The sequence below is a fragment of the Mytilus californianus genome, unplaced genomic scaffold, assembly GCF_021869535.1.
Source record: "Mytilus californianus isolate M0D057914Y unplaced genomic scaffold, xbMytCali1.0.p SCAF_2, whole genome shotgun sequence".
In the NCBI taxonomy this organism is placed as follows: Eukaryota; Metazoa; Mollusca; class Bivalvia; order Mytilida; family Mytilidae; genus Mytilus; species Mytilus californianus.
The window spans coordinates 51,908,365-51,980,453 of NW_026262668.1; the positions used below are offsets into that span (position 1 = coordinate 51,908,365).

The following is a 72,089-nucleotide window of genomic DNA, read 5'->3' on the forward strand; positions in this document are numbered from 1 at the left end:
CAAAATCATAACTCCCTATGTTATAATTTATGTTTATAATGACATAATTTCCTATTTCAGAACATACAGCCTTGTTATCATTAATACATAAAGAAGGCCAATACCACAATTTGGAATATTGTCAGAAAATTTGGAGTATTCATCTAAGAATGAACTAGAAGGTAATTATTAATCAAAACTAACATTCTTTTTGAAGAATTTAAAATGTCTTGTATTGTGACGGTCAATCGACGGTTGCAACATGTGGATCAGGATCTGCTCACCCTACCGGAGCACCTGAGATCACTCCCAACCCCTAGTTTTTGGTGAGGTTCGTGTTGCTAAGTCTTTAGTTTTCTAAGTTGTGTTTTGTGCATACTGTTTTTTGTCTGTTTGTCTTTTCCTTTTTAACCATTGCGTTGTCAGTTTATTTTCGACTTGTGAGCTTGAATGTCCCTTTGGTATCTTGTATCTCTCTTCGATCAGGTGCAATTAAACTATCTTTATTTGGATGTTCTTCGGTGCAAAATTCCACTAAGTTGGGGATTTTGACTTTTTGTGTGAAACTAAACTCATGTGTAATTTGTTATTCCTCCTCACAATATGTATCACTGGTAGCTGAGCATTTATCACCAAATTTTAATAAATCTTGACACTAACGCCTGTGAGGACACTATATCGGGGGAAATAAAAATTCCGGCACCAGTACAAAAAATCTGACAGTCGAATAATGGGACTTGCAAAAAAAATATAAAAAAGAAAAGTTTACAATCAACAGAGCACAAATAATTATAAAAAAAATATTGACACTTAAAATCAGGTTTTGCATCTGTTCTCTTGAGTCACGCAGCGTGAAATGCAGAAAATGACATAATTAAAGAAGACAAATGACTTGCGACTATCACACATGGAACAGATACGTGACAGACAGAAGGAAACACAACGGCCATTATTCATTGATACCGCTTCAACGATTTTCGGAGATGAATAGTTTCGGTAAAGTACTATAATTAAAGAAAGACAAATGGCTTGCGACTTCGACACGTGTAACAGATACGTGACGGACAGAAGTAAAATACGCAACAGTCAACACTTTAGTAACGCATTCCACTGTATCGCTTCAACAATTTGCAGATATGAACAATTGCGGGAAGTAACATAATTAAAGAAAGACAAATGGCTTGCGATACCGACACATGGAAAAGACACGTGACAGACAGGAGTAAGATACGCAACGGTCAACACACTACTAACGCATTCACGAATACTATGGCAACGATTTGCAGAGACGAACAGTTGCGTGAAGTAACATAATTAAAGAAAGACTAATAGCTTGCGATACCGACACATGGAACAGACACGTGAGATACAGAAGAACGCAATCACTAATACTACGACAATGATTTGCAGGGATGAACAAAGCTTTGTTTATTACATGTAAGTGGTAAGATTTCCCAACTATCAGTGAAATTCATTTTTCATTGAACATAATTCCCATACCAATTAATCTCTTGTCGATATACATCCTGATGGAAATCAGAGCGCCAACGTATTTTTCAAGCCAAGTTTTAAAAGACTAAATTATTTGAAATCTGATTACCGGATAAATCTATACTATCAATAGCTTGTATCTTTTACATTTGTCAGATTTTAGCTATAATGTTTCCTGTAAAAAAAGAAACCGATTAAGGTGTGTTTGAGAACAAGGAACACAGACGAAATGAAATGATTGACTGTAATTTTTCTTGAATTTGTTACAATTTGAAACGAAAATTGAAGAAACAAGAGTAGTGTTTTCGTAATGATCATCGTTACATGAGGATATGGATGGATGGTCCTTCATTTCTGTATTCTTTAACTTTTTAGACTATTTTGCTTTATTCTTTAACTATGTTTGCCCATTATTTTCAAATCTTTATATTTCAGCACACCATTATTCTCTTTTCTTTTTTTTTGCCTATTTTTCTCTATTCTTTTATAGTTTTTGCCCTTTATTCTGAACTTTTTGACCAACATTCTCTATTCTGTAAACCCCATCTAGACCCTCTTACATAAATTGGTCTAAAAACATAAATCACATTCTACATTTTCATTCAGAAAAGAAACGAGCAAAGATTTTTTAAATATTGCAAATAAGGTGACATATAGCAGCTTCCGTCTACGTCATTTGGTCTCTGGTGCAAAGGTGTCTCATTTGCAATCATACCACACCTTCTTATTTTTATATTAGACTAAGTGCTGAAAAATGGCATCTGCAAATTGTTATCATAAATATAGATAAAAAGAACTGGTAAACTGTAAAGTCGCCAAGATTAAAAATTAAAAATACCAAAACATTGAAGCCACAAAAGCCCTCTTCCCTAAAAAAGAAAAACCCAAAAAGACACATTTAGCAACAGCTAAAAACAAGAAAAAACGACCCAAAGCCTAAGCTGGCTGCAGTTTTCGTCTTTTAGCTTTTAACGATTTGTGTATTTTAACTTCTGTTTTAACTTGAATAAATTCGGTGGCGTACCTTTGACCAGTCTTTTGTATTATATTCTTACAAAACCGCAACATTCAATAATATTCTCTGTTGATAATAATAGCCGTTGGTCAAAAATACAGACAAAAAAACTGTATAGTTCCAACATTTACATTTGTGTATATTTCAGTTTTTAAAATGAAACCAAATAAAGTGTATAATTTATTTTCAGTGATAATGCATTGTCTCCTACTAAATAATAATTCTAAATAATTTTTATCTTTATTCTACATGGAATTCATTTCAATTAACGCTGTTCGCCAAGAGCTATGATAATTGTCACTATTCTTCTAAACTTCCTTCATTGGATTTGCTAAAACGTAATGTCAATATTGCCATGCATCATTAAAGATTTACATAAAAATGTACAAATATTAACGTACAATAAATGAGGGAAACGTAAAGATGTTTACTGCCGCCCCTTTGAAGATGTCCATCAATAGGATTCGTTAGATTCGCCCACCACAGAATCATCAATAAATATATTTCATTTGTTCAATTGACTGAAAACAACTTATGACACGACTGACGAGAAAACACTTCAATTTGGATTCTTAATTATTTTCTCTTCTCACAGAAAGGTAAACGTCTTTTTTTTCTCATTTCGCACATTTTTCATTACTACTGCACAATATTTAAAACAAAAGTAGCACACACGTGCATCTCGGATAAACATAATCTTTTTCTACTTTAGATAGTTAAAAACATTAATTGACCGTAAAAAGTGGTAGTTTGTCATACATTTTTTGTACTACGTAAATTTCCATTACTACTGCGCGATATTGTTTTGAAAAAGTGGCACACACGTGTATCTCTGATAAAAAAAAAACGATAATTTTTTGTTTTACTGTAACTAATTAAAAACATTAATTGACCGCAAAAAGAGGTAGCTTGTTATACTACGTAAATTTCTGAAACTCGTAACATTTCAAAAAATTAAGTCTGCTTAGTTTATAGTCAAAACGTAAACAAATCTGAGATTTTTTTCTTTTATAACAAAATAGAAAATGTGCCTTGGGATGTACTTCAATCGCATTATCTGTACTGGTTAACAATTCATAGTTGGTCGATGCATTCTTAGAGGTACTTCAGTCACGTTATCTGTACTGATTAATAATTTTATAGTTGCTTTTTTATATGATATATTTCCTAGTAAAGGCATCAAAATGTAATCGTTTATCAAGGCGCGTCTGGTCTACATAATTTTTATCCTGGTAACCTAAGATGAGTATTTTTATCAAAGGCAACTGCATTCAGTTGACACACACTGTAGAATTCCCCATTTCAAATAAAAAGATCAAATGATATCATAAACTGTATCAAAGAAAATAATTGTACTATAACTACTACTACTACTACTACTACTACTACAATAATAATAATAATAATAATAATAATAATAATAATAATAATAATAATAATAATAATAATAATAATAATAATACGGTCGATGCCACTGCTGGTGGAGGTTTTCTGCTCGAGGGTATCACCAGCCTCAGTAGTCAGCACTTCCGTGTTGACATAAATTATCTTTGATATGGTCATAATTATAAATTAACTGTTAAAAAAACTTTGAATTGTTCTAAATACTTAGAAAGTGTTACACCAGGAAATGATTACCTTAGCTGTATTTGGCAAAACCTTTCGGAATTTTGGGTCCACAATGCTCCTCAACTTCGTACTTTATTTGGCCTTTTTAATTTTTTTGATTCGAGCGTCCCTGATGAGTCTTTTGTAGACGAAATGGGTCTGGCGTACAAATTTTTTATCCTGGTATCTATGATGATTTTTACTAGTAAACACAGACAGAAAATAATAAATGATTAAAAATATATTTGATTTTAAGTGGAAGGCATTCACATTGAAATGGCCAAATGCTAAATTGTAACTGAATGCTAGCTCTTTCACAAATATTTCTATATATATGCATCTGTAAAATTTGTTTTAGCTTGGAAAAATCGATGGAAAGGTAAACATGTACATGTATGTGATCTAACTAAAATATGCGTTTGGGTCTGTGGCGGCTTAGTACTTTACCCCCTCCCGTAAATAACAAAAAAAAAAAAAAAACCCAACAAATAATCATTTAGGAGTAAGTTCAATCATAGATTCATTGCAAGATTTCAAGATTTCAAGATTATATTTGATAACTCAGACACAGATGCATGTGATTCATGAGGTCATAATAAATAGCATTACATAAACATGACGCAGTAAATATGTGGTACTAATAATAAACCTATAACCTGTCAAAATAACAATAATATTATATAAATATATATTTCAACATTCCAAAACATATTGTGATTTTTTCTATAGGTACAGAATCTCGTTTATACAGTTGCACATTACATATTGAAAAAATCCTTCTATTTTTTTTATACTTATGATTCACCGTGTAGTAGCTTTGAAGACACTTTCCCCCCTTTATTCAACAATATTTTTATTAGTATATTTGATATTGAACGCTTGGCGAGTGTATATAATTTTGCGGCAAAACATTCCTTCTCTTTAGGTAACAGTTAAGAAACTTTTAGAAAATACGAAAGGCGCATTATTAAATCATAACTTAGTCGAAGGATTGATTGATTGATTGCTTGATTGTTGTTTGCTTAACGTCCAGTGTTAAGACGACGGACAATCAACAACATGACCAAAGGGAAAATGCGCTAGTCCATAAGAAATTATACAGAAACTTATAGATTGAAGAATATGAACACAACAAAAAAAAACAAAAAACAAAAACGGGGTGGAACCAATGTGTTACGTAAGAGTAGACAACCCTTTAATCAGGCGGAAACCCAGTTGAAATAGAACAAAAGAATCGAAGCTCTTTGTTAGAGAAGGCGATAAATGCTTACTGTAATGTTTACTGTAGTAACTCAAATTTTAAAAGTTAATAGAAACTAATAAAATGACAGTTTTTGGCTAAATTACGAAATATTTTATCATAAAAACACAATTTGCATAAGTTTTCAATTTATCTATTACATAATTAAGCAGAACAATTAGATATCAGGTCGACGACATGGGTGTCTATTAAGTTGGATCTAAAAAATGCATAACCTCCGATTTTTCATAAAAATTTACCATGGACGGAGAACATATCAATCTATTTGTTCCTTAATTTTCGTTTCTGCCCTTCCATTATGTGACTCAAGAAAAAATTCCCAAAAATGGGTAACAATTGCATCGAAAAGAGAAAATCGAACGCACCTTTTTATGTTAGGGCGTGTTTGAGTTGAATATTTTGTCTTGAAAACGTAAAAAGCAAAAGTATTTGATACATCATCTCGCTTCAGATTCTATCATTTTTATATATCAAGGCTACAGGTTGACTTTATAACATCGAAAATTCACAGTACTAAAAAAATGAAATATATAGGTCAAGTGAAATACCTTTCTAATGAATCACAAAAACAGAGTAGGTGTGTTCGAATAGCAAATTTTTACTAAAAGTACTTGACGACAGACTTATAAGTTGGATCTTAAAAATGCATATCTTCCAAAAAACTTCATTTTTTGTGTGTGATATCTAGGGTTTATAGTCTTCAACCACTGGAAATTTTTAGTCTGCCCTTCCACGAAATATTAAATTAGAATTTTTTTTAAATAATTATGAATTTTCGAAAATTCCACCTGACAACCGATCAGACAATAGTTTTAAGTTGACTGAATGCAGACAAGTACATTAACTGATGCTCATTAGCTAGTAGATACATTTGTCTTTTAAAATACAACTGGCATATAAGGATCGTAATGGTGCTATGCGGATAAACTTATCGGTTTTCAAGAGCTAAATTGGCAGCGCGTCATCCCTACAATGGCTTCCATTTTTACGATTGTAAAAATGAACTGGCGTAATGGGGAGATAATTTTGACGAAGTAGAATCCTGACTGTAATAAGATGCAATGGGTGAGACGTTATTAGTAAGAATAAGGGAACGATTGTAAATTGCAGCATGCTTTTTGTTGTTTTATTAAGAATATGCTCTTTAATTCAATGCAAATCTAAACATTTAGTAAAAACTATACTGATTTAAATCAATAGCTCGCATGATGCATAGTTTTATTACAATGTATTGATATAAAGTAAGTGCTGAAGTGTTTCGCGAAGTAAGATGATATTTTTCCTGCTTAACAAGAAAATGCTATGACCATCTAAAAGCCTGTCGTTGTTAATGCAAAAGCATTTATTTCATTTCGTGACTGCTATTGTTGTGGTGCTAAAAAGTACCCTTACAGTAATCTGGTTGTAAAATCTTCAGATGTGTTCTATCAAATACAAACTTGATTCTTGAATGCACACCATTAAAAGAAAAGGAGGACGCTGTAACATATATGGTTTTAATTTTCTGTACTCCGTCAATCTTTACATTTCACTAATTAATATCCTAAAACTATAAGGGGATAGGAGTATGTTAATGAAGTGTGAAAATTGGCTCTTAAATTTTGATGGTTTTTTTTTGTCAAGCCAAAATTCTACAAATTTTATATAGAAATAGTTGTGATATTACTATTCAATTAATACAAAATAACTTCGTTTTGGCACAAACATTACAAATGACGAAGTAATGACCCCTTAATTATATGCATTATATATTAGTTGTGTTGTAACGTTAATTTTTTGGTGAAACTTTTCCATAAATCTTAACAGTTTCTAGAATAATTTACTTTGGCCTCCACCCCTGATCCAGAATGGTTTGTGTTTAGTGATTCAATATCATCATTGGCTTCTTTTTGGTTACAGAACATTTCGATTTCGGTTTATGGTTTCCTCAACCTTTTAGGTCCGGAAAATGCATATAATCATCATGCTTTGACAATATATCAAAAGTGTGCTAACTGTGAAGCTTATATTTATTATGTGAATGTATTTTTTTAAGAGATTTGTTTAACCTATTAGTAAGGCTTTTAAAGAAGAACCATTTAAGAACCAAATCATGGCCTTTTTGATACTTTATGATTATGTTGAAATTCAAAGCCATATTTGGCCTAAAGTGAATATTGTCCTCTGGTGCATGGGAGTATTATATTGACAATAATTGACAATATAATACTTCCATGTTTGGTTGAACCAGTAATAATGTCATATAAATAATAGCGGACGCGCGTTATCCATTATACATTCAAAATGTCTCTGGTATGCTATGAAACAGATACGATGTTCCTCTCAACCATTAAAAGATGGCTGTCTCATATACAATATCATGAACACAGGTACTGCACAAAGGGAGTGATTGGTTACGGTTTTATGGTGGCAAACTTTCAACTCGTATGACACATTATTAAGACTCCATCGGTTGAAAAATTCGATACAAAACGAAAATATAACATAAGATATACCAAAAGAATCAAATTAGGGCGTGTTTGAGTTGAATATTTTGTCTTGAAAACGTAAAAAGCAAAAGTATTTGATACATCATCTCGCTTCAGATTCTATCATTTTTATATATCAAGGCTACAGGTTGACTTTATAACATCGAAAATTCACAGTACTAAAAAAATGAAATATATAGGTCAAGTGAAATACCTTTCTAATGAATCACAAAAACAGAGTAGGTGTGTTCGAATAGCAAATTTTTACTAAAAGTACTTGACGACAGACTTATAAGTTGGATCTTAAAAATGCATATCTTCCAAAAAACTTCATTTTTTGTGTGTGATATCTAGGGTTTATAGTCTTCAACCACTGGAAATTTTTAGTCTGCCCTTCCACGAAATATTAAATTAGAATTTTTTTTAAATAATTATGAATTTTCGAAAATTCCACCTGACAACCGATCAGACAATAGTTTTAAGTTGACTGAATGCAGACAAGTACATTAACTGATGCTCATTAGCTAGTAGATACATTTGTCTTTTAAAATACAACTGGCATATAAGGATCGTAATGGTGCTATGCGGATAAACTTATCGGTTTTCAAGAGCTAAATTGGCAGCGCGTCATCCCTACAATGGCTTCCATTTTTACGATTGTAAAAATGAACTGGCGTAATGGGGAGATAATTTTGACGAAGTAGAATCCTGACTGTAATAAGATGCAATGGGTGAGACGTTATTAGTAAGAATAAGGGAACGATTGTAAATTGCAGCATGCTTTTTGTTGTTTTATTAAGAATATGCTCTTTAATTCAATGCAAATCTAAACATTTAGTAAAAACTATACTGATTTAAATCAATAGCTCGCATGATGCATAGTTTTATTACAATGTATTGATATAAAGTAAGTGCTGAAGTGTTTCGCGAAGTAAGATGATATTTTTCCTGCTTAACAAGAAAATGCTATGACCATCTAAAAGCCTGTCGTTGTTAATGCAAAAGCATTTATTTCATTTCGTGACTGCTATTGTTGTGGTGCTAAAAAGTACCCTTACAGTAATCTGGTTGTAAAATCTTCAGATGTGTTCTATCAAATACAAACTTGATTCTTGAATGCACACCATTAAAAGAAAAGGAGGACGCTGTAACATATATGGTTTTAATTTTCTGTACTCCGTCAATCTTTACATTTCACTAATTAATATCCTAAAACTATAAGGGGATAGGAGTATGTTAATGAAGTGTGAAAATTGGCTCTTAAATTTTGATGGTTTTTTTTTGTCAAGCCAAAATTCTACAAATTTTATATAGAAATAGTTGTGATATTACTATTCAATTAATACAAAATAACTTCGTTTTGGCACAAACATTACAAATGACGAAGTAATGACCCCTTAATTATATGCATTATATATTAGTTGTGTTGTAACGTTAATTTTTTGGTGAAACTTTTCCATAAATCTTAACAGTTTCTAGAATAATTTACTTTGGCCTCCACCCCTGATCCAGAATGGTTTGTGTTTAGTGATTCAATATCATCATTGGCTTCTTTTTGGTTACAGAACATTTCGATTTCGGTTTATGGTTTCCTCAACCTTTTAGGTCCGGAAAATGCATATAATCATCATGCTTTGACAATATATCAAAAGTGTGCTAACTGTGAAGCTTATATTTATTATGTGAATGTATTTTTTTAAGAGATTTGTTTAACCTATTAGTAAGGCTTTTAAAGAAGAACCATTTAAGAACCAAATCATGGCCTTTTTGATACTTTATGATTATGTTGAAATTCAAAGCCATATTTGGCCTAAAGTGAATATTGTCCTCTGGTGCATGGGAGTATTATATTGACAATAATTGACAATATAATACTTCCATGTTTGGTTGAACCAGTAATAATGTCATATAAATAATAGCGGACGCGCGTTATCCATTATACATTCAAAATGTCTCTGGTATGCTATGAAACAGATACGATGTTCCTCTCAACCATTAAAAGATGGCTGTCTCATATACAATATCATGAACACAGGTACTGCACAAAGGGAGTGATTGGTTACGGTTTTATGGTGGCAAACTTTCAACTCGTATGACACATTATTAAGACTCCATCGGTTGAAAAATTCGATACAAAACGAAAATATAACATAAGATATACCAAAAGAATCAAATTAGCACGAAGATTTCCCAAGCACTAGTTTTCATTATCGGCTTCGCATAATTGCATGCGTGCATTGTTTTCCGATGTTGGCTATTGTATTCATTTATTTGAACATGTCTCTTTCTTTGAATCTGTGTCTATTTCACTCAGAAAGCTATTTAACCGAGGGTTCTAAATAGTAAGGTTAAAGTTATCTGATCGAAATTTTTACGAGTGCCATCGTAATTTGGTTGACATATATGGCATATCTATGTAACAGATGACCAGGAATATATTCCATTTGTCATTTTTAATCAGATAACTTTTAATTAGTCGACTTGATTGGAAGTTAAGTGTAGTGTTTCTGATACTGTAAACCAACTAATTTTCGCGAGCGATTTATTTTCACGACGAGTAGTAACCCGAATAATTCAGTCCCACCCCGTGATCGACTCTCCCACTTGCGAGCATCGTAGAGCAGTGGAATATAACGACTGAATTATTCGGGTTAGACGAGTAGAAAAATAACGCAAGCATAAATCGTCGCGAATATGTAAAACGTGGAACTTTTCTTTTTTTAACTACATCAAGTAAATTTGAAAATCTCGAAATTAAATCGCCGCGAAGTGGGCTAGAAAGTGCTAAACAAGAAATAAAGTACCCGCGAACATACGTTGGTTTACAGTATATGTTAGGCATAATAATATATAAGTCACTCGGAGATTAAATTTACTTTGTTTCCGCCTCGTTCGTTCCGATTAGGATACTGAATTGTTCATCATCACTTGATCATCTATTTCCCTGATATAACACTAAAAAATGATAACCAACTACCAACATCGACTCCTCCGAGATAGTCGTACAAACAAAGGTAAACAACAAACGAACAACTTTGATTCAGATAGCCTGACTTTGGGCTGCCACAATATGTGGTGAAATTAAACTAGTTTAACGTGTACACAAACCTCCCCTTCCATATGTGGTGAAATTAAACTAGTTTAACGTGTACACAAACCTCCCCCTCCATATGTCGTAAAAGTTGAGCTCGCGATAAAACCTATATTAGATATTCATTAGCTTTGGTAATGATACAAAATGGTTATAGTACGAAACGGATATAATAGTTCGAAATTACTATAATTCCCTGGTCTCATTCGTTTGGTTCATTCGATTTTATTTTGATTTTGATTGTTTATATGTGGACTTCTTAATATAGTCAAAATGACATCGATATACCATGTTAGCGCGAGCGAAATCATCAAAATAAATTTCAAATGAATAATTATAATTCCTCGTTCATTGTTATGAATAGCTTTATTTGGTTAAGGAAAAAAACAACAATGAATATTTCAATTCCTAATTAAAATTAAATCATGGAATTTATACAATTACATTTTGTTCAAGAGTAACTACTAGTACATGTAATTGATAAATGAGGATATACATTATTCATAATTAAAACCCGGCCGTTGACGTAGTATATTTGATAGGATTCGATTTTTGAACTGTCTTACAAGTATTATAGTTATGTATTTTCATGACAGAATGTCTGAACCCTTTTATCGCACTGTTACTGGTATTCTAACAGTTTGCACGTATCCGTGATGTACAGTTACCATGGTAACATTGTCTTTATAATTTTACATAAGAGTGAAAGGAGATGTGGTCCATACACAATGAGACACCAACCAAACGACATCATGGGTGACTGCTCGTTCTGCTAAGTTACGAAATGGTTTTGAATCATCTCTATAGAGTTCATTAATTTTCTTTAAAATTCCTTCATTTATTCAAAGTCAGGTTAAATCAGAACTTGCATATAATTTTGACGCTTTGCGGCAGTCTTTGAAGGACGCGTAATGACCTGTACATGTACTTGTGTTACTGGATATATGCATCATTGACATGTTTATCACAATTCCTTTTATTTAAACTTTAAAGTATAAAAAGAGGCGGAATCAGGGGCGGATCCAGGATTTTAGGTTAGGGGGGGGGGCCGCAAACTTAAATTTTCGCCGAGCGGAGCAAGGCGAAAATGTTTTTGAAGTAAAATTATCGAAATATTCTTTATTAAGCTGAGGACAACCCATGCTTTGCAAATTTTAGGGGGCGCACGCCTCAATCCGCCCCTGGGAATATACCAATATTCAAAGGTCATAAGTCGAAGAGAAACTGTCAACGCAAAACCGAAAGACGACGAAAAGACAAACAAGTCCACAAAAACAAAACATTGAAAATTAAAAACTTAGCAACACGAACACGACCAAAAACTCGGAATGATAATAGGTTCTCCGGAAGGGTAAATATTGGTATACTGACACTCCGATCAAAATTTCATAGAAATTTCTGAAATACACCAGTGGTGCATCAAGTTAGACTCTATATTTTGTAATTTCATATCATATCCCTTGGTCGATAGTGGACATAAAGATTTTCTCTAGCCCTGTAGTCTGGTAGCCCATGCGACGTAAGCAATAGAATATTACTTCGAAATCTTCACTTGAAAATTAAAAGTAAATTTTGATAAATTCCAAAGTCTACCTCGCTGTGGACAGTTGTTTCTGTTTATTTGGTGTTTTTTTTTAAATTGCTTATCAACGTTTGATACTTTTGGTGTTTCGAGCGAACCTGACGAGATTATAATAAGATTAGTAAAAATGGCTGCCAAGATAATCATAAGTTATCAAATGATTAAAATAACACTGTCCATGATATAGGGGGTAAAAAAGTGGGGATGTGGCATATAGGGGTAAAACAGTTGGAATGTGTGATAAAGTGGGTAGAAAAGTGGGGATGTGTGATAAAGTGGGTAGAAAAGTTGGGATGTGTGATATAGGTGGAAAACAGTCGGAAATATGGGATCTAGGGGGTAAAAAAGTTGGGATATGGGATATAGGGGGTAAAATAAGTAGGGATGTGTGATATAGGGGGTAAAATAAGTGGGGATGTGTGATATAAGGGGTAAAAAAGTGGGGATGTGGGATCTAGGGGTTAAAAAGTGGGGATTCGTGATCATGACAGGTGGTAAAACAGTGGGTTGTGGGATCTAGGAGTAAAAAAGAGCGATGTTGGATATAGGGGTAAAACAGTGGGATCTGGGAACTAAGGAAAAAAAGTGAGAAGAAAGAAAAAGTTACAAAAAAGCTAAATTTTATAAATGAGCATCCCCGTGTCACCCCTCTTAAGATAGTTGTTATAAAATTAAATAGATGGCAGTCAACATAATTTTTTTAAGAGGCAACGCCATGTCAACTAATAAAACACAAAACATTCAATTTACACAGAACAGTAAGAATTAGGCAACAAAAACCAGAGATTAAGTCAGATCGATATATCATTACCAACTATAGGGTTAAAATACCTTAACAAAAGTATGAAAGTATCAAAGCAGACAATTAGAGAAAGTAATTGTAACATATTGAAAAGAATATGTCAAGGCTACAATCCAAAAAAGACAAAGCAGGGTCTCACAAAACATTTCGCAGAAAAAAGACTAGGCTACAAGCTCATCTGCGCAGAAAGGATAAGAAGTTCTTGATCAACCACTTTTACTTGTTTCCGGAAATAAATCATTTCAAATTTATTTGTTGTTTTACAACACATTTCATCCCCCTTACCTTTTCATAATCACTGTGATACCATAGAAGATGAAGAAGGATTTAAGCGTCAAGGTTGCATCTCTTTAAATACAATTTAAAAAAAATCATATTACGTCCGCTCTATTTTTGAAGTTATCAACCACTGCCCACCATATTTTAACAGACGAGTTCATAGTAATCATAATCCATATAAATATGTAAATATATTATTTATATTAGAAGTGTCATTCTTTCAAGTTTTGCATCTGATTACAACAAGTTGTTAAAATGATGTCCGATGAAAATATGAAACACTGATTAGTATTGCAACTGTGTAAGAACTTTTCACCAAAGTCTTATTGATAAATGGTGTATCACAGTCTTCCTTACGAAATCACGCCTCCCAGCAGAGGATTTTCCTATGTGTTGCCGTTTATGATATCGAATAAAACGAAGTCTAAAGAAATAATCTGTTATGAAGCAAGCAGCACGCTTTTACAAAAAATAGTTAATTTGGTCTTTGGAACACTTTCCGATAATAAAATTGAGAATGGAAATGGGGAATATGTCAAAGAGACAACAACCTGACCAAAGAGCAGATAACAGCCGAAGGCCACCAATGGGTCTTCAACGCAGCAAGAAAATCCCGCACCCGAAGGTGGGCCTCAGCTGGCCCCTAAATAAAAATATGTACTAGTTCAGTGAAAATAGACGTCATACTAAACTCCAAAACATATAAATGAACTAAAATTAAAAAACATACAAGACTAACAATGGCCAGAGGTTCCTGACTTGGGACAGGCGCAAAAATGCGGCGGGGTTAAACATGTTTTGTGAGATCTCAACCCTCCCCCTATACCTCTAGCCAATGTAGAATAAAGAAACACACAGCAATACGCACAATAAAACTCAGTTTAAAAGAAGTCCGAGTCCGATGTCAGAATAGGTAACAAAAGAAACTAAGCAAAATGACAATGATACATCAATTAACAAAGGACTACTAGCAGTTAATGACATGCCAGCTCCAGACCTCAATTAAACTGATTGAAAGATTATGTCTTCATCATATGAAAAATAAGCACAATCCCTCCCGTTAGGGGTTTAGTATTACACAATGTATACCATCATAAAAAAATGTTTGTTTTAATATTATTGAAGGAAGTGCACTAATACATCACACATATAGCAAAATAAGACCTGATACATATATTTATTCAACCCATTCTAAAAAGGAGAAGAATAGAAAGGAACGAGGCAAAACGTCTATGATCTATTTACATATAGAAGATCTAATCGAGGATCTCTATGTATATTAAGCAGAAACCTTTTTATATGTATTGCTATAAATCACTAGGTTTCTCCTATAAAACAACGCAAGAGATAAAAAAAGCAATTTCCCTCATTTTGGTTTCACTAACAGGATGAAATTCCAAAAGTTTATGCAACCAAGTGAAATTTGAATATTTATACTTTAAAAGACTTTTCAACAATTTGACTTTCATTCATAAAACAACCAAAATCTTTTAAGTGCTATACATTATTGTTGAATACTGATTTGGTGCAATACTAATTTGGTGCAATACTACAAATTAACATGTTTTCTTGAATATGTTTGCATCGAACGACATCAATAACGAAAAGGATTTCACTTTTATCTTGAAAAACAAAAATAGCTTTGCTTTGATAGAATTTTGATATAGTGTTTAATAACTTTCTTCTAATTTTTTTATATAAATACTCCAAATTGCTAGAATATTTAAAAATAAATTGTATCTTATGATAAATATTTTCACTGCTTTGAACATTTAAAATTAGGCCAGAAGCAGGTCCGTTATTACTGCATTCTATTTTCATATGCATGAAGCTGTTTAACTGTAAATTTCAGTTAAGATTTCAAAGACTTTTGAAAACGGACCTAAATAAATTCAGGGGAAATTGAGACAAATTCTTCAGATTTGTTAATGTTTAATTGATACTCAAAAAGGTTCCACTAGTCTGCAGAACAAAGAAAAAGAGACATAGATATTCGTACTGCCATCCTCCCCCCCCCCCCCCCCAAAAAATAAAAAAAATAAAAAATCATTTCACTGCAATACACGAAACATATTGCCAATTACAAGAGTTTAAAAAAAATGGTTTGGTAAAAAAAAAAACAATAATTGTAGTGTCCAGAATGAAAATTATTTCTTCTGTCACTTCTTGTTAAAATGAAATCGATTGTGACGTTGGAATAATGTTACACGGAAATGTTGAGGTTTCAATAAAAGCTGACCGGAAGTGTGTAATTAAGTCTTATAAACGGCTGTCAGATTTCACATAAACTGCGTTGTTTTTTAAGGTCAACATTGCTTAAAGACCTAAAGTAAATGCGAGATATATTCCGGATGACATTTACAATTCTTGTTAATAATGCCATGTCACTCAAAACTTTTTCAGAAATTTGCATGTATTATCTTTAAAAGTGATCCTGTTTTTAAAATCGTATTTGGTGTTTTGCTTTACGTTATTGCAATGAGGATAGCATAATGGAAATACTTGTTATATTGTAACATGCAGAAAGTTTCCGTGACGGTTGAACTGGAGGACGTTTTTTAATTCCATTACAGAACTTGCCATTTCATCATTATAAGTATTTCTTTGTAAAGACTATCCCACTCTATAAATGAGAAATAACAAAACAACGACATAATGGTCATAAAGTGTGAGGTTTTTACGCACGTAAAACTGGTATAACAACACCATATTGCGTGCATGTACCAAGTCAAGCTATTCGTACCTTGTGTGTTTTTCCTTCTTCTTGGTCTTTCTTTGTTGGACATTTGCATTAATTTATTAGCATTACTTTGGTATTTGGCGAATGGTAGATCGGCTTCAAAAAGTAATTCATCAAAAACCAGTAATATATTTTTATCATTTTTTTTCAATTGTTTTTTTAGTTACTGACAAACTGCATCGATGATAAAATATCTATATTTATGTGTTCAAAAGAGAGGAGAAAGATACCAAAAGGGACATTCATACCCATAAGTAGAAAATAAACTGACAACGCCCTGGCTAAAAAAGAAAAATACCAACAGACAAACAGACAAACAGACAAACAACAGTACACAAAACACAACATCAAAAACTAAAGACTTAGCAACACGAAACCTACCAAAAACTGGGGGAGATCTCGGTAAGCAGATCCTGCTCCGCAAGCCTGGGATGACATTTAATTTTGTGAACAGAACCTTAAGTTGTTTATAATGATTTCGAAAATTTAATTAAAAAAATCTCTGAATTAATTGTTTACTCATACATACTTCAGAATAGTTAAATGATATTTTTTCTAAAATAAAAATACATGAATGTGAAACTTCCAAAATATCAGACAGCAAAACAGACTACATAAACCACTAACACCCGAATCCTCCAACAAAGAAGGACCAAGAACAATGAACAACACATGATCCGAATAGCCTTACTTGGTAAATGCACCTAATATGGTGGGTTGAACCAGTTTTACGAGCGTACAAACCTCACACTTTCTGACCATATGTCGCAAAACTAAAACCATACTAATTTCTTTAAAGACCAAATAAAGCGACAAAGAAGATATGTCATGAAACATGTATACCTAATTCCGACTCCGAGCCGCATAGTCTGCTCGTCATCCTCAAGCAATTGCGCATCGCGCAAGGCGGAGAAGCAGCTCATACTATTGTTGAAATCTCAGGTTTTTCCTGTACTCGACCGAGATTAAACTGGCGACTTACAATTTTTCATCTACTATGACGCAAGTTCTTCGTGATTTAAAACATTTTGTTACAGACATAAGCGTGAGCATTAGGAACTGATAAAATAAACGACTTTACCTGTGAATTGATTTGGTACAATAGGTAAACACTAGAGAGATAACAAATGTATTAGTATATAGGGTTAAGGTTTACATCAAAGTAATTTATCTTAAAATCTTATGAATAAAACGGACTAACTAAAGAAATGAAATCTTGATACTTGAGCTCAAATACTCAGCAAATTATAAGAATTATGACGTTTTGCAGACTTTAGGCACTATACTTGGGACCCGGGTCCTCCGAAAATGAGGGAACATGACATTTTTTATTATTTGACGGGTAGCCACGGAGGAAGAAAATTATTGATTGTGTTCTTTTATTTAGTTTGATAATACTTTTTCCCTGGTTTTTGTTGCGTTCTTTGGTAGCTGTCTACTTTAGCTTTAAGAATTTTGGGTCCTCATTGCTCTTCAACTTCGAACTGTATTTGGCCTGTTGAACTTTTTTTATTCGATCGTCACTGATAAATCTTTTGTAGACGAAACGCACGTTTGGCGTACACACTTTAATCGTGGTGTCTATGATCAGTTTTTTCACATACACAACAGTCGTCTTTTTCAAATGGAAATTATTTTTTCAACCAACTCAAATTTAAATAAACAATGGTATTTTAAGAAAACAATAAAATTATGGTAACCATGTAAACAATTCCTACTAGGAAAAAGTTTATTTCACTTCAAATTGTTATGTAATTTTATTGGCTTTTAACTATAATTTTTGCAATCCTTTAGTTAGTAAAAAAAAACTTTGCCATTTGTATCAATAACAATTACTTTTCAATTATCATTTCACAACAATGAAATATAATACACTATTAGATATCAACTACCCCTGACATTTCCGACTTGCATGAACTGCAAATGGAATCAGCTTATCAAAAATGTCAACGATATACTAAATTATCGACACTAATCATTCACGAGGAATGTCTTAATGATATCAACATTAAAAGCAATGTACATAACATTGTTTTTCCATGCAGATGAAAAACAGTAGACCAATTAAAGGCGTTAAAATATTAAGTGCGAGAGTGTAATGTACAGACAATACAATCAATTAAAAGGCAGAAAAACAGTAACTGCGAGACTACAATCGAATCATCATAGAAGCTCAATTACGATTGCCTTCATTTCGTTATTACAATTTTATTTACTTTTCATATCTGCAAGGAACGGATATGGGTAATTATTATCTAGATAAATCATATTTGATATCATAAAATGACCATCACGTATAGATTGATTCCATATATTCATACATTTAATGGAATGAAGTAAATCAAACAGATGAATAAAAAATGAAACCGAAAACAGAAAATTTTAAACAATGAACGGTCACTTTCTCAATTATACTTCGTAGTAAAATGACAGGTTTTGAAGAAAATCGTTTTTATGATCAAGATCTTAAGTTTGAATCACATAAATGAAACTTAATAAGATAAACACCTTCTAGAATAATAATCTCCTTTTATTCGTTAACAATTTACGTTATAAAAGACTGAAAAACAGGGAATATCTCTAACCAGTTAAGCAATGGATGCTTTCATTTGCTACCTTCTCCAACATATCTTTTCTGATATTTGAAAAAGACAACGTTGTGATGGAAACCAGTGCAAAATTTCTTGGGAAGTGCACAAAACGAACTCCATTATCACAGTCTTATAATGCATATTATCAAGAGAGTTGACTTTCATTTATTATCACTCATAAAGTAAAGTTTTCTGTTTCTCCGTTATTATGCTGTTTCGAGTAGGCTATTTTGATAATAATGAACTCCCTACCCGTAAACATGTGTTTAATTATAGCGAAGTGTGTAAAGATGTTAATATCAGTGACAATATACCTACGTCATGAAATTGCAGTAATTCCGAATACATTTATGGCCCCAGTTCCTATGTTATAACAGGAGACCTTCACATCGTTCGTGACCGAGAGTTGAAATCATTCCTCAGTAAAGGACCTAAATATCGTCCCCCGTCAATTATTAATTGAAATGAGCTGCTCTAAATGGATAAAACGAGAAAAAGCTGACAAGAAATCATTAGATTCTTTTTTTAATTAGATAATGAACATAGTTGATAATACGTATTCAACATTTTAAAGAACATTTTACTCCTAACAACAACCATACTAGCCCTATTTCTCGTATCAAACATAAGCTAAAAGAACTCGCCAAGGAATTTGTTTTTGTCCCGGCTGACAAGGCTGCTAACAATATCACTGTTGTTTGACGTAAATTTTACATTGAGGTTCTGGTAAAGGAAATCACGAATTCACCAACATTCCAACTGACCCCATTTTCGGAAAATTACATCTGTAACAGACATAAACTTTTAGCTACCTCTTTACAAGCAGAACCAAATAAAATGAAAGTTCCAACTATGTACTGGCTTCCGAAGCTGCACAAAACTCCTTACAAATATAGATTTATTTCGTCTTCAAGCCATTGTTCCACTACTAAACTACAAAAAAATGTGTCTATTCTATTTACTAGTACACTTGGTACAATCAAAAACCTGGTAATAAATTGTTCAAATAAGGCCTTTGATAATAGTGGAATTAATTACTTTTGGAGTGTCAAAAATTATTTGGAAGTACTTGATAAATTGCATGCTTATATTGGTGATTTCGAATATGTTCAAAGTTTTGATTTTTCTACCCTATATACCACTTTGCCTCATAATCTTATTAAGAAAAAATTCACACGCCTGATTAAATGGGCATTTAAAAAGTCAGAATGCGAATATATATGTTCAAACTGTTTTAGGTCATTTTTAAGTAACAACAAACAAAAGAACTATGTCAATTGGACCTGCTTTGATACTATAACTGCCCTTGAATTTTTACTAGATAACTTTTTTGTTCGCTATGGAGATTCCGTATATCGTCAAGTTATTGGAATTCCCATGGGGACTAACTGTGCACCACTTAAGACCCATCGAAACAACATCTGATTCAAATATAATAACACTTTTAGATATTTAGATGATATATTGGCTCTCAATAATGACAACTTCAGTATGTACACTAAAGAGATTTATCCTGCCGAACTGACCTTAAATAAAGCTATTACTAACAATGAACACTGCGCTTTCCTGGATCTTGATAATATATATCTTTAACGGGAAGCTTAATACCAAAATTTATGACAAAAGAGATGATTTCCTATTGTTAATTATCGATTTTTAGATGGTGACGTTCCCTTGTCACCATCTTATGGTGTTTATACATCTCAACTTGGTCGATTCGCTCGTGTATGTAACAACGTATTTGATTTTAACGAAAGAAATCTCTGTATTACTGAAAAATTATTACACCAGGGTTTTCGATATCACAAACTAGTCAAAACATTTACTTAATTTCATCATTGGTACAAGGACATCATTCGTAAATATAAATTAACATGCAGACATCTTATACATTCAGATATTTCACATCCAATCTTTTATGGTAATATCCTTTACAAAGCACAAAAATGTCGGCATTCACTTCAAAAGCTAACCAAACCTTTAAACAGATTTATTCGGATGGGATATAGTTACGATACTGTTGTCAAGTCAGTAAGGATTGCATATTTTGGTATCAATATTGATTCACTCATAGGGTCTTTGCATCGGAAATAAACACATTTATTCTAAAACCAGTTTTTGGCATGATACGGGTTATGTTCTTCTCATATATTTTATGATGGTATGGTACTAAACCCCTAACAGGAGGGATTGTACTTGATTTTCATATGATGAAGACATAATCTTTCAATCAGTTTAATTGAGGTCTGGAGCTGGCATGTCAGTTACTGCTAGTAGTCCTTTGTTAATCTGTGTATCATTGTCATTTTGCTTTGTTTCTTTTGTTACCTATTCTGACATCGGACTCGGACTTCTTTTGAACTGAGTTTTACTGTGTGTATCGCTCTGTGTTTCTTTATTCTACATTGGTTAGAGGTATACAGGGAGGGTTGAGATCTCACAAAACATGTTCAACCCCTCCGCATTTTTGCGCCTGTCCAAAGTCAGGAGCCTCTGGCATTTGTAAGTCTTGTATGTTTTTTTTAATTTTAGTTCATTTATATGTTTTGGAGTTAAGTATGACGTCCATTTTCACTGAACTAGTACACATTTTTATTTCGGGGCCAGCTGAGGACCACCTCCGGGTGCGGGATTTTCTCGCTTCGTTGAAGATCCATTGGTGGCCTTCGGCTGTTTTCTGCACTTTGGTAGGGTTGTTGTCTCTTTGACATATTCCCCATTTCCATTCTCAATTTTACCATTTAATTTTTATCAAACTTGCAATTTATGTATTTTTTGTTGAGATGTACATGTAGTTTTAGTAGTCAACTTATCGACTTCAGTGAACACTACTCAATTACTCATGTTGATTAATAACGCATTTTGCATGTTTTATTTTTTTCGGAAAACCAATGAAATAAAATAACCAAAAACAAAATTTAATCAAACAACAAGTACCAAGACGATAGTATTTTCAAAATGCCGGAATTTTTAATCTTATTATCTTTGTTGAATTTGGTTGACAGATTTTTCAACAGATGATGGGCATTCCTATGGGTACCACTTTGTTACCACCCATTACAAATTTATATCTTTACTCGTATTAAGTAAAATTCATGAAACGAATATTAAAGATTTTAGCCATGTCTTTTTTTTATCTTTAGCTTTATACTAAATAAATGATATACTTTTTTCTCAACCTTTGTAAAGAATATCTAAGTCTCATCTATTCAGATTGGGCTCAGAATAACGGACACAGTTTATATTCTGACCCTTCCGGAACACATAATTTCATTCCCAGTTATGTTGGAAGCTCGTGTTACCCTAAGCTTTAGTTTCATGCGGTATAATGCTATTTAGTCTAGTCTGTATTTGTCTCTTCCGTGCAATGTACTCCGAATTCGATTTTTAATTCAGATTCTAGCATGGTTTATTCAGCACCTTTGACGTGTTAATGAAGAAATTCGCTCCAATATATTTAGCTTCAACTTATTGCATGACAGTCTTTTTTATCACTATGTCCATTCAACCTGGCAATGCGTAGGCTTAAAGAACAATTTTACAATATGTTTTAGGGTCATTAGTCGAGTAATCGCGATTTAAATATATCAACAAGCTAAAAATTAATTAACCTCCTTTGACATGTCTAATGTTTACTTTGATTCAGTGGATCCAACTTTTATCTTTTTGAATCAAGCACGTGGAAGAAGCTATTTGTATGTTAGTCATGTCTGCACTTTTAAGACGATGAATCTTTTTATAAAGTACTATATAAGTAAATGTCATACATATTTCTGATTTTTTTTATAGCTAAATATCGGCATACTTTAACGTTTGACAGTTTTTTTTGCACTCTTTCGCTTGTTCTTTTGACAGAAAGTTTTCAGATAAATATAACTGCATGTCGTTAATATTTTTCGTTTTTTTTATATAAAAATAGGGATATGTGGTAGGATTTCACTTAAGTTTAAATGAAGTGGATGTAAGCAATTTGTTTACTATGTCACTTTTTATTTGCATTGAACGTGTATCATTCTTTTATTCTATTTATAATATTCTTTTGATATTCCGCTTTATTTGACGTTACGATGAATACCAATGCTTTCTTAATCACGTTTTCTCTCAATAAACAGTGATTGGTTGATTGATTAATTGGTGCGATTTTATGCCGCGTCAGCACACTGGACTATGACAAATCATAGATGTAAAATGTATTTGAGTTGTTCCAAGGTTTTTGGGTTGGGATTGTTGTGCTCAATCTATAATAAGAGGTAATACTGACTGAGGCCTCTGAGTCAGAATAATTGGTGTCCGTGAAGGACGATCAATTAATCAAAGTTATCTTATAACTAAGTATGTAAGATACATTTGTCACAAGAGTAGTTCCCAAGTAATATTTTATTTTTTTTTAAATGAGAATGAGGAAATCATGACACAGAACCAATTTACTAAAAATCCTTTTTTTTCGACAAGAACCACTTATAACATTAAGTTATTGAATATGTTCTAGAATTAACAATATCCAACTCTCATGTATGAGCTTTGAATTCTAGTACTATAATGCTGTCCTTATATTTCGTATATGACCAATTTGCATGTGCTTTAAAAGACTAGAACTTGCTTTTTGATAGATAGTTGAAAGTTTGATGTTCTATCAAAAATGATAAATTTCAAAAAACCAAATTCTTACATCAATAAAGGTTTTTATTCCCTCTCTACCTTTCATGAACAAACTAATGTATTATGGTCCAGGAATACACAGGGCTCAAAAGCCTGACGACTAAGAGCTTGAATCAGTGTGTATGCATACCCGTCTATTGTTGAAGATTGTTTGTTGACCTACAGTGTTTACATACCCGTCTATTGTTGAAGATTGTATGTTGACCTACAGTGTATGCATACCCGTCTATTGTTGAAAATTGTATGTTGACCTACAGTGTATGCATACTGCTAGATAGTGTATGTTGACCTACAGTGTATGCATACTGTTAGATAGTGTATGTTGACCTACAGTGTATGTATACTGTTATAGATAGTGTATGTTGACCTACAGTGTATGCATACTGTTATAGATAGTGTATGTTGACCTACAGTGTATGCATACTATTAAATAGTGTATGTTGACCTATAGTGTATGCATACTATTAAATAGTGTATGTTGACCTACAGTGTATGCATACTGTTAGATAGTGTATGTTGACCTACAGTGTATGCATACTGTTATAGATAGTGTATGTTGACCTACAGTGTATGCATACTGTTATATAGTGTATGTTGACCTACAGTGTATGCATACTGTTAAATAGTGTATGTTGACCCACAGTGTATGCATACTGTTAGATAGTGTATGTTGACCTACAGTGTATGCATACTGTTATAGATAGTCTATGTTGACCTACAGTGTATGCATACTGTTAGATAGTGTATGTTGACCTACAGTGTATGCATACTGTTAGATAGTGTATGTTGACCTGTAGATGTTGTTTATTTCATTGTGTCCGTTGGTTTCTGTCTCATTGATAGAATTGAGAATGTTTACTTCACATCTCCTCTACTTATGAGGGTGTGGATGGGGTTTACAGAACGTGTAGAACAAAGGGCCAAAAAAATTACAGAATAGAGAAAAATGGAGCAAAAAAATAAAGAATAGAGAATAATGGGGTGCTAAAATATAAAGAATAGAGAATAATAGCCCCCCCCTCCCCCCCTACAAAGAATAGACAAAAATGACATAAACAATTACAGAATACAGAAATGAAGGACCTCCATCCAGACTCACTTAACACTTCTAATTTATGGACACGTTTAAATTTAAAAAAAAAAACGTTTACGATCAATAGTCCACCAGTATTTGGAAACTTATGGGTTTTGACGATCCCAGCAGAAAAAATGCACTAGAAATCCGCAGTTATGCCTATTTAAGTTATATTTTTTTTATATAAAATTATTGTATTTTTTTATGGATAATCATTGAACGATAAAGTTGATACTTTAAAACATGAATTTATGATTATATAAATAATTACAAAAAGTTTAAATGATAGAAATGACCTTTAAAATTGTAAAATATTATACTTTTAATCATCAAATAACAAATCTGCATTGTCATTTAAACAAGTAAAAATGTTTGTGACAAATTATCAATACAAGATGACAAATATTGAAAAATAGTAACGGTGTTCCTCTTCAATTCAGATTTCTATAAATGCTATAGTTTCCAGATTTTGGTTATTACAAGTCTCGTCAATGGACATTTTTTTTTAGGTACTACATGTATAGCGAATCAATTGTTAGAATCGAATCCATAGGTACCTCCATTCACTTACAGTAGTCTCATGATAGTGTGATAGTTTCGAGTGTGGGATACTGCTGCTTTGATACACGTCCAAGTCACGCCATATATTTCTAAACTGGATGGGTCTTGTTCCCGTCATGCACGTGTCATTTATGAGTAAGAGCAAGATTTTAACCCATTTTTCGGCACGGAACAGAGGCATTATGTCAAGTTAGGTGCATGTCCTCTTTTGGACTTGCTTTGCGAACTAGCATATTTATCCAAAACCCGACTAAGAGTGTTGATTATGTGATTATCTGGTTCACGTTGAAAGATTTGCAACCGACATTTGTCCATCTATCCACCCTACCATTTATTTATTCAAGCCGAAATAAGGTCTAACCTCTATATAGGATTAGATGTTACTGGTAACGAATGGTAAACAGTTGACATATTTGATCTGCAAGAAAGTGAAATTGGAGCATAATAACATTCAGTCTTTTAAAAAAAAAGTAGTTACAAACAGGTTCCTAATAAGGAATGATTATATCAATTTATCAATTAAGCAATGTATTATCTAATAAATGGTATGGATTTCAACAGTTAAGAAAGTAATTTAACTTTAATTGACATATAAATTGACTGACCTTTTATAAATAAATAACTGACATATAAATTGATTGACCTTTCTTCAATGAATTGTTGAATGTTTATGCAAAACACATTGTTAAATGTTTTGGTTAATTTAATCATGACATTGAAATATTTTTTTTTAATCAGCGCAAATAAATGATTTAAAGATAAAACATATACTTGGACTGGAATGATCAGATCATTCTGCACAGATATATCATACTATGTGGATATTTACGAAAACTACCAATCGAGAGAAGTTATGATTGCAAAAGAAATTCGTCAAGACTGGTATTTTTACAAATATTGGTAGCGACGATAATAGTTCCATGGCTATACCAACTAGTGGACTGTCAATCGTTAAAGGTATTACAAGCCAGTACCCTCGGTCTTGGCATGAAAATACGGATATTGTGTTATTTAAATTTTCTGTAACATCATTTTGGAAATTATTTGGAGAAATAATGAATACATCTCCCGCATGCAAAGCTGTTATTCCCTTGTTAGGCTTTGGCCTAAATTTTTGTCCTTTTTGGTCTATCAGCTCTTCAATTTTTGAATAAGGTTTTGATTTTTAAATATTTTGGGCTCGATGATCACTAAAGAGATATTTAATGTCGAATTGCGCATCTAGTGCAGTGCAATTGGTACCGTTAATGTTATTTAAGGAATGACTGTAATATTTTTTCTGTCTATGAAGAAGTAACATAAAAAATGTGGTGCACACTGAATAACCCGCGTAGCGGGTTATTTATAAAGTGTGCACCACATTTTTTATGTTATTTCGAATAGACAGAAAACATATTACAGTTATTTATTATAATTTAATTTTAATTCCATTTTAAACTGGAGTAAATCATGAAAAAACGTTGATGACGTCAAGGTCACATGACAAAATTATGTCTATGAGCTGATAACAAAACAACGTCAGCCAATCGGAAGACGTGTTACATCCAAAATTAAATTATTACAGGATATTCAAAAAGTAAAGACACTAAAATATACTGTGCACACACATAAAACATGAAAGAAATAAATTAATATCTACGAAATATTTGTTTCAACTGACTAGTAGTTTTTACCAGCAAATTACGCCAGAGAAAAATCTTGTGTGATCAAAGCTCTGTTTTAGTGATTTTCACGTATACAATAAACTCAACATAGATACCAGGATTTCACTTCTATACGCCAGTTGCGGTTTTCGTCTACAAAAGACCCATCAGTGTCGCTCGAATAAAAAAGGTAAAGAAAATGAAGTGTTCCATTATCTACAGCAGACACTCAATGCAGGTCACGTGAGTTAGAGTTTAAATTTTTGAGACACGAAAACTTTTATGTTTTTTATTATCATCCATTCTCTACATCACTGGAAACATTTAGACATTTATATATCAGTTTTCTCTCTTTTTTAATCGTTCTATAGCGTAAACGAAAATACACGACTAAAAATAACAGAAAATCTATTTTTCTTAAGGAAATTCGTTAAATATCAAACAATTTCTATCAAAAAATAAAATAAATAAATAAATACAGTTTCATTATCAATTACCTTCGTTGATACAAAGAAGCATATCAGTAATTATGCTCCATTTTCCGTGATTAATTTAATTAATCAGGAGTTTTATATTTATCACATGGAGGAAGGATACAGGATACAAACATCTCTATTGTCAAGAAGATGTACCTAAAATAAGGAGGAACAAATTTCCGGTGTCGATAAAATCTGAAAACACGTACTAACATCGCGTACTATCACATTAGCTGCTTCATATCAAAGTCTTATCAGGAAGAAAGCACACAAAAGCATGCATAGAAAGAACCATGCACAGGAAAATTAAGTGGGGAAAGCCGTTTGAAGTTATTATAGTACATTTTTAATACTATAAACAGAGGTTTTCCGTAAATTTAAATTACTTTTGATCACCCTTTCTAAAAGATTTTTTAGTGTATTAATAGAAAAGTCGTATTCTATTTATTTCGGAAAAAGACAAGAAAGGCGTCACTTTTACAAACGAAAAACGAAATTCCTATGAATAACTATATAATTATATATCGAGCATAGAGATAAATCATATAAATATCTGTTTTGACAAAAGACCAAGTACATTCTGGTAATCATAAATTATTTAAAGATATGGTGCATTATATCTTTTTCCTAATTCTAATCAAATATAAGATTGTTTTTGATGTGCTCATACGTATTCAAGCTAATAACTTTGTAAAATATGAATAAATAGGAGATTTAGAGTATACATAAATGAGCTAGCAAAACAACGACAAAAACACAAAAAATGATATTAAACAAGGAAACCCAAACAAAGTTCCAACTATATTGCTATGGAATCTCGAAACATGTTTTCATAAAAGCCATTATCATAACGGAGTTAGGATTTTGAATTTTAATCTTAATACAAAGTTGTTTTAAGTGAAACAAAACGGGCTGAACCGTAATCAGATAACCGATTTTTAATAGTATTTTTAAATATATCTGTTGTGATTTCAAAATTAGCATTTGTCACTGGATGTTAAGAAAAACAATTTACAATCAAACAATCAATAATTTCAAAATTCTTCTCTTTATCTCACCCTTGTCTTCTAAAGAAAACAAATTTAGTTTATCTAAATGGATATCTTTTCATTATTACAAATAATCTGTGCAAATAAACTCATCATAGATACCAGGATTAAAATTTATACGCAATACGCGCGTTTCGTCTACAAAAGACGCACCAGTGGTGCTCGAATAAAAAAAGTTAAAAAGGCCAAATACAGTCTGTTATATCTACGTATATGCATAAATATATGACAAGATCAATACACTCAAGGCATATAAATTTAAAGGAAATAATTCTATGAGTAACTTGTGTACAAGTTGTCATAAAACGTAATGGTCTCAGCTTTATAAGTATTAATCCACAGTTATCTTGAAAGGCACATAGTATGGTTGGTTCACAGTGTCACCATCTCTTCATTTAATTGTAGTATTAATTACTTTTCATCTATGAATCGGTGATAAAACGCATAAGTAACGTTAGCTTTACTTTACAATATAGAGCATACACATTTAATGGTATCGGTCAAAGAAAGGACAAGATATAAAATATAGATATTTTTAAACGGACAAACAAAACGTCAGGTTGAGACTGTTCAACTACAAAAGGAAAACAGGAAGTCATTATTTAACAATAACGGCAGCAATTTTACTGCAACAGATATATAGATTTCACCACTGCAACAAGTGTGTTACGATATTTCTCCACTCGAGACAGTTAAATTTTAATATTTAAAGCGCGAGGTTTGCCTAGCTTTTTAAATAATTAAAATTTAACTGTTGAGAGTGGAGAAATATCGTAATACACGAGTTATAGTGGTGGAATCTGTTTCTCTAATGATTTTTTTCCTTCCTTTTCAAAGATTTGCAGAAAGTTGTGTTCTTTATATGTGACGTCATCAGGCATGGTGACCTTTTTTCATGACGTCACAATAGGAAATTCAGAAGAAACCAAGAAAATTTGACGTCATAATCAAATTTCGACCAATAATTTGCCGAGAACAGATGTTTCACTAGTGAGGAGAAATATTTTTCTCACACCGATCAAGAAATGTGAAAATAGCGCAAAAATTAGAGAAACGCATTTCGACAATTAATGTCTATTAAGTGATGTTCAAAGCTAAAACGTTTGAAAGCCAAAAACCTCCTACAAACGTCGAAGAGCTGATAACAAAAAAAGTAAGGATAAGGGATAAACAAAAAAAAAAAAAAAAAGAAAAGAAAAAAAGGAAGCCAAACCTGGAAAAAGATTCAGAGCAATGCATGCGGGAGATACATTCTTAATTTAAAATAATTTCCAAATTTTATTACAGCAAATCTAAATAAAACAATATCTTTATTTTCATGCCACGAGGTATTAGCTATTGGGCTGGTGATAACCTCGGGGACTCAGAGTCCACCTACAGTGTCATCGACCTAGTTGTAACAACAAATCAGAAATGAAATGATCATTTTCTTTTGTGTTTTTTTTTCTTTTCAAGTAATTTAGAATTATGATGGTGTCCTTCAAAATTCTGTAATTGATATAATGATAGATTCACCAGTGCTGGTCTTCGGAATACCAAAAAATATTTGTGTTATTCATGCTTTTTAAATCATCATATGCTGTATATCAATTGCGTATTACAAAAGTGTCCTACAAAACCATAGTTTGCTCGTTTTATACCCATATGCAGGGCTTCCCAATGGTGAATATGTTTTCCTTAAACATATTTTGTGGGACGTCTTTATATATAAATTTACTTACACTTTACATACGAGATCCCGTTGAAAATATGAATGCAACACATTTATATGTAACATATTTTACATTATTCATGTCTTAAGCGTACCTGGTAAGCATAATTACAGAAGACATTGGAGTAATCTATATCTTTGTGTCAGATCGTCTGTCTGTCCGTCGAAAGGCAATTTGCATTTCATAATATCCTATAAAACTTCCCTGCCAAATCAAACGAAATTTTGCAAGAATAATATGTGGAGGTCCTTTGTCAAAATTCGATCTTTGTTTAGTTGTCATAATTTGGCAATTTTGAATTATCTTGTTCTCTTCAACGACAAGGGGAAATATTCTGAACCTTAAGGAAAATATGATTAGCAAATATGATGTCACTCAGACATAGTTGCCATTGAAACCTTATGGGAAAGCTCTGAAACTAGCAAGCCAATATTTGATAAATGAAATATTTCAGTAATATTTGCTGTATTAAAGGTCCAAAAACGTATTTCATTTGGTTCCGATTGGACGATTAATATGGCCACCAGAGGCAATAGTTAATTCTTATTGGGCAATTTCTGGTCTAAAATAACTATGCAAGATTTGAAAATTGAATGAGATAGATAGAAACAAAACCATCTTTAGCTTTAGCTAAATTGTCAAAAGTTATCATTTCTGGGTAAATTTGCCAGGTGAGTGATTTTGCTACTACGAGCCTCTAGTTTATAACTTATATTAATACCTTATTTCATGTTACAAATATTATGCCGATCAAAGACAACCTTAGTGTGTGTTGAAATATCTTTAGTAAAGATTTTTACAAATACCTAGATTAAAACATATTCGCGTTTGCAAAAACTTTTATTTTGAACTCATATTTGTCTATTGAACTGTAGTCCGAGATATTTTCTTCTTTGCTTTTATGATCCTGAACCCCACCCCAAGAAGAAAAGAAAATATCCTTTATTTACCCTATAAAATCTAATATAAAAGTTTTCCCTTGTTGGCTTCAAAGCTATTAGGTATAACAACATGAAAGAACAGGAATCTCGTTTTGAAGGTTATATTAACAATCTTATGAAGTCACAATGGTAAGAAAATCCCTGACTTCTGTTGTTTTTATCGTAAAATGGGCAGACAATAACAGAAGGCTTTATAACACGTGATTTGGAGTGAATTGTAGCTTCCTTGTTCTAATAATTGGATGTATGACGGATGTAGAGACAAGGTAAAACTGTATACAGCTGTACATGTGCATTATGCATGTTAGCTAATTATTGGTCTTCCAAAAACATATGAGTTACTCATTCAGGATGATTAGTCTTTCGTTTTTGAAAACCCGTTTTAACAACGTCGTGAAATTCCAACTTTTTATGAACGAAGTCATTTTAAGAAGGACCACGCATTACCATTGAAATAAACAACTATGAATATATCCATACTCGCATTAACTCCGCACAAACATAATTATCCAAGTCGCATCAGTTTATGTTATAACATTGAAATATTTTTTGTGGAATCTAATGTCTATTGGAGATTTTAAGAGGAAAATAATGGCCGCGTACTAATACAGTTAAGATTTTTTAATGCTTTTGATTTTTTCTCTGTCTTAAAAGTCATGTTTGACCGTAGGAATATAATTTAATTTACTTAAGTGTTCGGTACTTTTTTAAATTCTGAGTAGAGGGTTATCCCATGTGAATATCAGTAAGACTAAAAATAAATCCTCATTTTAAAGCCAATTTTCGATAAAACTTTATATAGAACGGTAAGATGTCTTAATACAACGTAATGCACACAAACTTGATTATCACCTAACATGACTTTAATGCTATAAATATTCTTCCCTTATCAGTCGGTTAATGACATTAACGTGAAATAACAAAAAATATCTTCCATGTCTAATTAATCCTACAAAAATCTCCAGGAAAAACCTTATTACATACATTTAATAAGGTTAATCAATAATCCCAAGATTTTTTAATTATGAAATATATTGTTCTTATTTAATCAAATGCGTTCATTACATTAAGAAAATGTGGTATGATTGCCAATGAGATACCCATCCAACAAAGACTGCAGGGCAAGGACGTCAACATCTTCAGATCACAAAAAAAAAGCCTTTAACAACAAACAAACCACCAAGGAACAAACCCAGTACAGCATATACGCTATTATAATCTTAAAGGCGCTTGGATGAAGTCCGAGACGCGAAACAATAAAATAAGCACATCATAGGAAAGTAACAAACGACACGAACTTTAAAAAATTTGATGGACAATTTTGCTCAAAATGTCACTGTGATAGACTTGTTGTAAAAGTGTGTGAAATTCGTAGTTATTTTCTTTTAAATTATAAGTAAATTTTCCTAAAGACAATTTAACTTTTCAATGAAAAAAATAAAAACATACGTTCTAAATGGAGAAAAAATGAAAACAGTACGTTATATATTTCATGCATCCGAAGCGCTTTTCTGGATTTACCTTCATCAGGAACGCTCAAACCGAATATTTGAAAGCCAAGGATGTATAAGAACCGAAACAGTTGTAGACCTACATTACCAAAAGGACCAAAAAAATAGGCAAATCCATCTAAGATAAACCTTGCCTAAGGGAGTTGAAACCTTAGTTTCTTATAATTTCAGAATTTATAAACGGACAATTTAAGAAAGGTTTGTTATAGATCATGTCAGTACCGAAGTATTGACTACTGGGCTGATGATACTCTCGGGGACTGATAGGCCACCAGCAGAAGTATCGACCCAGTGCTGTAAAAAATGAAAACAACACGTTATAAATTTCAGGCTTCCTACGCGCTTTTCTGGATTTACCTTCATCAGGAACGCTCAAAGACGAATGTTTGAAAGCCAAGAATGTATAAAAACCGAAACAGTGGTAGAGCTATATTACCAAAAAAGGACAAAAAAATAGCCAAATCTATCTAAGATAAACCTTGCCTGAGGGAGTTGAAACCTAAGATTCAAATAATTTCAAATTTATTAACGGTCAATTTTAGAAAGGTTTGTTATAAATCATGTCAGTACCGAAGTACTGACTACTGGGCTGATGATACTCTCGGGGACTGATAGTCCACCAGCAGAGGTATCGACTCAGTGCTGTAAAAAATGAAAACAACACGTTATAAATTTCATGCGTCCGAAGCGTTTGTCTGGATTTATCTTCATCAGGAACGCACAAAGACGAATTCTTGAAAGCCTAGGATGTATAAGAACTGAAACAGTTGTAGAGCTATATTACCAAAAAGGATAAAAAAAAAGCCAAATCCATCTAAGATTAACTTTACCTAAGGGAGTTGAAACCTTAGTTTCTAATAATTTCAAAATTTATTAACGGACAATTTTTGAAAGGTTTGTTATAAATCATGTCAGTACCGAAGTGCTGACTCCTGGGCTGATGATACCCTCGATGACTGATAGGCCACCAGCAGAGGTATCGACCCAGTGCTGTAAAAAATGAAAACAATACGTTATAAATTTCATGCGTCCTACGCGCTGTTCTGGATTGAAAGTGTCTATGAATTAAAAATGGCATTTATATAGTGTTTGATTGATTGCAATTTTACATCGAGTCAAAACACATGAGCTTCATATAAACACCTTGAGAAAAAGTATCGCACCCCCTGAATTTTCTTACAAACCAAAATGTTAAAACATAAAATATTGCTTATGGCTCCGAGAGTATTTGAATTAGGCCAATTTGTTATTGACAATATCACAGGCATAAATCAAATAAAAAGTTTGAAGAAAAATAACGAATTTCATTAAGTACAATCTTTGAAAAACAAAAGGATGTATTTGGTACTAAAAATACTATGATTAATTTTGGATGCTTACAAGTAGAAGATTAATTTTGGATGCTTACAAGTAGAAAAGTTCAATAGCACAATTCTTTTTGTTTAGAAACGGAGAAAATATGTCGGTGGTTACAATAAACACGACAATGTCAATTCCGAGTAAAACCACCATTTACACGAATCACCGACGCTAATCCTCTCCTCATTCAATGGATCAAACGTTCAATTTGTTGTTGTTGTAGTCTTTGCTATTTCTTGTTCAAAGCTTGTTTTCGGGTTTGAAAATGTATTTTACCAGTCTATTTAATACTTTGTTATTTTTTCTTTCACAGAATGCTTTGCTACACTATTCCCTGTCTACTACTTGCAGTATCACCTGTAATATTTTCATCACAAATTGTACCAGAAAAAGAAAGTGAAGTCAGCGGTATTTTATATAAGATTTTGACATCAGACATTGACCCGGAAATAAAACGAAAACTTTTATTGGTGGACTATTTAGGTAAACTTTCCACACAACATGAAATAGAAGATGATACGGAACCGTTCAGTGATCTACCAAAACGATCTCATATGTGGTTTAGGCATAGTTCGGGAAATATTCCAATTCAAACAAGACTATCGTTTGGTCAACCTCTCAGTCGGAATGGTATCGGTTCGATACACAAAATTAGATATGGCAAAAAATAGAAACTCACAACATTCAAATTTGTGATATACCGAGTTTATGCAATTTGTGTAGACACTGTTTTGTTAAAATAATTATTGTGAAGTCGTCTGTGTGTTGGTGGATACCGACATGAAAACTAAACTACATGTATAGCAAAAGAACTCAAAAGACTACGGGAATTTTTCGCAGACGAATAAAAAAATTGGTTTCAGTATATTATTTTGACTGTTAATTATCTTAAAGTATTATCACTTTTATGTAAAACATATAAACTTAAACAAACAAATGAATACATTTTGTCACATACGTAGGTCTTCGAAATAAATGATGAAAACTCATTGTCTTCGAATATCCGGTATATGAACACTTATTAAGAAAATAATTTACATTCCATTAGGTTTGCAATGTCACGGCTCCCGATTATCACATGAATAAATAAAAAAATGGGAAAGTCCGTCTGGTATTGCATTAGTCTAAAAGGTTATAAATTCAAATAACTACAGGATAATATGTGAAATATATCTTTATATACCATGTATTTATGTTCCGGACTATATGAGTATTTGGACCCTACGCGTATGGTCATGATCATATGCGTATACCTATATGGTCCGACCATATGGTCGGACCATATGAATATTATACTCGTTTGGTTATTAACTGGCCGGACCATATGACTATAAGGACCATATAGGTATTTTCAAATAAACTCTATTTTCCTACCCTAACCGGCACAAGTTACATACTGAATTCCTTTATCTTTACATATTGTCTGAATCTTGTTGCATCTGCCTTCGCTAGAATCTTTTCAGAGCGTTTGATGTTGTCCACGTTTTCGTCCGCAAGAGGACATTTTTTTCCTTTTTTTTGTGCTTAAATTATTATTTCAGAAACAAAATTTCTTCTCTAATCTCAACTTATTTCATTTAATTAGTTTGCTCTTCATACTTTTTCCTGTTATTGTAAGATAGTATAAGTAGGAGCAAGAACACATTAAAATAACTAAAATCAATTTGAACTATTTAAGACTTTTAATTTAATAAAAACACAAAAACAAATTTTAAAAAAGAAAAGAAAGAAGGTTCAAAGACCAAAGTCCATGTGAGTTAAGCAGTTGACTTCTTCTTTAACAGTTCTTGATGTTATTTTCATAAGTCGACATATTGCGTTTCGTACAAATGTAAAGAAAAATCAATAATGACCATGTAAAATGATTTAACTATATATATTTCTTACTTGTAAGTAAAATTCATTTCATTTCATTAATCATGTAACAATAATTAACAATATGATTGAATAAGTAAAAATTTCATGTTTGGAAGCTCTTAATTTATGGGACACTTTTTCAACGTTCATCGTTTACTTATTATTTTTGTGTGTGTACATACAAAACCTTATACTAATTATTTTTCTTAAATTCACATACACATATTTAGGCCTATTTGGGTTCTTACAAAATATTTTGGCAACTAAATTCACATACACAAATTGGCATATCAAATTTCTCTGCTCTTTACTTGGCTGCTGGTGTACCATGACAACGTTGCTGCCGCTCACTGTCGTTTGCTTGGCCTTTTCTCCTGTTCCGACTTTTGGTGGCTCCTTTTTAAAATTTTTTTATATTATATTCTTTTGTTTTGTTCTTTATTAAAACTTTTCATTTTTTATTTCCTTTTATTTATTTAAGTTCTATTTATTTTTATCTTTTATTTCTATTCATCAATTTATTTATGTAGTTAAAGGCGCAAGCCAGGGCCGACCGTGCAAGACCCTCATGGGTAGTCAGGGTCGTTAAAACCCCCCTCGTCGTCGTCAACGTTCATCGTGTTAATTAACCGAACCATACGCGTATGGTCGGACCATATGAGTATATACGCATATGGTCATGACCATACGCGTATGGTCCGAATACTTATATGATCCGGAACAAATATACATTATCGAAAAACAAAAAAATGATTTGTACGATCTTAACGAACAAGACGAAATAGGAGGTTCACCGTGCTAAACCCCTGTTTCGTAGAGAGTACACACAAATTATATATTTCCGACAATGCACATATATTGTTTTTATACTTCAATTATTGACATCCTGACCTTTAACGTTTAGTGTTTCAATTCCAAATACAGGAAGTTGTCTCTGGTCTTTCATAAAAATGGTATAAACTCGGACTGCGAATAGGACCAAAAAATCAACTGTTACGTAAAAAGTTATAATTACATTTCTGCTCGCTGCTCTAGATGGAAGATGGAAAACAGGAGACTTTATTTGTACAAGTATAAATAAAGCGAAAAGGTCGACCAGGATTCGGGTTTAAATGATGTGACTTCTGAATTTTTTGCATTTTATGCATGCTTTTGCTATGCAATCAAGGTGTTTAGGACACAGATGCTTCCTTAAACAAAATATAGAACAGTTCAACTTCTTTTTCAGAGATATCATTATATATGGCGGTAGTGTGAGCGGTCTTTTTGCTGTTGTTTCTATTAATCTTTTACACACGGACTCAGTAGTTTCAAAGATAGATTTTCACTAAACACTCAAAATTGCCTAATTGCCCATTTATCTATTCTATTTTATAATATAGATATAAAATTAAGAAAGAAATATTTTAAATGAATTATATAGATATGAAAGGGGGCACAATCAAGACCTATGATCAATAGAAAAATAGACAACACTATGATCAAAAGAAAAGCGATGAACTGACAAACAGTTATAAAACACTTCATATAATACTATGGGTTGAGCAATACGATACCAAACAAAACCAGAGTGAACTCAGGTGCTTCAAAAGGGTCAAAGGTTATTGATTTACTGTGAGAACCTTCAACTGAAGTTTGATGCAAAAATGGTATGTTCAAGCATTGCAGAATTATCCGCCTTATTATTAATTGATATTTTGTGTTCTTCATGAAGATATAGCCCTAAAAAGAGCATATTTTATATTTTGCGTTCTCCATGAAGAATCAGTCCTAAAAAGAAAACAATGTCCACAGTAAAAATATATCATTAAAGATACCAAGATACCAAGATACCGTATCAATACAAATTCAATTTGTGCGAACTGCTCAAAGGTGTGTTTAGAAAGAAAAATATCTAAACCATATAAACTACTATAAACATTTTATTTATCATTTTTATAAGATGAATAATCCCTTAATATAAATATTCTTCGGACTGTCAAAAGCGCAAATTAAAACATTGAAACCACACAAAGATTGTGATCTACTAAAGGGGAATCATCTTCAAATGACGTAAGATCTTGTTATTGTCATGGTTTTGCGATTGCAAAGCAATGAAAGTTAGCTCAAACCATTAATACATTAGTTATCTTAATTGTTCCATAGTATTTGTCTTAAAAAATTAATGTCTTACGCTACTTGTAAAGCAGTATAGATGCTTAATAAATGAGGTAATGGGGTTTAATGGAATTCACATTTGTTAGTACATTAATTATTTATGTTAAATGGGCCAATAGATCAATTGATATGACTTATCTTTGATCACGGTATTGACAAGTAAAAGTCAAAATTAACCGACCAGCAATATACTCATATAGAAAACAGACTTCCCACTATATCATTATTTCCTTATATCATATTGATTTTATAACTGTAAAGATGGCAATATAATGAAAAAGAAGTTGAAACCTTGATCCTTATGATTTTGTCAACCTTGTGGCAGGAAATTAACTACAGATGTTCCTTTATTTATTTTATTATAAACACAATTTATTCTTGGATTGCAATGTTGTAGCACAACTGGAATGGGTATTAACATGACAGAGAAAAAATATCAGATATCTACAGGAGACTTCAAAGAATATACTGTTGTTAAAACTTCTCATTTCAATCTGTACATTTCTAACATCCAATTTGGCATTTCTCAGTTCAAAGTTAGCATTTCTCAGTTCAAAGTTGATTTTCTCAGTCACAAGTTAACATTTCTCATTCCAAAGTTGGTATTGCTCTCTTTTATATGTAAGACATTTCACAGTTCCATATTTACATTCTTATTTCCAACTGCAAGTTTGAACTTAAAAATTTTAACAAAACAGTTTAACAAAAATACTGAACTCCGAGATAAACTCAAAAAGGGACAAGTCAATAAAAACAAAACCCACGAAACGAATGAAACAACTGTCATATTCCTGACTTGATACAGGTATTTTCCGTAGAAAATGGTGGGTTAAACCAGGGGCCTCTTGGACTAGGACGTGTGCTAAGATCATCTTAGGACGCATCTTTGTCCTAAGTGCGTTTATCAAACATATCGTAACTTAGGAAAAATCATAGGAATCGTCCTCAAGATGGTCTTAGGATGGTCCTAACTTTAGGATATATTTTATGATGTTTAATTTGTAAACAAATGTGATCCGTAATGCAATAGTTTATGTATTCCGTATTTTTATAAAAGATGCACGAGATTTGCCTTTGAACTCTGTAAAGTATGAAACCGTGACACTTCGGATGAAACCACTCAAAAATATATATTGGTGGCCTTCGGCTGTTGTCTGCTCTATGGTCGGGTTGTTGTCTCTTTGACACATTCCCCATTTCCATTCTCAATTTTAATAATCGTTACCGATTGTGTTTTATTAGTTTTCACTGTTACTGCTGTTTACAAATAATTTGATCAATTATTATATAAAACGTTGTTACATTTTTAGTGTTTTTTGTTTTTGGTTCATAAAGTTTGAACTATTACCATTATTAGATAAATATTATTTCTTTTCTTTATGATAATACTAATTATATTTCTAATTTTTAATCTTGTAATTATTTACTATTGGTGAAATTCAATGCATTCTTAAATATTTAAAATTTTTAAATTCCTATTTTTCTTTACGCTAATACTTAGGACAGCGGTTAGGACATCCTAGCTAAGATAGTCCTTAGATAGCATCGATGTGCATGGTGAGACATGTCGTAAGCCGGTCCTAACATTATCCTAATTTATTCCTAAGAGAGGTCTTATGGAAAATCCTAGGACAGCTTCGATCAACAGGCCCCAGGTTTTTATAGCTAGCCAAATCTTCCATTTGTATTGCAACTGTTTATAGTTCCGTTCCTACCGGTCTTTCGTATATATCAATGCGTTTCTTTTTCACGATTACAGATCAACTGTTGTTTAGGGTTTCTTTTTTCATACAACATAATCTGATTCAGTGAGATAGTAGAGACAAGGCTTATTAATGAGCTACAATTCATTCAAATGATATAGGGATAAGATATATAAAATCTATTTCAAGAGCGTACGTTGTTTTTTCACAGCAGACATCAAGAACAAATGCTAACCTGAGACAAACTTGGGGAGATATAGGAGTATACAATACTCAATATACAGTACGACCTGTTTTTTCGGATTCCAAAGATGTCTTTGCTTTGAAAAAAAAAGAAAAAAAATATCAAAGCGACAATCACATAAACGCAATAGTAGTATACCGCTGTTCAATAGTCATAAATCGATTTAACTAAAACAAATCTGGTCACAAACCAAAACTGAGGGAAACACATGAACTACAAGAGGAAAAAAAACCCAACAGAAACTTTGAACTACTACAAAAACAAACGCCAATATACATAGAAACGGACTATGTGATAACAACTGCCATATTCCATATTGAAAACTCATAAATCAAAGAAAATCGACAGTACAATGGTGAAAACGAGGAAAAGACAAACAGTCTACAAAATAATACATAGAAGATCTGACTGCGGAAAATGAACCCCCATCAAAAACCAGGGTTGATCTCAGATTCTCCAGAAGGTGAACCAGATCTTGCTCCACATGTGTCACCCGCCGTATTGCTATTGATGCTTTGATAATTATAAAAATTGCAAAATGCAGAAAATATCCTTTTTTAAACCACATTTGAAACATTATGGGCATGGTTTTTAATTAAGTAGTAAAGCCAAACAAGGCATGTATTACAATCACGAAAAACTATCGTGTAGCGTAAAAAATGCTATTTGGAATCATACGAGACCGGCTAGTGAATGTAGAAACTTAAAGAAAATTTTATGACCCCGTTTAGAAATAAACTGCTTCGCTGAGCGCAGCTAGATACGCCCGCAGAATTCCAACCCTGAACAATTGGGGCAAAAATGGACACAATATTCAAGCTTGATTCAGGTCTGAATTTGGATTGTAATTAAATATTTGACATATTATAGGTTTCTGAATAAATGTAGTCAAAGAACTTGAAATTGGTTATATGAATTGAATTGATATTCAATTAACGATTTCTTGCTGTTGTCCAATACTTAGTAAATCTGTTGTCAGACCATAAACAAATAAAGTTTAATTGTTTCTCAATGTCATATTAGAAATTTATGAAAATAAAAACGGAGCTTACATCAATAGATATAAACAATTCACCAAAGTTTCATGAGAATTGGTGACAGCAATTTCGAGTTATTGTCCGAAAACTGGAAAATCACCCCTTTTTTAATGAATAAAACCCCATAACGCAGAAATGTAAAATGTAAAATTTATAAAATTCTAAAGGGAGCTTACATCAATACATACAAACAATTCACCAAAGTTTCATAAGAATTGCTGAAAGTATTTTTGAGTTTTTGTCCGAAAACTGGTAAATCCCCCCTTTTTTAATGAATAAAACCCTGTAACTCGGAAACGTAAAATCTTATATTTATAAAAATCGAAAGGGAGCTCATGTCAATAGATATAAACAACTCACCACAATTTCTTGCAAGTTGGTGAAAGCATTCTTAACTTATTGTCCGAAAACTGGAAAATCCCCCTTTTTAATGAATAAAACCCCACAACTCGGAAACGTAGAATCTAAATTTTATAAAAAACGAAAGGGAGCTCACGTCAATAGATATAAACAATTCACCAAAGTTTTATGCAAATTGGTTAAAGCATTTTTGAGTCAATGTCCGATATGTTGACGACGGACAGACGGACGGACAGACGGACAACGGTATACCATAATACGTCCCGTAAACGGGGGTATAAAAATAAGACAAGATTTCCTCATTAAGGTTGGTCGTTGAAGATGGTCTTATCATTACTCCTACACATAACACTACTGGTTTCTTACGATATAAGACCACAAAACATATATCTTGTGATTTGAGGCAACAGGGAGTAGGGGCGGCGACAAAAATCTGAGTCGATTTCAGTTGCAATACAATGTAGCTGATGATTTATAACTACTGAGAAATGAGATGTTGTCAATGGGAAGACTTAAACCATTACGTTTGTTATAGAACCTAGTTTGAAATCGTCTGTTTGTTTCATCTGACATAGACCGTTTAGTTTCAGTACTATCCTTAAATCCATAGCAGAAGTCATTCTTTTGTGTTACTTGCAAGAAAAAGATCTAAAGAAGATATTCTAGATTCAATTATATTCTTAAAGTCAAGCTCACCGGGATATATGAGTAACAAGCACTCGTCAAAAGTGCATACGACAAAAGGTCTCTCGCCTGCTTTGCTGATGATGATTGAATTTTATGTTGAGTTTTTAATATCAAGGTTTTTCTGAAATATCGCATACACATAAAATTATCAATAATCCAGTAGAAGGGCGTCAAGGTCAGAAGAATCCTGCCAGACGGACCTGTTCACCTAACATTCATCCACTATACCAAATACAGTTGAACTATATTATGGATTCAATTGAGGACTACGATAGGGCATGGGCTGAATGAGAAGAAGTTGAACTGGACACTTTGTCAGAATGGGTTAAAGCTATCAGGTCTCTGATAAAACGTCGAATCCAAAAGCTGAAAAATTGTGTAAATCATCGACAAAAGTCCGTATTCAGAGACAAAGAAAATGTGAAATGCCTATAAACTCTCCACGATAAATGTTTTGTTGTTCCAGCGGACAAGTTTCTACCTATCTAGTATAATTTTATCATATAAGGCAAAACGATTTCTACCATATTGTCCCAATTGTAGATCTTGTCTTGCTGATCATTTTTGCTTATCTAAGTTTCTATCTATCTATTATTATTTTCAAGATATAAGGCAAAAACGCAAAACATTTGGTAAAAATTGTCATCAAAGGGCGGTAACTCTTAAAAGGAGTCGACTGACGATTTCGACTATGTGGACTTATTTGTAGAACTTGTCTTACTGATCATTTTTGCAATTTAAAGTTTCTCTCAACCTATTTGTTTTCAAGATGATAGGCAAAAATGAAAACAAATAGTAAAATTTGTCATTTAAGGGCAATAACTCCTATAAGATGTTGTCTGACAGTTTTGACGTCATATAACAATTAGTAAAGCTCAAATTTCTGTACATTTTTGCTCGTGTCAGATTTTCTCTATTGATAAAGGTTTTCAAAATAATAGACAAAACTTGCATTTTACCCCTATGTTTTATTTTTAGCCATGTCGGCCATCTTGGTCGGCAAGCGAGGTAATTGGACACATTTTTTTTAACTAGATACCCCAAATGAAGATTGTGGCCAAGTTTGGTTAAATTTGGTCCAGTAGTTTCAGAAGAGAAGGTTTTTGTAAAAGTTAACAGACGAAGACGGACGCCAAGTGATGAAAAAAGCTCACCTGGCCCTCTGGGCCAGGTGAGCTAAAAACTAAACTTTTTGTCAAGGTTTCGATGAACCATGAAAATGAGGTCATGGACAATGGACATCTAACGGACGGAAACTTCGTTACATAAGGCATGTAAACAAGATATGAAGTATCCACGTCTTGTACCTTCTGAAATATACAGCTTTTTTCAAATAGTTTACGCCCCTCGCTAAATAAGCATCCTTATGCATCGTGTTCTGACAATAAAACTGTTTTAGCTCCTCTTTTCTGGAAATCTATTTCATAGACAAAAGAGAGAGAGGATACAAAGGATGCAATCAAAAACCACAAGGTAAAGAAAAATACATGTTACTCTAATCTTCCCGGCCAAAAACAAAACAACCAAAAACGAATAGACAAAAGAAAGTCAACAAACCACTGCATAGACAACTAAAGATCGATCCCTTCCAAAAATACTATGAATGAACTTCTAGTGGCATCCGTCGTGATGTTCTTGGCAAGCAACAGTGATGTGATCTGTATGTTCTGTCTATCAATATTTGGGGTTGAAATTGGTGTCAGATATTTTAGAGCTTTTGTTCAAATAACTATGACCAAATGACCCAATGGCGTAGATGCAATCCTTAGTGCCCTTTGTGAAATTTTAATCTCCACTCATTTTCAAATTCGTTACGACGTTTCAATTTTCATTATTCATTTCCTGTTCATTTCATAAATAACACATTATCCTGGCGTTGAACAGAATTCCTCTCACAGGTTTTGAACTGATTGACTGATAACTACCCGTGCCAAAAATCAGCATAAAAAATAGTTCTGTATTAAAAACAGTATCAAGAACAGCAAGAAGACGATTTGAAAACACAACATTGCAAATTTCAAAACTCATTCAAATATTAAAGTCACATAAAATTTATCGCGTGAAATTTTATTATCCTTAAATAAATGGTGATAAGACGTTTTTCATGATGAATGCATCTTTGCAAACAAAATATAAGTCTTTTTAAGGGAAAAATAAAATATTGAAAACCTCTTTCCATTCTCTTCTGATAACATTTCAAACCCAAAGGTCAACACATGTAACTTTCAAGACATCCATTCTAAGGTCAACTTTCTATGGGGAGTTCCAAATTGTAAATTGCAAAATATATAATCTGATATAAAAAAAAAACCCTCATCAAAGATACAAGGTTTATATTTTATACACCAGGCGCACATAAAACAAAAAAATAAAAGGCCAAATACAATACGAATTGAACAGCATTCATGATGCATGTTCCGAAAGGTTTTGCCAAATACACCTTTGGTAATCTATTCATTGGGTAGAAAATCCATAGTACTTCAAACAATTCAAAGTTGTGTTAACAGTTTATTACATAAATGCTTAATAAATTGAGGCATATAAGAATATACTCATTTAGTTCATATTCAGTATTTAATAACAAAATTATGAAACAAATGTTCCATTTTTTTATTTCCCATGACGGAATATTAAGATTCTTATCATAATGCTAAAACATAAGGGATAAGTTTCAAACTAATCTGGATTATATACAACAGTTTGTAAGATTGGAAGAGAATGTAAGCAGTTTAAAAGAAATATCAAGAATGTATGACAATATATACTAGTAAAATATGTCTTTATTATGCATATGTGTACTTTAACAGATTCGGAAAGCATGTAAATACTATAGTTTACTAATTGACTTTCTTAGTCAAATGTTTTTCATTTTGGATGCAGCACCTTTGTCTAAATACCAAATTACTTCTCCATTGGTCGGCTGGACACGGGCAGCTGGTAAAAGAACGTCTTCCTTTCCTTCTAAAACTCTCTGAAGAAATCAAAATCATGTGTAACTTAAAATGCTAGAAAGTAATTCTAAAACGCAACATTCAAGCAATAATGAATTTTCGAATTTAATTTCACCAATTTTCGAATTTCACAACATCTTCGAGCAATACACCAACATCAAATCATATCTGACATTTGTGCAAATCAGTTTATTTTTTTTTGGTCGAAACGAAATCGTTCGTAAATGACTGTAAGGCAATGTCATATTCTGTATTAATTAATCATTGATTTTCATTATAAGAATCAAAGACTTATGGCTGTAAATCTTGCTTTCATTTCTGCCAATTGTTAGATAGTAATTGGTAGATCAACAAGTTAACAACCGTTCTCAGTAAATACAGACTTTCAATTGATTACTCGGCAATGTAATTAATATATAATTTTCATTTCCTTTCCAAATATGTGAATGACTTTCAAGACGTTTCTTATATATCCATTGGTTACTTCTTTTTCATATTAGTTTGTGTAAATAAATAATTATAATAAAAGTACAAACCAATCATAATTTTTACAATTACAAATGTTTGTAGAAATATCAGTCATATGTCCTATTCCAGATGTAACTTTCCGGAGCACCTGAGATCCCCCCCAGTTTTTGGTGGGGTTCGTGTTGCTCTTTGGTTTTCTATGCTGTTTTGTGTACTGTTTTGTCTGTTTGTCTTTTTCTTTTTTAGCCATGGCGTTGTCAGTTTATTTTCGACTTATAAGTTTGAATGTCCCTTTGGTATCCTTCGCCTCTCTTTTTCAACAAAAGTCATACAGTATTAACCACAAAATCAGGAACCAGCTAAGAATAACATATAGTATAATGTACCTATTTGAAACAAATTAGTTCCTATGCATACCTGTTAATTATTTGAATATTTATTTGAGTGATGTTTGCACCTAATATGGTATACTGAAGAGTGAAAAAGGATGACATTATTGACAAAAGTTAAACATTTGAGGACTTAAATCTTAGATCAGTATGATCTTCGCTGTTATGCTTGTTTTCCTGAATACCACAGAAAAACAACACTTAATCTTCAAAGATTATTTTGAATATTATAATAATGTTTGAGCATAATTTTCATGTTTTGTGGTTCAGCAGTACGTGTTTTTGAACTACCAAAAACAAGCCAACTCTTGAAAACAATTAAAGGATTGTTAATTTGTTCAGCCCAAACTCTGGAAAGAACATCCCTTTATCTAAAGTGAAGACAAAAAACATGCAGCTATGAATGCATTTGAAATTACATTATTTAACACAAAAAAAAGCAAATGAGACAACAAATAGTTAATTTTCCCGATAAGAGACACAAAGTGCTAGCAGATATAGTGTTAGACTACGCTCAATTAAAAATACTTAAACATACCTGGACTATATCAGCTTTACCCTCTCCACATGATGCAAACACAGCATATGAGCTGTTGTTAATAATAGGATAAGTCATGGTAACACGTGAGGGAGGAGGTTTCGGTGAATCACTTATTGGAGCTATCAATCTAGTCTTTTCCTACAATAAATAGTTTCACATTTCATGTATAAATTTGGGAAACAAAATCGTGAAAATCAAGTTACTGTATATTTGCAGGAAAAGAACGTTTTTTTTTTTGGGGGGGGGGGGAGGCAACCATTCACTTAACGGTATTGGTATTATCTTGCTGTGTATTTGTCGCCGGAATACAGGTATTCTTTGCCTTACCTATAACCATTTCACATTTGTCGAATTAAATTCGGTGTTTAAAAAACGATCACCCAGACTCAGATAAAATAATTTAATATCAAAAATCTGGTAGGTTACAACTTTTCGAATCCGAATTTGGGAGTGAAACATTGGACTATCATATAAAAATAAATTTATTTTACTAAGTTTAAACAAATACAAGGAATATTGGCCCTACTGTTTAGCATGGAAATGTCTATACCCTGTGTGGGTAGCGAATGCATTGTACTGAATTCTTAGTTGTAACGTTGATGAGCGATATAAAGTAAAATGCATTAAAACATGTAAAAAAGTGCAGAAAATCGTTAAATTATTCTTTTCTTACAATTAAGAATATAAATTCCTGATCTGGATAAACGCCAACATTAAATTTCTAACCTGATAATAACCGCGAACATATATTGCATATTGAAATCATTTGTTCTATTTTAAAATTTTTACAAAGAATTAATGGTTTAGAAAAGGATCATTTGTTAAAACAAGCCATATTCACAAGTATTGACACTCACAAATGTAATAAGTCATCTTGGTATTCTAATATTGTATATATTTTAAGATGTATTGATGTTGATATGGAAAGTTTTGACATTGAAAAGGTTAAAAATATTTTGATTAGTAGATATAGGATTTACTGGAAAAATACTATAGAAGATAATGCAAATGTTTAAAAAGGAAAATTGCGTATTTATTTTAAATTTAAAAACATCTTCAAAAGGGAAGCATATTTATGTCAAGTTAATAAATTTCAGTATCGAAAAAGCTTAACTCAATTTAGAATCAGTGCTCATCAGTTAGCTATTGAGAAAGGTAGATATAAAAAAAATCGATAAAGATAAAAGATTTTGTGGGCAGTGTAAAAATATGCAGGTTGAAGAAGAGTTTCATTTTTTAATGGAATGCACTGCATATGAAAAGGAACGGAGTTTTATTCTTAATGAAGCATGCATTCAATGTAAAAACTTCCCTTATTAAGTCACTTTAGTTATATTTCAAAGTATGAACAATTTATTTGGTTAATGTCATGTGAGTCTGAAAATGTTAATATGTCAGTGTCAAGATTTATAAGTACTTGTTTTGAAATAAGAGAAAATTTGCATTCCAGTAACTAACTAAATATACATGTAGTAGTGATGTAGTTTATTTATTTTTATGTATTAGAGAGGGTTAATATTCTATTTTATTTATTTTTAAACACCATCTGGTATGGAGTATAGTTATTTAATCATATATTTTTAAGGTAATATATCTTAAAAATTACTGCATAATTAATACTATATATATATGTATATGCTCGGAAACGGGCCTTTTAATTGGATACAATAAATATTCTTCATCTTCTTCACAGAACAAAAGACTCCCAGGAACCTGTATCGCTCACTTGGCATTTACTTTTTAAAAATTAATACGATGCAACGAGATTATTTGGTTAAAATAGGTAGTATATCTTACATTTAAAGCATTTTTGTCCCTGTCAGATTTTTTCTATCTTTAAATTATGGTTTTTAAGATAAAAGACAACTAATGTATTAGACCCTTATGTTCTATCTTTAGCCACCACGGCCAAGTTTTTGGAATGAACGAAAAAAATCAAAAACTATACCAAATACCTTAGAATCGTTCATTCCAAATTTTATTGAAATTGGTTAAGAAAATTTAAATTTAAGGACAATAACTCATATTTAGCAGTAATCTGATGATTTTGGTGAAAAAGGAAGTAGATCTTGATATTCTGGACATTTTTTATTAGTAAGATTTCCTCTTTCTGTTATGGTTTTCAAGAATTTAGACCATTAATGTACTTTTGTTTACCCTTATGGTCCATGTGGGGTTCATGTTTGTTTGCTGATTGAAAAACACACAAACTTTATAATAGATACCCAATGACCATTCATCCCAAGCTTGGTTGAAATTTGTTCAGTAGTTTCAGAGAGGATCTTAATATAATGTCTCTTAAGTAATGCTCGAGTCCAAGGGATGGCAATAGCTCACGTATGTAAACTAAAAATGATAAACTATCTCTTTGGTGTCTTTCGCCTCTTTTTTTAAGGTGTGAAGAATAGTAAACAATAGTATGAATAAACATGTTCAACAACAGCATTCAAATGATCATAAATCAACAATTGGAACTATCCCCAACATTTCAAAATTTCACAATGCCCCTTTTGTACCTCGGAGATTTTATATTTGAACTACTTTAATGCCCAGACAATCAAAACAATAAAAGTTCATTTTGATTTACAAATAACTAAGATTTTTTTTAGATATTGTAAAATCCCATGAGATTCTTCTAAACTGTGTTAATAATGTAAGAGCCATTAAACATGATTAAAAGGAAAACAATATTCTGCAATAATACAGGTAGGAGACATCAGCGCATTGTCATACTCTTTTAGTCAACAAGTTATTTGAATTCACATGGGGAGTTGTTTTTCTTCTAGCATACAAAAGAAAAACATACTTCTAAGAAATGTTGTCAAACCAGAAATATCATTTCTTGTCTAGTTTCAATAATGAAAAATGTTATTTTAATGGTCTGTTCATGTATTTTTGCAGAAATCAATTACAGAAAAGACAATGCAAACAAGTGATAGGATGATACAACAAATGTCCTATTGAAATTCTTTTATAATTACTTATGGTGAATTATTCAATAAATATCCATAAAAAAATCTTCCAAGACTATAAGATGAATTGATAAGGAGATTAAAAGGAAGCCTTTAATTAATTACGAATTATGAAAATACGATTTTTATTTACATTCTGTTAACCTGTTAATTCAACAAGAGTCGATGGACGCTTTCCTGACTTTCGTATTTTACTTAATTTGATCGAGCATACGAGTTTTTGAATCAATTGATAATAAAGGCAATAGAAAACGCAAGAAAAGTGTATAGAAACATTTATTAGGCCAGACAACCATACAGACAATTATAAGATTCACTTATTAGACAATATATTTAGTACATGAACAATCATTCATTTTGGCAGGTTGGTGCCTTGTTGTGACTATTTGAAATGTCTACACAAAAAATGCATATTATACAAGAGATACTTTAAAACTTTAAAACACATTTCATTCGTTTTCTTGTCGTACATTCGATAATGTCCCGACATTATGATAGCACTAAATTCAGATATGTGCAGCCAATTAATTGGAATTCATAATTAAATAATAGCATAGGTAAATAAAAGCCACCGAACACATACTGAATGAATTGATATCAAACGTGAAGTTCTTATAAGAACTAAGATTAAGGTAGTGGAAATATATGAAATATGATCTTGGCTTAGTAATTATTATCATGGTATACCTCCTTTAAATATTTATTTTAGTGATGTTTGCACCTAATATGGTATACTGAAGAGTGAAAAAGGATGACATTATTGACAAAAGATAAACATTTGAGGACTTAAATCTTAGATCAGTCTGATCTTCGTTGTTAGGCTTAATTTCCTGAATACCAAAGAAAAACAACACTTAATCTTCAGTTTCTGAGTCTTTAGAAAAAAGAATAAACTCTGTAATCAATATAATCTTGCTTTTGCTGCTTTTAGTACTAATATCAGATATGTATGCGACTCTCAGTGCTTATCGCCTTAAATTTGTCGCTATAACAAACAGGTTTGAAAAACCACCGACAGAAGTTTTGAAAAGAGTTTCAAGGGACAATTCAAGAAGAAAATCTTAAATAAAGTAAGAGAAATGTTTGGGTGAAAAGGTTGCATTAATATTATTATCACCTATAAAAGGAGATGTGATATGATTACTAATGAGATAGCTTTTCAACACAGACCAAATGATAAGTTTGTAAACAACCTATTACATTTTATAGCATTGGCTGTCTTGAAACAGGAAACATACAAGGTTCCATAACTTGCTGTATTAATACAATTTAACCAAAAATTACTTCTATTCTCCTGAATGTTTCCGGGAATAGAGAATTTGCAAAAGCATCATTCCTTTGCAATATAAGATCAATTCAGCCAAGGCTTGACACACACTTAAAATGATCTTGCACTTATTATTTATCAAGTCTGTCAAATGACTAGAGGATAGGAGTAAGACTATCTTATTTCTTTCTGAAAAGTTAACAAAAATATCTTGAGTTGATGCTTAACGACCATCATGATTTTATACATGAATATTCAGCATGACAACATGTACAGATTTAATCATGCTCTGTTGTAGAATTAAATGGTGAAAGAAATATTTAATTTTGACTGCGCTATCCCAAAGAAAAAAAAAAGTCCACCAAAACAAATGTCTGTATCTTCAGTAATAATTGGAATGTTTGGGATGTTTTGATGACTGCAAATAATTGAGACAGGAAAAGTTTCATAAAAATCAAAACTTGCATTTTAAACTTTTGTAGCACTTTGTTTGCAGGATTTCCTTTGTTCAACAATTGCTATAATAAATACCCACAAATATTTCTTAATTCACACAGTATACTGATCTTACTCCAAATAAGCTCATCATAGAAGACCAGAATTAAAATTTTGTACGCCAACTGGGCTTTTTGTCTTTAAAAGGCTCATCCGTGATGCTCGAATCAAAGGAGTTGAAAAGGCCAAATAATGTACAATGTTGAAGAGAATTGAGGGCCCAAATGCCGAAAGGTTTTGCTAAATACAGCTCCTGGAGTAGAATATCCTTAGTATTTCGAAATGCACCTTGTTTGGTAGAGAAGCAGCAATCAATTTTATTTTCTTTTATTATTTGACCCAGCCAGATTTCAAACCAACGACGTCCTGCACTCAAGGAGTGCATGCCATGAACCAATGGAGTCAGTCATAAGCACATGTGTCTTAAGACAATGTTACCTGTTGGAAAATATATTTACTCAATGGACTCCTATCGAATGGATGCTACACCCTTCTTTATGACAATATTTTGAACAGCTCATATCTTGACTTATTCTGTTGTAAATATACATTGTGATAAATTATCAGGTTCTTACCAAAAATCTTAAACATAAACAAAACTTTAACCATGATACAGAGGTCACAACAGCCCTCCCTTGACCAATGTTTCAGATATTTCCTATCTGATTGATTTTTACATCTAATTCCCATCAACATACATTAAAGGGGCACTAGCTGTCAAATTCATGTTCACTGATTTGACTTAAATTCTCATATTTGATTTATAACCATGAAAAACATTTATCCAAATTATAAAAAGTATAAAATAAACAATTTACAGGGCATGGGCTCGATGATATGTAGCTTCATTTCGTGTGTATTTTAGTCTTGACGCCATCTAATTAACTGTCGAGTTGACCTCCGAAGACCTCCGATGGTCATATAAGCGATATAAACATATAGATATAAATAGAAAGCGAATTTGTGCAATTGGATTTGTCTAGGTCTCTTTAATTTCATATTAAAGATTAAAAATATATGTTAATCATCGTTTTTACCTGTATAAGATTGTTTTTTGTGGATCGAATCAGTCAATCAAATGATTTACCTTTGTTTCACTTTCAATGTTGACATTCTTTTCCTATTAATAATCGAACATGCACAATGCATGCGTTATTCATCTCTAGCTAAGTGGTTAAATTGAAGTTCACATGAATACGGATTCAATGAGGTCGAATTATTCACTTGCAAGTGAATAATTCATTATCAATGTTTCTTAGCTGAATTTGACAAAACTGAGCCATACTGGCTGCTAAAAGCGAATTATTATTTCACTATTTCACTTTCATTAATGATTGAACAAAAAAAAACATACATTAGATTTTTTATATATCTCGTAGCTAGTGCCCCTTTAAATATTAAGTCTTACCCCTTTCTAACTCTATTTTAGAATACAAAAACTTTTGATTTAACATGTAATTGTAAATATGCATTGACAAATCAAGAAAATAAGATGTTTTATAGTATTCATGAAGCATTCATAAACTCTTTAAAAAAATGAAATCAACACAGTATAAATTTAATGCGTCCAAAATGCATTTCTGGATTGACCTTTATTGGGAACTCTCAAAGCCAAATATTTGAAAGCCAAGATGTATTCGAACAGAAACAATTGAAGAGCTATATGCATGATATGACCCAAAAGGACCTAAAAAAATAGCCAAATCCATCTAAGGTCGACTTTGCATGAAGGAGTTGAAACCTTAGTTTTTAAGACAAAGTTTAAAGTTTTTTTTTCTTAACAGGGGCAGGTCAACTGTTTTTACTTGGTCCTATCTTTACAATCAATCGCCATCTTGGGAACAGAGAATGTGTGTGAATATCCCAATCCCAGCAATAAGAAATCAATTCAACCTACTTCCAATAGTTGATGTCCAGGAAAAAGAGAGCATGTATGACCATCTGGTCCCATTCCTAACAGTAACAAATCAAATCTTGGAATATCTGTTCCTGGGAAAACCGATCGTATCTTTTTCTCATAGTCAACAGCTGCATCTTCAACTGAAACATGTATTGATAATAAATGTAATTTGTTTTGATCTTATTGTCTAGAATTTCAAGATGTTTAACTGCCAATATCACATTTCGTTTTATAATTGTGTTACTTTACCAATCACCTGTACTATGTTTGTTTTTCTTTTACTTAAGTTTGTTTGAGGTCAATGTAAGATGAACACTATCAGATGGACATGTAGACCTAACAATCATTCCATTCACTAAATATAGTTGATCAATTGCTAATCATCAGAGATATCGACTTGAACATAATAACTTAACCTTTGTCACTGATCTATGAAAAGAGGTCAAGGTCAGTTAAAACCCTGCCTGACGGACATGCAGACCTTGCAATGATTCTATGTACCAATTATATATATATATATATAAAGCTGTCCAATAAGTAAGAAAATTACATGATAAGATACTACCAACATTACATATCTTTCAATAGTTGTGTTTTAAAAGTTTAGAAAGCCTTTTGTATAATTGCCAATGAGACACCAGAATTCAAAAGACATAGATATATAAGTAATTATAGATCACCATACAGCTTTCAACATGTTCAACAACATGAACAATGAGAAAAACCAATATCTTATAGTCAGCTATAAAATGCCCAGACATAAAAAATATGAAAACATTTACACAACAAAACAGACTAATTCATAACAATACACGAATATGAAAGACGTGAACCAATGACAACCACTGAATAACAGGCTTCTGACTTCGGACATGCACATAATGAATGAATTTATGTGACCATATATCCAAGATTGTTTGCAATCAAAAACAAAGTACATATACTTGCCTTAGCATCCAGACACCAAAATGACTGACAGACTGACCTAATGATGGACAGGTAAAAAAGATATAATCTCCTCTACTTCGTTTTGATAGTGAACTTGGGGTAAATTATTAATACTTTACAGATGCTGTTATTACTATATAATCTTTTAATATCGTGCATTTGGTAAATATCCTAAACACATGTTGTTAATAAGAATATTTTGGATTTTTAAATTTCAGACTTTAAAAATAAAAATGAAAATCTAGTACTGAATTTCTCTTTTTGGAGTCATTACTTAGCACTACATCTATTTATTAGCCAGGGAGAGTATGATTTTATAAGATAATGAGGCATCAGATGCAGTAGTTAGATAAATCTTGATAAACCTCATGTTACATAAATTTCTCTTGTGTTATTTCCACTTGTGGGTTTTTTCTCTGAATATGTTGAGGACATTAAAAAAAGTTGGCTATCAGCATAAAACGACTAAAAATAGAAATGCAAGTGTGGAATCTTTATCTAATTTGAATTTATTTTTATTTGTAAGAACTTGCTATGGGTTTATGTGAACACTAAATTGGTAACTTTCTGAGATCAAAAAACAATATAGTTGTGTTTCCTGCCTCCCTAACAGTAAACACATTTTATGCACTTTTTTGGAAAAGCACTATTAAAGTCCAGACATCTTTGGTTAAGGGAGCTACCATTTGATTTTTATGGGGAGGGGGGGGAGGCTAGGATGAAAAGTTTTGTCCTGCATTTTTTTTTAGTTGTAATCTCTGTCCTGCCTTTTTATTTTTCACTCTATCAGGTCCTGCCTTTTTTTTTTTAAAGTTTATCCTGACTTTTTTAACCTAAATTGTCATCCTGACTTTTTTTTTTTTGGCAAGTGTCTCATCCTGCCTTTTTTTTTTACTCAAAACTCCTGTCTAACTCTGTCCTGCCTATTTTTTTCAAATTTCATCCTAGCCCCCCCCCCCCCCCCCCCCCCATAAAAATCAAATGGTAGCTCCCTAAACACTGTTGAAGTCCAGAACATTTCCCTATATAGATTTTGTAAAATATTTAAGGGGGTACAGAACACCTTAGTAAGGGGGTTAACTCTTTAAAAACCAGCAAAACATTTAAATCACATACTATTAGTAAGGAAAAATCAAGCTTCTCAATGATCAAAATAAGTATTTGTCAAACTGCTATATATCCAATGAAATTATTCTGTACATTGTGTAGTTCAAATTTCTTGAAATTTTCCTATTCTTGTCCACAGGTCAAAGAAAATATCTTGTCAAAATTTTATGAAAATTAAACGAGATAAATCTATTTCAGTCCATTTTTGGTAATTAATATACTTTTGGCGTGGCTAGGTATTTATACATTCCACCATTGTGTTATTGTGCTATGGTCATTTCTGTTTTCTTGTCTTTCATTTTTGCTTATGTACTTTGTTTATAGAGTGTCTATATGCATTTTTCTTCTTTCTTTGTTGAAATAGTTATTTTTTTAATAGTGATTAAGACTATAACACAATATTGACTGCTCACAGTACCCCAATTTTTAGACATTTTTACTATTATGTCTGTTTGTTTTGCTCATACATTGTTGTCAATATAATGGAATTCTATATGACTGTCATACAAGTGAGAGGTTCAGCTAGCTATAAAACCAGGTTTAATCCACCATTTTCTACATAAGGAAATGCCTGTACCAAAAAATTGAAAACAACACGTTTAATAATTTCATGCTTCCGATGCGCTTTTCTGGATTTACCTTCATCAGGAACGCTCAAAGCCAAACATTTGAAATCCGAGGGATGTCAGGAATATGACAGTTGTTTTCCGTTTGTTTGATCTTTTGATTTTGCCATTTTATAAAGAACTTTATGTTTTGAATTTTCCTTGGAGTTAGGCATTTTTGTTGTTTTACTTTTTAGTCAAAGTGTTGGGTACCCTCTTAAAAAAAATCTAAATTCCATGGTACCCTATTTTTTTCTGCCAGAAGGCAGGAAACAAGTGTATATTTTTTGCTGTCTGTCATCCAAACAACTTACCTGATAGGTCTGGGTTTATGGGAAATATATTTTCTGGAGGCATACCAACTTTATCAACAAGTCCACTTTTATATAAACTGTATGTACACTCTGAATTGTCATATGATACATGTCTTTCATCACAGAAAAATATTCTCCATTTTGTCCAGTCTGTTGTGAATGAAGGCAAACCATTGCACAAATATTTAACTAAACTTCCTCCTGAAATAAAGATTTTTTTTTTGCATTTATACATATATATAAATTAATTTTGGATGTAACACCTCTTCTGATTGGCTGAAAGTTTTTTGTCTATCAGCTCAAAGACATAATTTTGTCATGTGATTGTGAAGTCATCAACGTTTTTCATTATTTACTCCTTAGAATTGGAATTTAGAATTAAATTATAAGGAGTGACTAATTTTGTTTCTGTCTATTTGAAATAACATCAAAAATGTGGTGCACACTTTTGGATAACCACGCTATGCTGGTTATTCATGTTATTCAGTGTGCACCACATTTTTTATGTTATTTCTTCATAGACAGAAACAATATTACAGTCATCCCTTAAAGAAATTAGAAAAAAATTTCAGTAAGCATTAGCAAAAATAATCTTTCAACATGTTCAAATGATCTTTCTGATGACCTTTTAAGGCAGTATGTGAGTGCAATAAAACAATGATAAAATGTGCTCATATTTTGTAAAAAAGTAGCACATATCATGTTTTTCAATAATAAAATAAAGAGTACTAGTACAGGTTGTCTAATTATTTTCATGCTACAGGTTGCACAAAAATAGGTTGCTTCCAGAAAATAAGTATGATAACCATATTTTGAATCTAATCAAAATCAAATCCTTTAATTGATCCTGTTCTGATATGGGTCATTTAAAAAAAAAATGTTGAATTTTGAAATTGCAAAATTGAATAAAAGTTGCTAATTTAAACTACCCTTTTAATAAGCTTAGCAAATCAAAACAAACAATTCTTGTGGAACAGCATATAAAAAGATACAATCTTGATCATGTTGATAATGTCATGATAGAAGAATATTTTTTGATAGGCGGTACAATATTTTGTCTCTCCTATTACCATGTTCAAAAGAAAATTTGGGTTATTTGGAAAAGGTTGTGATAAAATTTTAAGCTTGTTTTTCATGGCCAATAAGATGGTTTTCAAGAGTACAACTTCTATTATCGTTCTGTGTAATGGTAGATTGTTTGTCTATTTTCCATGTTGTACTGAAAAATACCTATAAAAATTGGTTTTCAAAGGTTATAAATGTAACCACCAGCAACATAAGTCTAAGATAACAATTCATAATGTTCAGCATTATTTTTCTCTTTCTAATAAACCCAACATCAAGTAATTCCCTCGCATGTTGGTTTACTTTTTTCGTTTTGTTTTTGGTAACTGGAATGTACGTTAGCGATATATCACCATATTAAGTTCTATCCTGTTACCCTTTTTGTCTATCCTGTTACCAATAGCAGTATTGCATTTTGTATATATGCTAAATTGCAAAGATTAAGACATTGTAACCTTTAAATCAGTTCAAACAACCAAACATTCCATTATATGTAATTATATACTTTTTAAAGACGTTTCAGTTTCATGATAACAGGATAGACATATTTCTTCATTTATGAATGCTGTTGTGAAATCACTTCTCCCTTTGATACAGTGATGATATTTTTCTGCTGTGATTTCGGTTTCCAACACGTGCACATACATGTAGTTGCGCTTTATACATGTACAAGTATAACATTGTTGTATTTAATAAATTTGTTTGTAACAGACATGACAAAAGGGTACCTACTAATTTTTTTTCACTAAACATGCTAAATGTCTCGAATTTTCTTTGCTCTATACTGTTATGCAAGAAACATTGCTGTGTTAAATCTTAAGGATGATTTTTGCTTTTGAAATCATCACTGAATAGTTCCATATTCATAGGGGGAAACAATTTAACGGTTAGTCTATAATCAGTAACAGGATAATTTGTAGATTATTTTTTTACATAGAATAATAAAGAAGCTTGATTTTTCATTTGAGTTATCATTTACATTCTAAAATAGTTTCTTTTGCAGATATCAAGGCAATCAAAAAATAGAAAAATCAATTAAAATGTGTAACCATGACACTGTACCCACATAAATTCAGACTTAAATATCTTTTAATCTCATCAAAATAAATCTAAATCATATTTATTATTGGTGTTCCGACTCATAAATCCTACAAATTTTCATTTAAACACTTACAACTACATCATGTACATTTTCCATTAAAAAAAAAACATTAGAATACTTAAGGGCAAAGATAGGTGTGCTGAAAATTCAACGTTTTTCTTAAATTGACCCATATGCTGCACATCAATGCTGGACATAACAGAACAGAAGCAATTAAAGGATTTAAATTGAATAAAGAACCTTAGTGAGCCCGCTCACATACCCCACATCCCCACATTGTCATTGGAGAAATAAAATAAGTGTAAGAAAAAAAAATTGAATCATAATTTCCTGTCAATATGCACATCTACATAGTATGTCCTTATTATCTACAAAGTTTCATGAAATTCTGTGGTATGGTTTCAGAGGAGTTGCGATGACAAACTGTTGCAGAAGTACATTGAAGCAAATAAGTTTAAAGGGGCGTAACTCCTAGAAAAAAAATTTAATCATAATTTCCTGTCGATATGCACATCTACATATTATGTCCTTATTATCTAAAAAGGTTTCATGAAATTCTTTTGTGTGGTTTCAGAGGAGTTGCGATGACAAACTGTTGCAGTAGTACATTAAAGCAAATAAGTTCAAAGGGGCGTAACTCCTAGAAAAAAAATTGAATCGTAACTTCCTGTCGATATGCACAACTACATAGTATGTCCTTATTATCTAAAAAGGTTTCATAAAATTCTGTTGTGTGGTTTGAGAGGAGTTGCGATGACAAGAAACAGGACTGACGGACGGGTCAAAAACATTATACCCTCCGCAACTTTGTTGCATGGGGTATAATTAGATTGACAATGTGGTTACCATACTTATTTTTTTGCTACAAAATAGGTACATTATATATAAATAAAATTACAGGAGTAAGCTCCGCTTATAAATCAAAGTTTAGACAGTTTTAATCAGTGAAGAACATAAGCAGATTTCTGCATTTTAAAATAAAATGCTCCGCTGGGCGCAGCTTGATAAAACCGCAGAGGTCGAACCATGAACAGTTGGGGCAAATATGGACACAACATTCAAGCTTGATACACACTGACTTTGGATTGTGACTAAATATTTGACACAGCATAGGTTTCTGACACAAAATGAGTGTGGTCTAAGAACTTATAAATTTTTATTTTACCTATTCAAACCATATCATTATTATTTGTTTTTATATATAAATCAGAAATAACCAATTTAAAATGGAAAATTTTAAAGAAAAAAAAAGGAAAAAAGGAAAACAAAATCCCTCCCCCCAAATTTTTTGAACCCCCTTATGATTCATCACCCCCAAACTCAATCCCAGCCTTCCCTTTGTGGTATGGTACCTTGTAGTACAATTTCAGAGATATCCATACACTTGAACACAAGTTATTGTCTGGAAACTAGAAAAATGCTTGTTTTTTTGCCCCTTTTTGGCCCCAAATTCCTAAACATTTAAGGCAATTACCCCCAAACTCAAACCCAGCTATCCCTTTGTGATATGGAACCTTGTAGTACAATTTCATAAAGATCCATACACTTACACACAAGTTATTGTCCTGCAACTAGAAAAATGCTTGTTTTTTGCCCCTGATTGGCCCCTAATTCCTACAACTTTGAGACAATTACCCCCAAAATCAATCCCAGCCTTCCCTTTGTGGTATGGTACCTTGCAGTACAATTTCAGAGAGATCCATACACATGAACACAAATTATTGTCTGGAAACTACAAAAATGCTTATTTTTGGCCCCTTTTTGACCCCTTATTCCAAAACGTTTTGGGCAATTACCCCCAAACTCAATTCCAGCTTTTCCATTGTGATATGGAACCTTGTAGTACAATTTCAGAAATATCCATACACTTACACACAAGTTATTGTCATGAAACTAGAAAAATGCTTGTTTTTTGCCCCTTTTTTGGCCCCTAATTCCTAAAATTTTTAGGCAATTACCCCCAAAATCAATCCCAGCATTCCCTTTGTGATTTGGAACCGTGTGGTACAATGTCAGAGAGATCCATACACTAACACACAAATTATTGTCTGGAAGTTACAAAAATGCTTATTTTTGGCCCCTAATTCCTTAACTGTTGGTACTATAACCCCCAAAATTAATTCAGCATTTAAATTTGCTTTTTTCTGAAAAAATGTGGACAGTTAGTTTGCTACAGAATTCTTGATATTTCAAGCTTGTAATGTTATACATTATATATACATTTATATACGAATTCTCAATATAGACAGTTATACCTGATTTCCTATGATATTGAATCATTGCCTATAGGAAGAAAGACAACTTATTATTATTATTGAATAGGAGTATAAATTATACACCTTATCTCTATGTCCCCATAGAATGTGATAGGTCCGTTAAATTTTTTTTCGCTTGTTTTACACTTTGATAAACCATGTTTATGATATAGCAGAAACTAATTTTGTAACTAATGTAAATATTATCATGATTATGCTCATTTCAATGCAAGAAATTCATATGTGTTACACATGAAAGGAATTCTGGGGTTCCAAGAAGTTGATAGTTAAAATGATAAAAAAAGACAAATGTTAGAGGTGAGGATTATTAGGATTAAACACATTTAAAAAAAATTAAAATAACACTTAATAAATTGTATGGCCTCTGGATATACCTCATCTTCGCTAGCCATGGGTTATGATCCACTTCCCTTATCTCAATCCGCCAAGGGTGGAGAGGAGGGAAGTGGATCGTAACCCTTGGCTAGCGAAGATGGATATACCTTAAAGCCAAATATTTGAAAGCCAAGGATGTATAAGTACCGAAACACATAAAGAGCTACATGTATATATGACCAAAAAGGACCTAGAAATAATATCCAAATCGATCAATGGTCATTGCAACTTTTGCCTGAGCTATTTCCTCACAAAAATTACATGAAATTTGTATTCAGTTTATGAGTTGATAATTCTCTTCAATGTGCAGTAAAATCGGATTTAATACTACAAATGTAGTATGTAAAAGGCTAAGTTTTTGTATTGTTTTGTTGTTGTTGCAAAAAAACAACCACAAACAGCCATGCAAATGTTCAATAGTAGACGGTCTAGATGAGATTTACAAATAGAGAATAATGGGAAAAAAGTGCAAAATAAAGGGCTATATAGATAACAAATAAAGAAAAGAGAACAATAGACAAAAAAAAAGATAAAGGATAGAGAAAACCGGTAATGGAATGTTGAAATATGCAGAAAAGAGAATAATGGACAAATTAAATAAAGAATAGAGAAAAAGTATCTAAAAATTAAAGAATAAAGAAATGAAGGACCCCTATTCAGACCCTCATAGTAGATGTCATCCAAATTTATAATGTAGTTTGTGATTTTTATAGAATAAATTATATAACTTTTATTCATTGTCTCTTTATTCCAGTTATTATGTATAATCGCTGACATTTTCTTTAGTGATTATGCATACATGTAATTCCTGAAAAATTTAGAAATTATGTATACCGTTAAAAGGCTTGTATAGTCCGCAGTTTTATTCTCCAAAATTGAACCTGCCAGGCAGAGTGAGGACTATAGCGTATGATAAGCAAGTAATAAGTGAAAAAATTGATTTCGCGAGGTGGTATGTTTACATTCCGCCATGTTTGTTATTGATATTGAAGAGGGCGCTCTTATCATTTTCAAAACTAATAATTTTACCTAATCTATATTAATATGTTATTTTTATTCAATATCAAATATATACTGATAGATTAAAAAGTTAAATGCTTCACTACAAATTTCTCTTTCTTTTCACTGAAAACTGGAATCTGCTTGAATTTAACGTAACGAAAAAAAGTATAAAAGTCAACCGAGAACCAGCTTATGATGTAAAAACTACAAAACGTAATCGGTTATTCGTTCTGTTTTGTTGTTTCATACTGACGCACGTGGTTTGTTTTAGCTTAAGATCCTTCAAACATTAATGTGATAGATATATTAAACAATGTTTTACACAAGGATGGAACTGTTTTACTTTCAAAGTCATATTCTAGTTATATCTATTAAGTACGGATTTTTCGTACACTCTCACCGTATTTATTTTCTTTTACACAAGCTATTTAAACTTCCGGTTTAAACATACATAAGTTTCTAAATTGTTTTTTGTGTGATTTTGACACATTTTAACACCCGTGAAGTGTTCTAGAATCATTTACAAGCAGTTTTAACTTCTATTTGATGATGGAAAACAGGTTTTTCCATGAAAATAGCGCAAACGACCAAACACAATTTGAAATTACCCTAATTATACATATTTACTGTAACATATATATATTTCCGCTGCGGAAAACACATGTTAGTAAAGTTTTAACATCAAGCTACTAGTGAAGAGATTCTAGTAGTCAAAGTATACACATATTAAGTGCAGCAAAAATGCAACCCTGTCGATTATGTGGAGTTCATATATATATATATAGGAATCCCACTGCTTGTCTGTCCATAATCTTTGAATAGATGATACTTGGTAACATTGTTGTCCACATTTATGTAGGCAAATGAGTTAGGATTGCAGTAGAATATGAAAATAAAGGTCACTGTGAAACCTGCAGCTTGGAAAATCATAATTTTCTTGTCTCTCATATTTCTGAACTATTTTAAAAAGGATATCTCATGAATCTGATTCTATTAAAATATATAATAAACAGATCAATACATGGCAAAATCTGTATCGCATGCTGTATCACCACGAGGAACCAATATCAATCCTGAGTGGTGATTTTGCCATGTATAATTCTCTCTCTCTCTCTCTCTCTATATATATATATAATATCTGGGTTAACCCCTAAATTCCTTATGAGATAAAAAATTAAAAACTTATAAAACTTTAAAAAGTGTGTTTATCCATTACCTTTTATAATTGTCTGGTACTTGATGGAGGTATATTTATCATTATACATAATTATAAAAATTTACTATAAAGTTTTCACAGAGATCTAAAATACATTCACCATCTGATGATTCATTCTCTTTAAGGTTCATCATAACAAACGGACGAAAATGGCTGTATTTACATCTCAAAAACTACTCTGAGTATATACAGACTAACCTGTACAGTTGGAAAAGTTTTAAGGCCTGGCATCCCCTAAATATATAAAAGGTGTTTCAGAAAGATAAAATATTTTTTGGATTTCGATGGGCATTATTTTTTCCTTCCTGCAGAAGGTGTAAAAATAAACAAACACCTGAATTTCATTTGATACTGTCCACTCAATTACACCCTTTAACTCATGTATTGTTGTGTAGATATCTATTGTCTGTCTATTGTCCGTGCCAATCAATAAAATACAATTAGTTGTACCTGAGAGGGAGCATCTCAAAATTATATCCCAACTTAGTTTATTTTTACACTTTCTGCAGGAACGAAAAAAAAATGCCCATCAACCATGTCAACATGATCAAAATCCAAATTTTTTTTTATCTTTTTGAAACACAAAATGCATTTAACTTTTACACATCTAGTGGATGCCAGGCCTTAAAAGTTTCAAAACTGTACAGGTAAGTCTGTACACAGAGTAGTTATTGAGATGTAAATGTAACAGCCACTATGTTCCGTCAGTTACTTTGTTCCGGCCGAACTTTTCAACTAGTTATTTCGTTCCGATGGAACTTTCCAACTAGTTGTTTTATTCCGAGTGCAGTCGAAAACTTCCGGAAAAAAGTAGCTAGTTGAAAAGTCCGGGAACAATGTAGCTAGTTGAATAGTTCTGGCGGAACAGAACAACTAGTTACATTGTTCCGAATATACCATATTTCGTCCTTTTTGTAGAAAGAGGGGGAAGAATGAGTATCAGTATATATAAGAGCAAATCATTAATTTACAAGAATACCCAACGCACTAAAAGGGGTTTCTTTGGGGACAAATATGCAAAATTTAAGTTGTATTTCATAGCTCACATAAAACGGAATAAGTTGCATTATATGCAAATTTAGTATTCATAGTACCCTAAAGAGAGGGAAGAATACCCCCCCTCCTCATGTGGTTCTTTGCATCAATTCTCCAAATGGAACTTTGAGACTGGTTGATAAGTTCCGTTGGAACTTTTGGGCTAGTTTGTTAGTTCCAGTTTTGACTTATTTGCCAAAGAGGAACTTTGTGGCTAGTTGATAAGTTCCTTTTGACTTTTGTAATCAGTATCTTGGTTTCCCTTTGAAAGGTTCAAATATAATATGTTGCGCTTTTACTTTGCATCAATTCTCCAAATGGAACTTTCTGCCTGGTTGATAAGTTCTGTTGGAACTTTTGGGCTAGTTTGTTAGTTTCGGTTTGACTAATTTGGCAAAAAGGAACTTTCTAACTAGTTGATATGTTCCGTTGGAACTTTTCAACTAGTCACTTTGTTCCGGTTGAACTTTCAAACCAGAGGAAGAACAAAGTAACTAGTCAATAAGTTCCTCCGGAACTTTTCGTCTAGTTAGTTCTTTCCGCCCGGAACTTTCCAACGTCGGAACAAAAGAGCATTTACATAAATACAGCCATATTTGTCCATTTGTTATGATGAACCTTAAACTTGTTAAAAGTTAAAACTTTTAAAATCTAAAATATTTTATTCGTCTTAAATTTTGTATCCTTTAGGGGACTCTTATGAAGTGTTGATAAATATATAAAGTAATATTGAGTTACTTCAACTTGTATCTATTTTCCGACGTCAAATAATCTTTTTCTGTCTATAATGTCAGTTATTTTAGACAACAAAAAATAATTATAACGTCCTAAATATTGACTTCCTCCTTCATGACAAACAGATGACACCTCTTTGTGTTTGATTCACCTGAAACTCCAACTGTAAATAGCCCCTTTTCTTGTATTGAAGAAGTTGCTTTGTCAATAACAAACTGACACAAATCTTTTGAAACTTCTTTATCAGTGCTACCCACTCGGATAATGGGCGCCGCCATTGTTGTTACCGGTGATTTTACTTGACTTGAACACTGAAAGTACGCTGGTATGGAGTATTACATGATTACGAAAACCAAAAATGTCCATGTATCATATGTATGTACGTAGGTCCCTCCGTTATGCGGAGTACCCATCGAGAGTTGCGAGGGTACAGTGGAATCCGTGTACACTCCTAATCTGGACGTGTCACTAACGTAATTATTTACAACACTATTTACAAAGACAATTCCCACCCCAACACATTTACAAGGACAATCCCCACCCCAACGTGAGTGTTAGGACAAACCGAAGAGATAGCAGAAGATTGATCTCCAATGACTAGCCTTTAAAATCCGATATGGGTACTAAAGATGTGTGTGGGAGGGTGAAAATCACCCTTCTGATCACGAGGGGGGGGGGGGGGGGGGGGGGGGGGGGGGGGGGTTGTGTCTCTTCCTATATGAAGGTATATACATATGTGCCGCTGGAATGGGTCCCTTTTTTTTTTGATACGTCAAATATATCAATGGGGTGCAATTTACAGAGGAAATATATCAATAGGTCATAATTTTTCAGTTTGTTGTACAACGATCATCACTGAATATCCCAAACTCTTTGTCATTTAAATTTCCACATCTGCTGAAACTTATTGACACAAGTTTTGAGCTGATAAATATATCAATGGGTTATGATTTCGCTGTGAAATATATGTATAAGAAGGGATTTTACATTTAACCAAATATATGAATGAGGGAGGGGGGGGGGGGGGTTAAATCCCAGCTGCACAACTGTACCCAAAATCCCATGTTGTAAAGCTACATTTTATGCATTGCAAGGGTTTACTGACTTGAGCAAAGTTGACAGTTGTACCCTTTGATAAACTGGCAAGTGAAAGTCAAATGGTCAAGATTTAATTATAACGACCTATGGTATCAAACATCTGTTTCTAGATATTCACAGAGAGATATTTTAAAATAGTGCTGTGGTTTCTACATAATGAGTTATAGTGGGCTTTGGGATTTGATTTGTAACAATAAAATCATTATGCACACTTGTCATTTTGACAAATCAGATAAAAAAAAATCTGTTTCAAATGAAAATAAAACAAGTAAAATAAAGACTGTTCGTTAATATACATTTTTACAACTTTTACTGTTTCCTTTTTACAGTATTCTCTATCAATTAAGTTATCTTGTAAGTTAATTAAATGTTTATTTAATTCATTGATGTCACTATTATTTCAGTGACCGCTGCAGAAAGTCTTGACTTGTTCAAGAGACTACTGCATGCACATTAAATTTCAAGTCCCATGTTTTTATTTGCACCATGTATAAATGTTATGTACAGCACAAATTATTTCCTTTCTGTTAAAATTATTTTTGGACTTGTTAAGTATGAAAGCGCACACCAAACAGTGACAGGATAGTCAACCAAATGACGGTGGTCACTTAGTGATAGAAGTAGAAATTTCTTATATTATTCACACACTGTAATGCTCTTAAATTTATGTGTGTTTTGGATGTGCACTAGTGACTGGTAAATATTGATACGTTTCTGTGTTTTTAATATATGTGACTTAACATCAAGAATTCCATTATTATGGAATCGTTCACTTTTGTACACTTCGGTATCTAAATAGATGGTGGTAAAAGGGAGGGTCTGAACACGGAAACACGTGAAATAACAAATCGCAAAAACGTTGCACGAAAAAAAAAAACACTCTGGAAAAAACGAAGCCAAGGAATAAAATCGTAAATATTAAGGAAAAAAGTACCAAAACTTATTACTCAGCCGTTCTTTGAGATCATGCAGTCATTATAAATGGACATGGCGACCCTGCATGTGGTCACCTTTTAGCGTCCGTTAGTTGCATCCGATTTATCATAGTAATACAAGAAGCTATTAATAAATATCTTGGGACCAGTTAATTAGTTTATAATTTAAAACAATATCTGGGCTGATTTTGAATTTGTCCCGGTTTACTTTTTAATCAAATGCGGGACAAGCACGAGAAAATAAGAGTACCGACACGAAACACGGAAAATAATTAAGGGAAAACACGAAGCACGCACATCGAACCAAACACGAGAAAACGAGAAATAAAACGTCGAAACACGGAAACACGTGAAATAAAAAGGCAGAAAACGTTGCACGAAAATAACCCTTTACCACCCTCTAAATAGGCCATACTAGATGTCGACACCTCATATTATTCAACTTGCTCTATAATTTGCCTGTGAAGACCATAAAAAACCGTCATCCCTATTGACAGTGTAATTTAATGTTTTCTCTCCATTGGAACTTATCTAAGATTTTAATGAATAGGGCAGACAGATGCAGATCTGTGCATGTTGGTGACAATGGGCGCTCCTATAATGTGTTTGTATAACAGTCCATTAAACTCAAATTCATTGTTTCTAAGAATTAATTTAACAAATGCAGTTAAATCTATTTTGTTGAGAATCTTTAACAGTTGCTTCTAAATTATGATCAATGATCATATTTGTGTACATTGACGTACATCATAGGCAATACGAATGCATACTTTTTTACCTCGTGTGACTCTATTTTATTAATGATTTTTTTTGTATCTTGAATGTAAAAGTTATGCCTCTTCAATAATTGGATGTTGGATGTGTACTAATTGATAATTTAGTCTTAGATGCATGATTTTTTTAATTAGTTGTTAGTGGCTTTGAACTAGCTGTCAGTAACTGCGAGTACTCTCAGATCTGTACTTAGTGTCTATTTGTTGTTGGGATACACAAGTACCCGGCCACGTCCACTCTGTGTAGTATTTCTGTTTGTATCCATCTGATGAGTTAAGCCTTTTTCAACTGATTTTTATAGTTCGTTCTTATGTTGCACTGTTACACCACTGTCCCAGGTTAGAGGGAGGGTTGGGATCCCGCTAACATGTTTAACCCCGCCACACTCTGTATGTATGTGCCTGTCCCAAGTCAGGAGCCTGTAATTCAGTGGTTGTCGTTTGTTGATGTGTTACATATTTGTTTTTCGTTCATTTTTTGTACATAAATTAGGCCGTTAGTTTTCTCGTTTGAATTGTTTTACATTTGTCATTTCGGGGCCTTTTATAGTTGACTATGCGGTATGGGCTTTGCTCATTGTTGAAGGCCGTACGGTGACCTATAGTTGTTAATTTCTGTGTCATTTGGTCTCTTGTAGAGAGTTGTCTCATTGGCAATCATACCACATCTTCTTTTTTATATTTATAATTAGATCAAGTAAGTATCTCTCGCGAGAGAGTTACACTTATTGATGATTGGTCGGTAACGAACATTAATGTGTCCTGCTAGCTGACCAGTTCGCAATGCCTCATTACTTATTTCTAGATTAATTTTATGAATTTTTGGAAGAAGGTACATGTGTCCTCCATGTTTTGAATTCGTATTATTCTTTAAGAAATTATACGTCTGGGAATCTTTTTTCTCTCTCTCCTTGCTTTATATTTAACACTACTCTCAACATGCCAAAATTGTAATGATTTACAATAAAAAAAAATATTATCCTCTACACACATGGTCAAGATAACATTGATATATAATTTCTTATTCAGTTGAATTAATAATTAGAATAAAAAAGTTCTAAGGTTCACGTATTGTCTTTTTTTTTTAAAAAAGCAACTTGTTGTTACTTCCGAGACTTATTGCCGAGACGTATTTCCTGAGACAGGGGCGAAGCTAGAAGGTATCCAATAAACTGTAAGCACAAATTGCGGCAGGGGGTCTGGTAGGGAGTTCAGGGGACTTCGTCCCCGATGGAAAACGGAAAACGGTTTTCAGCATTTTTAGTTGCAAAATTTTGTGAAAAAAAAACATAAATTTTACTGGTCATTTTATCATGATAATATACATAAAGAAAAGTTCGAAGAATTATGAATAGTTTAACAATAACATCTGACTGTTGAATTTACCGGCAGTACAATCGGAAATATATAATAAAAAAAAAACAATATGCATTGCCCAGCGTAGATCAGCGTAGCCCTTTAATTAAGCAGTACATCCTGTTTAGTATTTTCATATCTATTCCTTTCTGGTTGAGGATAATTGATATATACGTCAATTGATAGTACATATTGACGATCCTTCATTAAAAAAAATAGGCACTTAAGGGCATACGATACAGTTACATGGGAGGTAATGACGTTGCCAACGTAAAATGTTATTTTTCGCGACGTCAAACTGCGACATATCGGGAAAAGATTCATTTTCGACTTATTTTTATCATTCAGACTGATATAACTTGAAAACCAGTTCTTGGACCCCTCTTTCTTAAAATGACATTAGGATTGATTACGTATGAAGATTATTTCAATTTTGTACCAATTTTTATGAAAAAGTCACCGATGAGATTTTTTAAAATTAGATAAGTATACAGCAAAAAAATCCGTTTTTTTCATAAAATCCTGAAACTTTGATAAACATTAATTATTTCCAAAGAATTGTTATAAAAATTTAGAGCATACTTATGTAAAAGAGATTTTCCAAATGTTTTTACAAAAATCCTATTGTGTTTATCTTTTGAAACAAAAAAGTTAGGTATGTCTATCCAAAGGATAGAAATGTTCCAAAAAACGAAATTTTGAGTAAATGTCTAAAATTTCCACCCCTATTTATCTCTTAAAGAAGCACATGAAGGTATATTTTTTATTACATATTTGCATTGACTAGGTGAAAAATAGCTTATATGCAAATTTTCGTAAAAAAAATCACCGTGGGATCAAAACTGTTACGTATGCCCTTAAACACTGAGACTATTATATAATAATACTATCTTTTGCCTTTGGACTAGGCATCGACCATTCATCTTTTGATTCTTAAATCTTCACCCTCACCCGGCCACACAAACACATAGACAAACACAGTCGATGCCTCATGAAGAAGTTCTGTTCTGTTCGTACTATCTAACAAAATTCAAGAAATTCATATTTTCTGATATCCTGTACTGGAAAATCCCTACCTGCTTAGGAATTTGAATAATTATGGTCATTACACGTAGATCTGAGAGTACTCGAAGTTACTGAAAGCTAGTTGATTGATTAATTGATTGCTAAACATCCAGTGGCAAACAGTTCATGCATTTTCAGGACAAAAACAAATTTACAATAAATACAACATGTAGCTAGGTCCTGTAATAGTGGTCGTCCAGGATGACGGTCTAGAAATTTGGAAATGCCATGCATTGGAAAATGAGGGTTTAATGGATAGGAACCACCTACGAACCCCCCAAAGAGTTGTTGCAAGTGTTCTTAACGTCCAGAGAGCGTGGCACTCTCTCTACACTAGGCATTGGATTTAACACCCCCATACTGACCAGACGTGACTGCGTATTTATACATTCCGCACAGCCAAACGGACGCCCAACTTTGGCAAGGGTATTATTGTAGGACGGATGAAGACCAAGTGGAAAGCTAGTGAAAGCCAACAACAACTAATTAAAAAAAAATCATGTATCTAAGAATAAAATGTCAGGGTGTTGAGCATGTTGAGGTTCATTCAAGTATTTGTTGATAGAAGTGAAATGATCTGAACCAAAGTTCTAGTTTTTAGTTTCTATATAAGGTGGAATAAAATGACATACAATTCTATCCAATACCCTATTCACTAAGGATGATAGACTAGTGTACAAATGCCATTTGATACTTAAAGAGTTTTGACGACTTCACGTGCATCTACAGATAACGTTGTTTATTATCCTTTTTATCATATATTTGTGAAAATAAATATGTGTAGGCACGTGCATAAAGTGGCTTACGGCAGCTACGCCTCTGAAAGAGAGACCCGATTTCATACGAAAATTGCAGGTGACAATATTTTTATGTTATTATTACCTACAGTTATTGTTACCCGCAAAATATATAGAATGTTTGATTTGCGAGCAATCTGAAATAAATTTTAACAATTAAATTTTGATGTAAAATCATTCACATGATTAAACTTCCAGATATATTGACCAATAGGACGTTCATTCTTGCCATAGGAGGTAGATTAAAATAACTCGCTATTTTTAAGTATGGATTCAAATGAGGAAGATGTCCAATTTGTGGTCGGTGAAAAGATGATATATCTTTTCAAAATTTTAATGATAAACTTAAACGATTAAATGCAAATTTTGTTCAATTATATAGAAAAAGTTCATTTAAAATAGGAACACCGTCCCAAGCAAAAAAAAAAAAGATCAGAAATAAGATTTAATCTTTTCTGAATTGAAAGTTTCATGCATTCATGGTGGCAGAAAATTTCCTCCAAATTGGAAGGATCCCGTCCAAATCAGAGCTATGTAAACATTTGTTGCATTTCTACGTCTACTGAACATTCATGCATCCAATCACATCGCGTTCTCAAATAGCAATTCAAAGTCATAAGAAGTAATGGATCATATATATAAATATATAGTATGCGACGGATGTCTGGAGTGGTACCACATAAAACGTGTAGGCCTCAAAATGTCACATAAGGCTATACATACTAGATGTGCAGGAAGTGCTGTCAAAATAAATACATGTAGCTATAAAACTTCTTATTATGTATCAATTTTAAAATTATCATTGCTATAATCATTAAATAATTTTCTATTCCTATACATTTTTTACGAAGTATACGTGGCAATGACACGAAGACAGTACAAAGTATCCTGATGCTACACACAATTAGAGAATGTAAAAAAATTGCGGGTAACAATAACTACAGGTAACACTAAAAATAATTTTATTGTTACCGTCAATTTCCGTATGAAATTGGGTCCCTCTCCGGAAATACCTTTTGGAAATTAGTCTCGGAAGTAACAGTTATTATTTCGTATTGTTACTTTTTGCGGGTAACCGTAGCCAGTGCCTTGTTAATATTGGTTAATGAACTGTAAGAAAATATGTAAAAAAGGCCACACAAGAGCTGAGACTACTATCACACATGTGTTAATATTAATAGTAGTCTCAGACAAGAGGCCGAATAAAAAATCAGTTAAGTTAAATACATTTTTGTGCCCCCGCCGTAGGTAAAGGGGGCCGCTGATTAAGTGTAACCCTTGACCGTCCTTCCGTCCGTCCGTCCCATTTTCGTTTCCGCACTCTAACTTAAGTTTTCCTCATCCAAATAGTATGGAACTCATAC

At 32.4% G+C, this 72,089-nt stretch overlaps 1 protein-coding gene and 1 long non-coding RNA gene across 2 annotated transcripts; one reads left to right on the forward strand and one right to left on the reverse strand.

Moving 5' to 3' along the window:
* Positions 1–3,006: 3,006 nt before the first annotated feature.
* Positions 3,007–34,882, forward strand: LOC127729988 (uncharacterized). Its single transcript, XR_007994920.1, has 2 exons — positions 3,007–3,084; positions 34,207–34,882. It is a non-coding gene; the product is annotated as an uncharacterized LOC127729988 (long non-coding RNA).
* A 9,551-nt stretch (positions 34,883–44,433) lies between these two features.
* LOC127729985 (6-phosphogluconolactonase-like) lies at positions 44,434–64,997 on the reverse strand. The gene is made up of 5 exons (XM_052237991.1): positions 64,853–64,997; positions 55,896–56,096; positions 52,919–53,061; positions 46,285–46,425; positions 44,434–44,909 (listed from the first exon to the last, which is right to left on the reverse strand). The coding sequence occupies exons 1-5, from the start codon at positions 64,977–64,979 to the stop codon at positions 44,793–44,795; spliced, it is 729 nt and encodes a 242-aa protein (XP_052093951.1). The 5' UTR covers positions 64,980–64,997; the 3' UTR covers positions 44,434–44,792.
* Between the last annotated feature and the right edge of the window lie 7,092 nt (positions 64,998–72,089).

Excerpts from the sequence above, each read along its gene's own strand:
- LOC127729985 (XM_052237991.1), bottom strand. The coding sequence starts at position 64,979 with ATGGCGGCGCCCATTATCCGAGTGGGTAGCACTGATAAAGAAGTTTCA. Across the intron at positions 53,062-55,895 it reads CATAAACCCAGACCTATCAG|TTGAAGATGCAGCTGTTGAC; the intron begins GTAAGTTGTTTG and ends TACATGTTTCAG. Across the intron at positions 44,910-46,284 it reads GTAAAGCTGATATAGTCCAG|AGAGTTTTAGAAGGAAAGGA; the intron begins GTATGTTTAAGT and ends TGATTTCTTCAG.